The sequence below is a fragment of the Triplophysa dalaica genome, chromosome 23 (assembly GCF_015846415.1).
Source record: "Triplophysa dalaica isolate WHDGS20190420 chromosome 23, ASM1584641v1, whole genome shotgun sequence".
In the NCBI taxonomy this organism is placed as follows: Eukaryota; Metazoa; Chordata; class Actinopteri; order Cypriniformes; family Nemacheilidae; genus Triplophysa; species Triplophysa dalaica.
In genome coordinates this window covers 3,118,196-3,189,436 of record NC_079564.1, presented here as the reverse complement: position 1 = coordinate 3,189,436, position 71,241 = coordinate 3,118,196, and the positions used below count along the sequence as shown (strand labels likewise).

General features: G+C 37.7%; 6 protein-coding genes across 8 annotated transcripts; 4 read left to right on the top strand and 2 right to left on the bottom strand.

Annotated features, from left to right (window-relative positions):
* The first annotated feature begins 2,120 nt into the window (after window positions 1-2,120).
* LOC130413617 (apolipoprotein D-like) lies at window positions 2,121-4,528 on the top strand. Its single transcript, XM_056738962.1, has 5 exons — window positions 2,121-2,256; window positions 3,400-3,536; window positions 3,631-3,752; window positions 3,858-3,943; window positions 4,079-4,528. Exons 2-5 carry the CDS (start codon window positions 3,420-3,422, stop codon window positions 4,318-4,320), a joined length of 567 nt encoding a protein of 188 aa, XP_056594940.1. The 5' UTR covers window positions 2,121-2,256; window positions 3,400-3,419; the 3' UTR covers window positions 4,321-4,528.
* A 237-nt stretch (window positions 4,529-4,765) lies between these two features.
* On the top strand, window positions 4,766-6,320 carry otos (otospiralin). The gene is made up of 3 exons (XM_056738963.1): window positions 4,766-4,887; window positions 5,085-5,150; window positions 5,985-6,320. The coding sequence occupies exons 2-3, from the start codon at window positions 5,090-5,092 to the stop codon at window positions 6,170-6,172; spliced, it is 249 nt and encodes an 82-aa protein (XP_056594941.1). The 5' UTR covers window positions 4,766-4,887; window positions 5,085-5,089; the 3' UTR covers window positions 6,173-6,320.
* Window positions 6,321-6,626: 306 nt separating this feature from the next.
* cops9 (COP9 signalosome subunit 9) lies at window positions 6,627-8,168 on the top strand. The gene is made up of 3 exons (XM_056738964.1): window positions 6,627-6,789; window positions 7,191-7,263; window positions 7,999-8,168. Exons 1-3 carry the CDS (start codon window positions 6,727-6,729, stop codon window positions 8,034-8,036), a joined length of 174 nt encoding a protein of 57 aa, XP_056594942.1. The 5' UTR covers window positions 6,627-6,726; the 3' UTR covers window positions 8,037-8,168.
* Window positions 8,169-8,324: 156 nt separating this feature from the next.
* On the top strand, window positions 8,325-13,531 carry and1 (actinodin1). 2 transcript variants are annotated; one of them, XM_056738960.1, is made up of 5 exons: window positions 8,325-9,351; window positions 10,093-10,172; window positions 11,182-11,226; window positions 11,400-11,539; window positions 11,622-13,531. In XM_056738960.1, exons 2-5 carry the CDS (start codon window positions 10,100-10,102, stop codon window positions 13,101-13,103), a joined length of 1,740 nt encoding a protein of 579 aa, XP_056594938.1. In that variant the 5' UTR covers window positions 8,325-9,351; window positions 10,093-10,099; the 3' UTR covers window positions 13,104-13,531. The 2 variants fall into 2 exon arrangements, with proteins under 2 accessions (XP_056594938.1, XP_056594939.1); XM_056738961.1 differs by having other exon boundaries at window positions 10,082-10,172.
* Window positions 13,532-14,859: 1,328 nt separating this feature from the next.
* On the bottom strand, window positions 14,860-16,253 carry adipoqa (adiponectin, C1Q and collagen domain containing, a). Of its 2 annotated transcripts, none has more exons than XM_056738785.1 (3): window positions 16,197-16,253; window positions 15,777-16,017; window positions 14,860-15,630 (listed from the first exon to the last, which is right to left on the bottom strand). In XM_056738785.1, the coding sequence occupies exons 2-3, from the start codon at window positions 16,000-16,002 to the stop codon at window positions 15,077-15,079; spliced, it is 780 nt and encodes a 259-aa protein (XP_056594763.1). In that variant the 5' UTR covers window positions 16,003-16,017; window positions 16,197-16,253; the 3' UTR covers window positions 14,860-15,076. The 2 variants fall into 2 exon arrangements, with proteins under 2 accessions (XP_056594763.1, XP_056594764.1); XM_056738786.1 differs by having other exon boundaries at window positions 15,777-16,011; window positions 16,197-16,249.
* Window positions 16,254-34,344: 18,091 nt separating this feature from the next.
* On the bottom strand, window positions 34,345-62,083 carry tmtopsb (teleost multiple tissue opsin b). The gene is made up of 4 exons (XM_056738370.1): window positions 61,708-62,083; window positions 56,370-56,698; window positions 42,541-42,774; window positions 34,345-35,705 (listed from the first exon to the last, which is right to left on the bottom strand). The coding sequence occupies exons 1-4, from the start codon at window positions 62,069-62,071 to the stop codon at window positions 35,430-35,432; spliced, it is 1,203 nt and encodes a 400-aa protein (XP_056594348.1). The 5' UTR covers window positions 62,072-62,083; the 3' UTR covers window positions 34,345-35,429.
* Window positions 62,084-71,241: the final 9,158 nt, after the last annotated feature.

Here is a 71,241-nt window from a genome sequence, read left to right as displayed (position 1 = left end):
ATATTACACAAATAAAATAATTAACATATTATTTTAAACATATAAATAATAACTTTAATTAAGGGATGTCTTTGGCAGGTCTTTGGATGTAAGTAATGCCAAACACTCAAAGCTGAAGCCAACTTAATTTTAAATACATAACCTGGACTCATGGAGAGTTTTGAGGTGGGTTTTGCGGATGTAAATTTAATTTGGATTGGGAAAAATAGTTATTCCGATATTTTTCTGATGACTGAATTGAACTGTGGAGTAATAACAGCATGAATATGACAGTATATTAAAAGCTTATTAAATCTTTAATCTAAACCTATGATATCAAAATCTAATTCTCACATTTGTTAATTTCAATTTTTTTTAAATGTATTTCTTTTCAAGGAAGGATGAAGTGGTGTGCACTTTTTTGCGTTTTCTCTCGATTTTCTTGCCAATAATTTCCGTGGTATGTATATGAACAGTGTCTATTTTTACACATCTTATGTTAATAATATTCTTATTTCTGACAATTGCATTGAATGCTAGACAGGATTTTTCTCCAATATAGTAAATATAATTGCATTTACTTTTATTAATTTGGCAAACGCTTTCATCCAAAGTGACTTGCAAGTAGTAGAGCATATAAAACATTTTGTCAACACGTTAAACAGTAACATGTGTTTACAAGGCTGTGCTACTAGAGGATAAAAGCTGGAGTAAGCAAAGGAGAGAATGAACAACAACAACTTTTTTTTGACAGACAGACAGTCAGTCAGACAGTTAATGGTTAGTGAAATTAATGTGGAAGAGACATTTTTTGAGCTGTTTTTTGAAAGTTGTGAAGGATGCTGCAGTTCGTGTGGAGGCTTGCTGTTCATTCCACCACAGGGGAACAGAATGAATAAAGGTTTTTGCAAGTGATTTGATGCCTCTCTGTGATGAAACAACCAGGCGTCGATCATTGGAAGACCGAAGATGACAGGAGGGGATGTAGACCTGGAGCAGTGAGTTAAGGTAAATGGGCAAATTTGCCGTAAACTTTCTGAAAGCCAGAGTCAGAGATTTAAACTCCATGCGGGTTGCAACTGGCAGCCAGTGAAGTGTTATCATGAGGGTGTTACATGGCTTCTTTTAAGCTGATTGAAAACTAGACTTGCAGCTGCATTCTGAATCATCTGCAAGGGCTTGACTGCATTGGTTGGAAGGTTGGAAGTAGTGTAGTCTTGATATGACCAGAGCTTGGAATAGCAGCTGAGAGGCATGATCGTACAGGAACGGACTGATTTTCCTGATGTTGTAAAGCACATACCTGCAAGTTCGGTTGCGGGAGGTGAAGTTCAGCTGGTCGTCGAGCATCACCCCCAGGTTCCCCGCAGACTTGGTGGGTAATATTGACATCAGCAAGAACAATAGACCAAAATGGCTGTGCAAACTGGGATATATTTGTTTAGTGATACAAGTTCATGCAATGGTCACTTTAAAACATTAATCTTTGTGACAATCTGTGTCAATGTCATATGTTCTTGATAAGCAGGAGAGGACTTAACAATGAAGTAATTTAGTGGAAAAGCTCTTGGAAAAGTCTGTTTGCCAGTTTAATGAATGAGCAAGTAGACTTGGCATCTACTGATTAAAATCACATGACTGTATTACATACATAGTATGCTACAGTTTTTTCACTGTTCACATGTCCTGTTGAGATTTTATGTCTCAGAGATAAAAATACTACAATTAAATTGGCCAGAGTGTACTGTGTACTACACCAATCAGAGAAGGTAAAAATATAGCCTTCAAATATATATATAAATATATATTATATAATTTATTCAATTTAAAACAATTTTAATAATAATATTTTTACAACTCCATCCAGGGTGTATCCTGCCTTGATGCCCGATGACTCCTGAGATAGGCGCAGGCTCCCCGTGACCCGAGGTAGTTCGGATAAGCGGTAGAAAATGGAATGGAATGGAAGCATGTTTTCAGGTTAATTTTAAGATGTATTTATCCACTTGTTACCTAAATACTAAATGTGTGTGGGTTTTTAGCCCAGACCATTTCCGAAACAAAACCAGAATAATGACAAAAGACAAAAGCCACTTCCCCCTGTGTCTGTCTGTACTGGTCCCATGACATTATCAGTCAGCTGCTTCTTGTTAGACAAAACCACAATGACAATGAAATCTTCGTCTGTTCTGTAAGACTCCTCCTTTTGAAAACACACATTTATAGAATCACTGCACTCTTAATTTCTTCAACTCTACGAGCAGTTAGAAAGGACAGGTAGGAGCTTACCTTACATTCTTTTTTATAACTAGAGATATATCTGTGGTATGGTTACTGTTTGGAGAAATTTTGATTTATGATTTCACTTATGTGTAAACATTATTTCTATTATTGTATGATCATAGTCTGTAAAGTGCAAGGGTAGTCTAATGCATCTTGGTATAACATGCATCGCCTTAATTCCTTGTAAAATATTTTTTAAAGCTTTATTTTGCAGAAAATAACATACACATTTTTTATTGTTTAGATCGTATTCTTCCGAAATTTTATTTTTACTTAGTCTCTTCATTATGACTTTCATAAGGAACATTAATCGTAATTATTACATTATATACTGTTTTACTTAACACACAATTAAGTTGTAAATTTGTTAAAATTAATCATTTTATTTAATTCCTGTATTTTATTCTAAGTCTTTCATTGACCCCAGGTTTAAATTCCTGACTCCACTAGTGTTTATCACAAATTTAAGAATATTATTTGATAAAAACGCAGGTATCTAACTTTTATAACCAGACATATTTCATGTCATAACATTCTGCAGATGCATTACAGGTTTCTCCTGATAAGAACTTAAATAATAGGTCTGACTAGTTGAAATTTACCAAAACAAATGTGCTAAATTTCAATTATGTCTAGGCTACAAATGTTTAGAGTAAATGTGAGTAAATTGAGTAGATCTTTTTTATTATTTACTTTATTTATTTATTAAATTGTTTCACCAAAATAAATGAGTAAATCACGGTAAAACTTTTTGAATACTTTGTGACATACGTAACTATGTTATATAAATTCATGCTGACATACTATGACAATTGGGAGTTAAAACTAAATGCTCGTGACTATTGAATTGTAACGGACCATTATCCCAATACAAATGCACAACGAACAAGATAATCCGATAATGTTCTTTAATAAACCCATGACAAAGGCAGGTGCAAACACACGTAACATAAGTATAAAACCAGCGCAAGGAACTGAACAAAACTAGGGATATAAAAAACAAGACAAATGAGAGATTAAACCTAACACAGGTGAACTGAATGACTAATCAACAGAAACAAGAACAGACGGAGAGAACACATAATGAAACCAAATAAAGACTGTAACATGAATCATGACTTTCTCCTCCCTGTACAGAGACAGCAGCTCCTGTGAAGATGCAGGTCATGATTGTATTACTTGTACCTCTATTGGTTCCCTTTGTCTCTGCTCAGACATTTCACTGGGGACCCTGCCCAACACCAATGGTCCAACCAAACTTTGAAGTGGATAAGGTAGGAATATCGTTTTATGTTCATAATCTTGTTTAAAATCCTTATAGTGTACACAGTCTAAAACCGTCAGAACATAAAACTCTTTCACTTAAAGTACCTTGGAAAGTGGTATGAGATCGAAAAACTCCCAGCATCCTTTGAGAGAGGCAAGTGCATCGAGGCAAACTACATCCCCAGACCTGACAAAACCATCCAAGTTCTCAATGTTCAAACATAGTGAGTATTTCCCTGTCAAATCAAACCCACCACGCAAAAGTATTTTCTGTCATTAATTCACAAATGTGTTCTAACAAAGGTTTTTTACATTTTTTCATCTCACAGTAAAGGTAAAGTTAGGACTGCTGAAGGAACAGCAGTCATCCAGGACATGAAGGAACCGGCAAAACTTGGAGTCAGCTTTTCCTACTGTAAGTCTATTAATGACATAGAAAATTTACTTGGACCGTATGTGTTGTCGAGATTTGATCATTTAAAAATATCTATAACATGTTTTTTGTAAAGTGTTAATCATTTAATTCATTTTCTCTCTGTTTGTGATGCAGTCACACCCTACGCCCCATACTGGGTCCTCTCCACCGACTACAACACTATGGCTCTTGTGTATTCTTGCACTGATGTTCTCAGGCTGTTCCACGTCGACTTTGCCTGGATTCTCTCACGCACACGCACTCTGCCTGCAGAAACCGTCTACCACGCCAAAGAGATTTTCTCACGGGACAACATCGATGTGAGCAAAATGTTACCTACAGATCAGCAAGGGTGTGACATTCCTATCAAACTCTGAATGTTTTGGGTTATTCATACTTTTATGTTTCCTGGTCATTGTTTGCAATGGCTTTTAAACATAACATTTCTGAAGTACATTAAGTGGAGTGGAGTACACTGTTGTTAGGCAACTTAATGCTATATCAATGTATCTGACCCATAATATAATACAAATAATTTGCATTTTATTTATAATGAAAAAAAAATAAAAGCATGTGTCTGACAAAGTTTTTGTCTGCGTCTATTTTATTATCATTGTGTTAAGCTGGTGTTCATTGTTTTGAATAACATACAAATCATTAACACGTTATATTAATCACATAAATAATAACATTATTTAAGCGACTCTTGGAATGTTCTTAGCAGGTTTTTGGTTGCAAGTAATGCCAAACATTCAAAGCCAACCCAACTTAATTTAAAATACATAACATGGTCTTAAGGTGGGATTTGAGGATGTAAAATAAATTTGGGAGGGGACATAAAAATAGTTATTCCAGTCCAGCGACTGCAGAACCTGCAGTCTACTGCAGTTATTCTTATTTGGCTCTTTGAAACGGACTGACCTCATATCAGTGCAGCAAAGGAGGTAATATTGTTTATTTCCAAAACAATTAAATATTTTTAAATACGTGTGGAATGTTCTTACTGTGAAGTAATAACAGCCTGAATATGAGAGTATACTAAAATGACTCTCTTTCTCAAGCTTTTTAAATCTTTAATCTAAATCTCAACCTTACATTTGTTAAAATAAAAAAGTATTTTGTATTTTCCCTTCTTTTCAAGGAAGGATGAAGTGGTGTGCCCTTTTTTGCGTTTTCTTTCTATGTTTTCTTGCCAACAGTTTCAGTGGTATGTATATGAACGGTATATATTTTTACACATCTTATATTACTAATAATATTATTTCTGACATTAAAAGCTATTCAGGATTTTTCTACAATACAGTAACTACAATTGTATACCATGTTTACATTCATTGCAATAAATTAAAAGAATGTCAGTGTTTTGTTTAAAATATAACACTATATAAATATTAAATACAAAGTTGAGCGGTTTAAATATGGTAAAAGTAATGAACGGTGCATTCATAGTTAAGAATAATATTTGTAGAGGAAAATCCACATTTCTTGACCCCTCTGGGTTTTTTCCCCTCTATGTGTGAATCAGCTCTTTGTGAGCAAGAATTCAAATTTCATTCACTCTTCCTCTGCCTTCTTCCCTTACAGGTGCCAGATTCATTTCTGAATTCATTTTCTTATTTACTCTTTTTTTACACAACGTTAGCCTGTTTACATACTATGAATGGCATTTTAAATTTTTCCTTAAACGGCATATTTATCAAAGGGTTAAAATCACTTTGATAAAACCCCAAAAATCACTAAATAATAATCATGTATACAATGTATAATAAAATGTATACAACTTGCTGCAAACCCGTACAAGACTTAATATTTCTGTGGAACACAAAAACAGAATGTTAAAATTAATATTGACCCCGTTTTGATGTTGGATGAACAATACCTTTAAGTTAGTGCAGTGCTGCCTGCATACAACTGCAGTATTGTATATGCATGTCTGATGTCACACCGAGGCGATTAAGACATGGCTTGTGCAATTGTACCAGGAATTAATTCAGGAATGAGGTGAAGGAATTCTTTGTCTCTCTCTTTCTCTCTCACATAGTACCCTATGACAAACCTCCAGCTGTGCCCTACTGGCCATATTCCACCTCAGATTTCTGGAACTATGTGGAGTACTTCCGCAGCATCGGGGCCTACAACCACGTCAATGAAATGGCCAAGACATTCTTCGCCCAACAGCATCTGGGAGACACTCTGCGCTATGAAGTGGCAGAACAGCATGAACATTGAGTTGATGTGATATGAACAAGAGATTTAGTTTACGTCAAATGATGTAACACTGCACGTAGTAATGTTACTAAGCACCATATAGATTGATGCATTGTAACTTGTGCTAAAGCATTAAAATGAACAAGCGGGCTATTATTAAAAAGCTTTTAGTAAACAGTTTTCATTATGTTATCAATATATGTTGAAATTAACGTTCTTCAGGTCAGATTTTACAATGATTCATTGTGATGGATGTTGGGAGTGTAAATTAGCAAGCAAAATAAATCAGTAAGCAAAATAAAATCAGTAAGCAAAATATTAATGATGTGTTAAGTACTACAAATAACAATACTGTATTATTTGAAGTAAAAAACAGTAGACTGTGCGACAATAATATTTTTAGGGACCGTTTCTCCAATCGAGCCGGTGGTGCCTGTTTTTACTCGGACCCATTTTCATGTAACACAACCGGAAAGTGAGAGAAGAGAGGAGGTGTTGTTTTGACAAGTTCGAGACCTGAACAAGGAGATCGTTTATTGCATTTTATCATTTTTTATCGACGTTAAAACACATTTATGAAGCCAGCAGTTGATGAAATGTTCCCCGAGGGAGCCGGTCCGTACGTGGACCTGGATGAGGTTTGTGTTCCCGCATACTTGTTCCTGAGAATCTGTCATAAGACATTTCATAGCATGTATCTTTCAGTTTAAACCCTTAACGAGCTCACTTAACGTTTACTGTTAGCTCGACTAAAACGATTATGTATATTATTTTATTCACTGTGCATAAACCATGTATTACTTGGCAATGTTATAACGTAACCTGATGTTTTTATGAAAACGAACACTGGGTTTGTTTATGGCAGTAATAGATTGTTGACCATTTGTATTATCATACTTTTGCTAGAAAGGCTAGTTTATTTATCAAACGAGTGTTTTATGATAAATCTGAAAAACTGTTAGGGATAAAAAAGGCAAATATCAGATGTTGAAACGAGGTTTTATTAATGTAGTAATGTTGTAGTGATGTATGTTAACAGGCAGGGGGCAGCACTGGACTGCTGATGGACCTGGCCGCCAATGAGAAGGCGGTGCACTCAGACTTTTTCAATGGTGAGCTCACATAAACCTAAAATATAACTATACAGGTCCTGATATTTAAGATCTTTACTGCTTGAGTTTTTCCTACATGAGATTTTTGCTTAGAATGCACACATGATTTTTTAGCATGACCCTATTATCTGTGTTTATAAGTAATCTTAAATGTCTGAATGCTGTGCAAAACGTTTTTTCTTCTTTTCTTTATCCTTCTGTAAGTTGCTGTTTTTCTTTGTTTACTTGGTAACAAAATATTGCAGAGGGCTTTAACTGGCAAAGTCTACAATTTCCTTTAAGCTTTTCCGCCTCCCTTATACAGTTATAGTAAAGGTGCTTGCAGCAGGATGACCTAAAAACAGGCAGTTAAAGAATAAAGGAGCTGAGCCCATGTAAAGCACTTTTATTGGGCTCCTTTGGCACCAGCTCAGCATGTTTTCCCCTTTAGAGCCTCTGTATACATCTGTAGCAGTTGAAGTAGCTGAACACGTGTCACTCTGGCGTTTTTGTCAGGGGGCACTTTTGAAAGATTTACGGAAAATAACCCAGAGACCCAGATGTGTGCTTAAACACTTGTGTTTAAAGAGTACACCAAAAGGATATCATCTATTACACATTTTTGTTTGTGCACTGTACTTTTGTGACTTTGACGAACAAATGAACATTTGTTCTAAGATTAAGGTTCACTCACTTGAACAGGTTTTGGTTGCAGACTTGAGACTTACTGCATGTTTTACATTCTTTTTTCCGCAGATTTTGAGGATCTATTCGATGATGATGATATTCAGTGATGAAGATGAAAAATAGGATTAAACGCTGTATAAAAATGTTAGTTGCTGTACATGGAATTTGTTTCTTTTGTTATGCTATGTTGCCACCTCTTCAGTTTTGTTAGTTTTGCCATCAATAAACTTTTTGTGAAATAAGAAGTGTTCCCTTTGCCAGATGTTTTCACATTTAAAAAGTACCAGACATTCCAAGTCAAACGTTGGAATTATTGTAAAGGATTTTTTCCCTAGGCTGAAATCTGTTTCTAGCAGTGATTGTAGGTTTTTGAACATTCCTGCACACCTGTAAAGGTGCATAATTACATGTGCGATTCACTGTTACCATAAAGACACAGATGTGTTAAACACATCTGTGACAGAAAAGCATTTTTTTCCTCACAAATATACTTAAACTGACATTATCATGTTATTTAGTTAAGCTACTGTAGGTATCATTTTTTTTCTCCGTTATAAATTATTACAATGCGTTTTGTGCACTTAATAGCAGAATGATGGCGCTGGTGCTTGGCAGATGTGTCCGTGAAAAAAAATTCCCATGAGCCCTTTACTCTGTTCAATACATCAGTAGTTTTCTGATGTAGTATTCAGTTCATTGAGGACGAATTTGTTTGACTTCTGTGATTCTGTTAAATATCTGCGTACATTCATGAAGCTCGTGACATTATGTTTTTGGTTGTTCTTTCCCCTACATCCTTGACTTCATAAAGATGCGTTTATTGCTCCCTCCTCATCACAGATACAATTTCCCTGTTGTCCCACCAATTAGAGCCATTTAGAGTGCATTGACTTGAACTTTTTTGGCCTATTCAACTAAAACGGAAACTTTAATAACAAACAATCAATTTTTAGCACACTTAATAGTAACTTAATGTTCTGGATATTTTCAAGCATTTTCCATCATATGACAGTAAATCCGATGCTAAAGTAAAGCAACAGGTAAAATGGAAATTTCCATCCACGTGTTTTTTTGTCCTACAGCATATTTCTTTGTCTCCAAAAAAAAGAAGTTTATATTCTCCTCTGTCCTCCTGTCTTTGAGTCTATAATTACATCTTATTGGTTGACTATAGCTGGGCCAGTGTAGGCCAATGGCAGCAATGGAAGCAGCATGCACTCGGCCCCATGGGATGCAACGTTTTTGTTTTTAATTATCAAGGTTGGGTTTAAATTGTGGCCGAGTTCTCAGTGGCACAGTCTTTGTACAGAGGTGTGTTGAGAAGTACACAAGGGGTTTGGCTCACCATCCTCTTCCAGACAGTCAGCTGTAGGGCTGAACTACGGGGTCCCATCAGCTCATCACAGGTAACATTTAACACAGGTAAGACAGATTACATTTCTGCTTTTACCAGTATGTGTTCAACATTTGCTATAGATACATTCATTTTATTTGCAAAGTGACTTAAACACATGCTTATGTGCTTCAGACATTTTTCAGAGACTTTTAAGCTTAATAGTGCAAGTTCACAAACTTGCATAGAATTAAACTTTTTTTGCATAAAATGTTTATAAATTATTTAATATTTTACATTTGGAAGACGCTTTTATCCAAAGCGACATGGATTATACCATACATTTGTTTCTGAGTTTTTGCAATCCTTGGGATCGAACCCATGACATTGACGTTGCTAGCGCTATGCTCTAAGCACTGAGCTATTTCGTTTTTTTAAAGCAATCATCACCAAAGTTGCACCAACAATACAGAAAAAGTACTGTAGGAAGGTGTTATATTATGTTATATTATGGAATAGAGCAAAATCTTTAAACCTGAAGAGGTTAAGTTTTGATAACTAATAATCATATTTAGAAATTGAAAATGTACAGGAAAAGTCACACCTGGTCTAAGGGTAAAAACATTTTCTGTTTTATTTTAATATTTCATAACACTTACAGGTTAACAATTGCAGGTTATTAAATGTTTTTTTTGTTATATTCTAACTAGAAATAAATTACTATTGGCCAAGTTTTTTACCCACATATAAACGTTCAGATAAGCATTGGCTTAATCAAAAACACATTTTTACATACTAAATATTTCTACTTTTTCCGAGGAATCTCCAAGGTTAAGAATGGCTCGTTTAAGAGGATCTCCCCTCTTCCATGTTTTCACTGGAATGCTGCTAGCAACAATGTTATTACCTGGTAAGAATAAGTCATTTATGCCCGGTTTAACAGACAAGGTTTTAAGGCTAATCCAAGACTAAAATGAATGTTTGAGCAGCCTTAACTGAAAATGACTCACCTTAAAACATCTTAAAGAATTTCATCGCCATTGTTTTGTCAAAAGATACACACCAGTAACGTTTTTAACTAGGGCATTTCTATAAAAATTGCATAAATATCCTGGGGGTTAGTCCGGGTTTAAACTAAACCCTGTCTGTGAAACCGGGGCTTAAAGTAATATATTCATGATGATGATATGTGGGACTGTTTTTCATTCTGTTTTTCCCATATCGATCTAAACTGACAGCAGTTCTATTAAAAAAGGCCAAATCTGTTAGAAGCCCGCAGGCATCACTGACCTGTAGAAAAAGAGGAGGTATCTGGTTGCACATTATCAGCTCGCTTTTGCTATTAAACTGGTAAAATAATTAACGTCTGTCAGCAGAACTGAAACACCGAGGTGTCCAGATGTGCCAGCACTTTAACAAGGTCATAAAGAATAAACCCGCTGATACTCTGAAAGATCATACTATCCCTTAGCTTACTCACACCGAGGTCTAACGTTCATACATTAGATAAAATATTGAGCTACAACACGTTCAGAATCCACGTAGATGATCCACAGCAACATACAGCGAAAAAGCGCTAGTTCATCCATTTCTCTTGTATAATTAGGTTCACATGTAGTTAAAGTCTCCTTCCCTTTGTAGATTTTATAGTTTTGCTTTCATAGGCCTGGTTACAGCAACCCCCTGCTGTCAGGCATCAAAGTGCTGATGTGCACCGTTTGAAGATTAATTTCCCACAATAACCTGTATTATATCACCTTCTCCCCCACCCCAAACTTGTAAAACTGTATCCTGCTTTCCTCAGCTCGTTTGTGCTCATTACTGTTTGTAAGCATTTTCTTCTACTCTTTCACAAATGCAACATCTGGTTAAGACCAGGATCCCCTCATTTCTCTCTCTCTCTAAACTCTTTCAAACAGAGTTCCTGCTGGCCGGGCCTGTGATCCAGCGTTTAAAAGGAGATGGTAGGTTTGGCTCCTTATCAGAATTGAGTTTCAAACCAGAAGCACAAACAAGTACAACAGCAACATCATAATATACTTGTTTGGCATCCTATCAAATGCATTGTGTTATAGTTTTAATGTAGTGTAGTGTATAAAGGTTAGGCTTTCTCGGTGACGTATGCTGTTTCTGACAGATGGAAGCAATGACAAAGCAAGCGTTGAGGCTGGATCACCAAAACTAATCCGCAATCGAAGAAACGTCAGTTGGTACAAGCAGCACTCTGACTTCTGGAACTGGTACAAGTACTTCACTGACAATGGAAACCAGGAAGGAGTAAGTAGAGCATTTATGTCCTAAACGAGAATTGGGTTTCACAATCCAAGTATACACTCAAGATCGTTCTCGTGTCTTTCAGGTTGCAGAGCTCGATCGCGTCTATCTTGCATACCTGCAAAATAAGAACAGAGCAGAGTCACGTCGTTCCTACAAGATGTACCTGCAGCACCTCGCCGACATCTACAAATCTTGTGCCGAGACTGACGACCCGAACTGCGTGGCCTCTTACGCAAGACCCAAACCCAAAGTTGAGACACCAGCACCTGCGCCAATCAAGTCCTGTGACCCTTATAGAGACCCATACTGCTTGCAAACCAAGGGATACAACTATTACCCCTACATGGCCCCGGCTCCAGCCCCCGTCAAAGCCGCTGCCCCTGCCCCAGTTAAAGCCCCAGCTTACCTCCGCACCCCGGTGATGAAAGACCCACGCTCTGGCCACTACTATTACTCTCCGTTGGTGCAGTCCTTCCTGACAGCTGAGCAGAAGTCTGAGCTGTTGCGCATCTGTGATGCGGAGGATGTCGAGTGTCTGCAGTACCACCTTCGTGCAGCCTACGGTTACAAGCCTGCAGCTGTCATGGCTCCATCCTACGCCCATCTAGGCTGTGACCCTAAGACCGATCCTCGTTGTGTCCCCCACCTGTCCCAGAAGGCACCATCTAGTCTGTACACGGCCTATCCTCACTGTGATCCTCGTGTGGACCCGTACTGCGCTTATGCATACGCCCTTGCATCCTCCCAGAACCTGGAGGCTCCTTCATCTCCATCGGCTTCGGAGAGACCCTGCAACCCACTCTACGATGACAGCTGCAACCCTCTGACAGCCTCAAGGTTTGGCAGCTTGTCATACAATGCCCCAAAGGACGAGCCTTCCTCTGAATCCGGCGCCATGCGCGTACCTCCCAGCTCTCGTCAAGACCCCTACGCCTTGTACCGCGACGCATCTGCAGGGGCAGACTTGCGCAGACGCATGCCCACCCATCTCCAGCCTCCAAGGCACCAACCGGAGGAACATCAACATCATCTTGGGCCTCGTGGGAAGACCAAAGAGGGCTATGATTGCTTCATTGGGTATGATGAAGAGTGTTACCCCCTGGGTTCACAGAACGAACAACGCAGTGATGTGCCGAGACGGGCACCCTACCCTTCCGAAGCTTACGAGCCCTATATGAACGCTGATGGAACCAGAAGCGGAGTGGTCGAGCCTGATCCCGACTGCGACCCGGAATACGACAGAAACTGCCGCTTGCGCCGTTACGAGCCTGAGGCGGCCGAGCCAGCCAGTCCCTCACCTGTGGACACCCATCCAACCCAGGAGCACAGCAACGAGCAGGGTCACCATGAGGTCCCCCAGTATCGTGAAGACTCCTACCCGGAGACTGCAGGCTATGAGCAGCAGTACGACCCCTACATGAGTGGACAAGAGGATCCGTATGCTGGAAATGGGCCACAGGAGGCCGGAGCACCTAATTTTCAGGATATCCTGAGAGGATACGGTGGGCGATATCCTGGCCAGGATGACCACCGTGGTTACACGGGAGACTACAGAAAGAAATAAGAGGCTTGTGACAATGTACACCAAAAATAAATGTAGAACGGGACAGAATGTGGACTGGAGATAAAAAGTGCACACACCAACTACCAGAACATAGATGCATAAATTCATTTGATTTGCTCACGTGTCATGTTTTCGAGAGCTGCTGTATTCTAAGCTCTACACTTTGACAGCACTTGTATAGGGAAATAAATTCTGTTTGTCTTTTATTCAAATGGTCCATATAACCTGAGTGCGTTATTGTTTCTCTAGGATGCATTTCGCTCTGACTTATAGAGTACTTGTGTACTTGGTATATGTGAAAAAAGGCAAGAAAAGAAGAGGTGTATGGTGTACGTGAACATACCAATGTCGTGACCAACTCAACCATTTTAGCTTTAAAGCAGATTTATCCAGCATTCCCGCTTCGAAGGAATATTTAAATAACTGGACCCCTGCTTGTTTCTTTCGTTTAAATCACTAAAAGTGTTGCTTTGTATTTTGTTTGCTTATGATTTGTAAGATTTTTGCTTGGAATGTTTCCAATAAAAGCTTTAAAGATCCTAAGAGCTGGTTTTATTTCCACATCGACTATATCCATAAACATTTAACAAACTAACAATTTTTACTAATATCTCCCATTTAATGTAATCCAATAACACAATGCAGTCATTCTTATTTTAAAAGCTTTATTTTCCTTTCAAGTCACCCACAACAAAATAAAATGTAAAATGTCTTCATACTGTTGTGTCTCAGTGTCTCAATTTTTGGTAACTTTCAAAGAACTGAGCACAATATTAACTGTGTCTATGTAATTAATGTGAATCCAATAATAAGTATAATTTTCCCATGAGATTTTGGAGGGCTGGAAGTTTGGAGTCTTGGCATTTAGATGCTTTAGTTTCTTTCACAATATAACACTTGGAATGAATACTGATGACACAGAAACAGAACTCACGGTATTGTGTAAATGTGATCATAGATCGACCTTGAACATTGATTAAATATCTCAGTGAATGAAGTGAGCCAAACTGAACTCCAACTGCTGTTCTGGGAGAAAGCCAGTTGGCTATATGTTCAGTCTGAGGATATAGACTGCAGAATGAACCAAAAACTTCGATCTAATTTAAACCTCACAGTGATATAAAACACAAACATGTTGAAAACAGAAGGCTGAAAGTACAGGGAGACTTCGGTGAGTTTTCAAATGTTTCACTAGGTGCTGATAGAAATACAACAAGCCCTGACCTGCCATTTAAGAATTAATACAAGCCCCGTTCTTTGTAAAAATCAAGCTTCAATAAATGTTTGTCATACATGTATGTATGCCAGTGTGGTTTGTATTGTTACATCTAATACAGAAATACGATACTGAAATTAGAACACACAAATAAAGAGACCACTGTAAAAGTATTTTATTTTTTCTGAATTTACTGCTTATAGGGGTTTTAGGTCATATGTGTTTAAGTAAAATGATCTTTTTTGTTTCTTTCTGATAACTACAATAGAGTCGACATTTCTCCTTAAATTCAAGATAAAATATAGTTTTTTATTTGCATTTATTTGAAGACTAACTAAAATGGGACAAATTGGAAAAAAAGATCCAATGTCTGCCGACCTAGAAGTTAATTTTCCCGTTTAAACAACCCAATACTATTTTCACACCTGCTTTAGGAGCAGTCAAATAATACATGAATTTGTGAATAAGTAATAAGTAATTTTTTGGGCGATTTTGTAATTCCTGAGGTTTGTTTCGGTTAAAATTCAATAGACGCTGAAATCCACACCATACAAGCAGACATGATGATTACAGGTCAAATACGAGTGAGCTCTTTATTTGTTCCTTATGGCTATAGAATACACAACAAAACAACTGCAACACAAAACAAGCATTTCTAAGAATTCATACAATTGACCTAAAACTTCAAAGTCACTTAAATATAGTTTGTGATATCTTCGCCATGTGATAACTAGCCTCAGACTGAAAGAGGTGGATTTTAGCGCCTGCGGTTGTCAAATGGGTTGCTTAGAATTTTAGGAGTCAATAGGAAGCCAGTGAAGGTTGAATCATTGTTGTTATCAGCGTAAATTCCTGCATCAAATGCATCTTCACCATACAGCTGTAGCCAAACCTCATCTCCAGCTGCCAGATTTAAAATGGCCCCTCCTGAGGCCTGATCCACATTTCCGCTGTGAAACTGGTCAAGAGTAAAAGCCACAGTCTTGCCGTTTTGAAACAAGGCTACTTTGGTCTCTTCCCCGCGGATGGTGAGATGATAAGTGAAGTAGTAGATCCCAGGGACGGCGCAGCGAAACTTTCCAGAGATCTCATCATAGTGATGTTGCTCGTTGTAGAAGGTCTTAGTGAAGCGGATGGCCGCTCCACTGTCGGTGCTGACTTTACCGGTGACTCCCATACTAAAAGCTGAGTGGTAGGGAAAAGAACTCTCTCCATTCTCTCCTTTCAGACCCGGGTTTCCAGGAAATCCTATTTTCCCTCTCGACCCCTCATCCCCTGGCTCACCAGCCTCTCCTTTAGGCCCCTCGGAGGCTTTACACAGATAAGAGAATCTATTACGATTTTTTGTAGTTTCATAAACAGACGACGCATGCAATTCTGCGTATGGTATCATCTAAATGCATGCATTTCGAAACATTTTGATGCAATTACATGCATTTTAATCTCAAATGAGTAACCTGGAGCAGCTACTTCTCCCTTCTCCCCCTCACGACCATCACGTCCGTCTCGCCCAGGGATGCCATCAAACCCAGGTGTGCCACCAACACCCCTCATCCAGCGGGCGCAGGGTTCACTGCTGTCCTGCTCAGTCGGCTCTGTGCCCTCTTCCAGAGAGACACCCAGCTTGACTACCATCCCCACACAAAGCACAGCTATCCATGTCATTTTCACCACAGGAGACATGGCACCAATCTGTTACTTTGAATTAAATAAAAATGTCAATTTAAGGGATTAACACATTTAAACAGATCCTGACTGACATAAAAGAAACCTGAAATACTCTTTTTAAAGTGAAATTCATTACAGATTTATTTCATTCATGATTTAATTCTTTTGTGAATTAAACATTTCGTTTTTGTCCCTGTACGTAGGCCTACCTGTTTATTTCAAAAGTGTTTTACAATCCTTTGTGTGGCGCTTGAGGTCTTGTCCTGTTGCCTCTTTGTGAACTTGTGAAAGCTACTCTGTGCTTACCACTACTAAAAATATCTAACTGGACATGCAAACAGCTGTTGGTATTAAACAACCTAATGGCAGAACATTTGCAAGCAAGACAGCAAGACATTTGATCACTGTCCAGGCAATATATATTCATTCTTAAGATCATTCATTGTCGTTCGATTTAGTGCACCAATACAGTAAAAGTGATTATTGTAGCTGATACTGAATTTTAAAGCACTATGCAAAGTGGAAGAAATCAAACCCACTTCTTCAGGCATACCGGGTCATCTTTTAATCTGAGAGAAAAAAATCAAGTACAATTTAAAAATCAAACTAAATTGAATTTTTGGGTTTGGTTTGTACCAACACAGAGAATTGAGTTCATGGAGTGAGACTAGGAAGAACCTTTCAAATATAAGCGTAGGGCGCCGCCTTGTGGCTCATATAATAGCAAGACAGGACAGGTAAATACTGTTATTATGTAAAAAAGCATGAGCTGTAAAGGAAAAAATGAGACAGTATAGGCCTTTTTCCACTGACAGGGAGCATATCCGGTTCAGCATTCAGAAACCCGGAAGTGTGAAAAAGGCCTATTAACAACATGTTAAAATTATGATTCAATTAAACAAAATGTTAATTTATTTAGCTATATTGCCTAAGTACTTTATTATCGAAACGAGCCTTTAGAAAAAACCCAGTCCATGACTACATATACAGTAAATGTAACTGGATCAATATTAAGGCAAAAATCATTACAATGATGCTGCTTCATAGCTTAAAACTTTTAGCCTTATATCACAATAAGCAACATGGTCATTAACACAAAATACCGATTACTCAGAAACCACTGCACGATTTTTCAAGACTTTATGTGGTTCTTGGGGGTAATGAGACTGTTTATTAAAACACGAAACCTTCAGATATGAGCACAGTTTGAAGAACCATCCCGTCTCTTTTCTCCTGTGAAATGTCAGCGTACATTTTAAAACGCTCCCCATCTGACACTTTACAGGACTCATTTTATTGCTTGTACTGATTATAAAATGCCAACATATTTTGGTGGAATAATGGCGGGCTGAAATGTCATGACTATGAATAATGGTCCCTTTTGTTTCACCTTTGATGTGCAACACTGATCTTTCGGTCTTGCACGTGTTTAAGCAGATATCGGGTCGCTTGTGTGCGAAATATATTCTCATTCATTTCTATGTAATGAATAATTGCTTTTTCAGGGTCAGGCATTCATCTATTAAAGATTTATGGAATTTTCTTTGGTTTAATATTGGCTGGTTGTCCTCAAACATGTGAACCCAGTATTGTACGGGAGTGTTGTTGTTGTTTTTGTTGTATAATTTGGATTTTGTATAGTTTTCTCAGTGCTGTCCATGCGGAACAGAGCAACCGACTTGTTAAGTATCACTACGGTAACAGACCAAAGAAAGGTTTTGTGGTTAAAGCAATACTGATGCATGAAAAAAATATATAATCAAGTATTAAGCATTGGTTTGAAGTTAAAGAGGATTTTGATTCTAGTCAACCAGTCATCAACTACATCGTACACAATTAACACACACATCACGACAAGCTAACACATTCACACTTGTCTTTGGTGACACTACAACAGTGCATCAGTTTCTATGGACACAAATGAGGAATTTATAACAAGCCATAAACTGAATGTCAGCTCAGTGATTCTACAGGTAAAAGGCCCTGTGAACAACTTGAATGGTAAAATGCAAACAAAGCAGGCTTATCTTTCCACTGCAGTGCTTTCCAATGCGCCAAGTTAGACTTATTTCATGGATGCTTGTCTGCGGGACTGAATTGATACTTTTGGAATTGGATTATACATGAGAAATCATACATAGAAGCGTTTATTGTTATAATACCAGCTTCATTTGCCAAGCAAAACGAGCAATAAAACGATTTTCCCGTGCCTCAGAAATAAACGCTTTAAACTGTAACTTGAATTGAAATACTTGGGAAGCAGTTCGCCAAACTGAAGTTTGTGGAAAAGTTCCTAAAGTCCATTTCTACCTCATTGAAGACAGCACAAACAAGCCGCCCGGTTAGCTCAAACAGAGGAGGCGGGTGACTGACCCCAAAATCCCCTTAATCACAGACTGGGAATCCAGGAAATAATGAAGATTAAGGAAATTTCACGATGAAACCCATGTTTGATCAAACCTGTTTGGAAAATTCACTACCCATAATGATTAGATTAATCACGATCTCTCTTAATATAGACCTATGAAGTCTGAGAGCTTCACCGCTGGCTTTTAATGCAGATTTGCAGATTTTGGCAGCAAAAAAGGATTTCTCTAAATGAACGTGTTAATGTTTTATGATAGTAAAGTTATTTGATTGCTGGGAAACGAGAGGCCACCGGCACATGTTTGGTGGCCCTGAACACAGATGAGTCATGGTGAAGCAAAATAGAAACCACAGGAAGGTTGGGCTGGAACAAGCTTTGTTTTTTTTAAAGATGATGCACAGTAAAGGTCTTGGTTTAGGAGAAGGCTGCTCTGCACAGTTTTTTCAGCCAAATAATCAGATTTTAAGCATGAACCACGAAAAGTTGCATTTCTGTAAATATAGATTTTTTTTTATTTTTATATGTACACTTGGAAGTACATGGCGAAAGTACTCAGGACAAGTTGTTGTCTGAAATAAAGAAATACATATAAATAATAAAAATAAACTATCCTTAGATTTATGGGTGTTATATAATCGATAAATTCACTTTAATGGAAACAAATTATCAAAAAATGTATTTTCGCTATCTCTAAAGGCTACTATAAAATGTACACTTTTTAGGGGTCAAGTCAGTCTTTAAAGTTGACAGTAGTGTGTGTGGAAGTCTTTTTGCATGTGTATCACGCTGGGATTTTTGCAGAGGAAACAAGATTTTCTGTAGTACAGATTCCTCGAAAGCCACGGCGGGTCATCCGAACAGCCTTCACTTGATGGATGGCTCTTGTTTCGCTGTCAGCCTTGAACTGTTTGGTTGTTTATCTTATTGGCTTCCACACATGCACTGTCATTTATCTGATGCAGTCAGATTAGAGAGGATTTTGCCATGTGTTTCACTTGTTAAATCATAATTTGTTATTAACTTTAAGAAAGTCTTTAACTAAAGGCATGTTATATATATGTGTAAGGTAAAAATACATTCTTTGGTCTTACACAAAATATGATTTTAAATGGGTCAACACGTGTTTTTCTGTGTCTTTGGTGTGTTATAAGTTGCCCATGCATGTATTCTATCTAAAAGCGAATGATAACCCTGACCTGCCTGAAACGTCTTGTGTAACCACACCCCCACAAATCTTCAGTTCTTGGTATGATTTGACTAAGACCGCCCTAATGTATACGCAAGTAAGGTGGACGTACCTGTCAGTAGAATTGCTTTGGAATCTGATTTTCCAAATATGGTAAGAGGCGTTACATTTCCGTCACATGCTTGCAGTATTCGACCAATCACTGCGCACTGGTTAACTGGCCATTCAAAGCGCACCTCACTTTTCAGAGTGATGAGCTTTGTAAAAAATCTGTGCGTTTCAGAGAGGCGGAGCAAAGAGGAGATACAAACATGCACGGTATGTGGAAAATGTTGCGTTTTTTAACCTTAAATCGTGTAGACACATTGCATCACATGTAAAACAAACGATAACATTTGTTTTAGCCCTGTCATATAGCTCCTTTAAAACAATAATATTGATTTACAATATATTTTTATAATTGTTTCATAGAAATTAGCCTACAAAATGTAATAAAAAATAACCAATAATCAACAAATTAATTTGCTTTTTGAATATATTTTCATAGGTCAACATTAGTATTTAAATGTGCAACAAGTGTAAAACTATTTATTTAAGTTTATCATGAGAAGTACTAAAAATATTTTTGTATACTAAGTTTAAAAATTAGTGTGTGAAAATACACTGTAATAATTGTTTGCTGTCTTAAAATAGTAAGTTGAAATGACTTGTAAAGCCAAGTTGACTGTACAATCAAAGTTTTGGCCAGTGGAGAGTTGCAGTTGATATAACTTGAAATTTTGTTGATCAAACTTAACAAAATAAGTTGAAGTTGCTGAACTGCAGTGAAAATATAAATTAAAAGCCAAGTTTATTTGTACCTTAAAAATTTAAGGCACCAAAGATTATTTTACAGAACACTTTAAGTCTTCTTACAGTGCACTTTTATCTCCTGGGGAGCCAGTGACTTTCATTTAAATATACTAGTGCAAATTATGATTTATTAAAAAAAACTGTAATAGTGTGAAGAATAATTTTTTTAGATGAAATACAAAACAACTGCAACCTAGAGTAAAAATCGTAGTCTTGTTTGTTCATATGTTTTGTATTGGTTTCAAATCAGCAAATCCACAAAGATCTACGTGAACACACAGAGACTGTATTGTACGAGTATGAAATGCCTCTGATCATTCAGATTCAAGTGAGTGCTGTAATCTTCAGAGGCAGGTGAGATGCCCGAGGTCTGTGCGTTTGAGAGAGAGAAGCAGCATCTCAAGAGACATATTTCCCACTGACAGACGAATGAAGTCCCTGCATCTTCTCTTCAGGCGCTGCACACTTTTTTCTTGATGTCGTCAGACCCTCTCGACCTTTGTCCACATTCAGTGCATCTGTCATTCTAAATCCAAGCTCCTTTGAACAACTGAGAGTACACCTTTCCTTCTCTATTATTATCAGGAGGCCTGCTGACCCCCTCCAAGGCCTTGTGATGTATCCGTACACCACCATTGCTCATGCCCGAGGTAAACGTCTGCCAAACATTGCTGCCTTAAAGCTCAAGAGCTTCCTTCAGGCTGCACAGTTTCAACCGTATCTCTGGAGTATCGCCACTTTAATTATCTCCAGTGTGTGAGAGCAAAACACTAAGGGATGAAAGTGCTTATATACGCTGTTCTTATTACCTTGTAGGGAACAACCAGATACTCAAAGTAAATCAATTTTGACTCTGATAACAAATAAACTTTCAATGAATCTTTTGGCAACGGATAACATTGGGGAGGCAACACAACGCGTTATTGCAAGTTTTATTATTGGACATTTTATCTGTGATGCCGATTCATCTTGATTTAACCGATTTCTTCCAAAAGAAAAAGTCTTTGAAAAGTGTTCATTTGGACAGAGAGCGGGAAACCTCTCTGGGAGGTTCTTAGAGGCACTAAGCCCACGATAAACACCTTAGCGAAGGGTAAATTACACACCTGGCTATTTATCAGGAGTTTCTTGTGTTGTGGGTCCTGACAGATCTTCCCTCGAGCTCCAGACTTTTGCACCGGTGAACCTCTGGCTAGCGGTCAAAAAACACAGCAGAGCTTTACTTTAAAAAATATATGAGGTTGAGAGGCTGAAACGCCTTGAAATGGATGAACGCGACCCTGCCTTATCTCCATCTTCATGATCAGGCCTGCAGCAAGGGCAGCGGTTGATTGTGATAAATGGATGAAGCGACGACAAAAAAGCGATGCTGTCAAGTTTTTTCGGAGCAGACGCTGTGATCTATCTGAACCATCTGGGGACAGTGGATTGTATTAAGGATAGTGGAGTTGAGCACATTTTCTGCTTACCAAAGAGCACAGATTACAAACAGCTACATTCAGTTGTAAAGGACAGTGGTGTACCATTGCTCGACCAAAAAAAATATTATTGAAGCATCCTAGTTTTTGTTCCAATTTTTTGGGGGCTTAGAAAAAAGTTGTATATTTCATAGGATTTTGTAATATCGTTTTTTTTAATTGTAAATTCATACTTTAAATTCTAAACATTATTTGACATATACTGTTCAAAGTAACTTCGTCAATATTGAGAACAGGAGCTTAAAAGTCAATTTGTCAGATGGCGGCTCAATTAGTTTTCTTGTTTACAGGAAAACTTTTACAAACATGTCTGGGGATTGACCAGCGTTTACTGATATACAATGCGGACTGACGGTAATGTACTCTCTTATATATTCTGGATACACGGTGTCCGGGCAGAGAGGCACACAGCTGCATTGGTCTAAGCGAGCGTTCTCCCTTCGGGCACCGTCTGTCATGTCTGACTGTGTACGTGGCAGACGCTGCCGGAGATGAAGTGTCACTGTTGAAATATAAATATGCCCAGATTAAACTTCTTTCAGCCAGCTGTCAATTAAAGATGGACACTAAATAAAGAGCCTCAGACTGCAATGAGATGAACAAATCAGGGTTTTTAAAGGACGCGTTTGGTTACAACCACATTTTGTCATTTCCATACAGTCATCTGGTTTCAACACTTGGTGTGTGGGTATTTTCTGGGAAACACAAATGGAGAATTTTCAAGATTTTTGGGTATAATGGCATAAATGTCCAGGAAGATGAACACCACAGTTAATAGATAAATTACAAATAAATTATACAAATAATACAATTTGGTGCGATATCTTTATGGGATGAGATCTGTTTGGTTACTGACATTCTTTCAAATATCTTCCTTCGTGTTTAGGAGAACAAAGAAATGCATACAGGTTTGGAACAACCTGAAGTCGAGTTAATGATGACAGCGTTCCCATTTCTGGTTGATCCCTTCAAAACGCAGCGATTATTGTACACTGATTTTTTTGTCCTTTTATATATTGAGAGTCATGAGTTGTGAGTGAGACTAAAATTATAAGGACACAAGGGGGCCAACATAATGACCAAATATTGATTTTTACTAAACCGATCCCTCAAAAGGCATGACCAAGATAGAATATCCACTCCAGGAGCCTGACCACGAAGTCATAGAACATCTAGAGAAAGCATCTGAAAACAAATCAAATATTGATTATCATATCAAAGCCGGGGGCTCTCAGCAGCAGGTGCACAACGCTGGGGTCTGGTGATGCAATCAGGGTCTCATGAGTTTTAGGAACAATACCATTAACACAATTAAACAGGTGATAGTGAAAAGATGGGGTCCGTGACATATCAGACCTTTGGGAAGTAAGATGAGATGAGAGATAAGTAAAGGGCACGTGAAATGAATCATGCGGAACAGGTAATTCATTCTTACTCCACGGGTTGTGCTGATGAACAAAGGGAGGCATGCTTGCCATAAGACCTCAATGCTTTTATATCAGCCTCTCATCTCTCTCTCATTTCCTTCCTTTAATTGGATTTGTGGCTCTGTTGTGGAAAGAGGACTAAACGAATACGCAGCGCGCACACAAACTGTAAGCACACAATACAGATATATCTATGCAAGTGTATGAATAATCAATAAATCAAATTAATTTCCATTCCTAAAAAGCCCACGCTAGCAAAAGCAGCAGCATTCGTTTCTGCACAGAGGTCTGACAACATCTTTACATTTAGAAATAAAACTATGTCGGAGAGTTAGTTCTCCGTTTGTAACAAATTAAGATTTCACAGAGCTAAATAGGTCGATGCTCTTAATGTAGGTCAGAGAACATGACTGATGGTGCCCATAGCACTTCATTCCACCTAGATAAGATCAGGCACAAGTTAGAGATATAGACTTACAACTCTCAGCCCCATTTTTGAAATGTTGTGGGTCAGATGAACAGGTGTGAGAAATTGTAATTTTTAATCGTGCTCGATTCAAAAATAAAATAACATCTTTTTAACAGTATATTGGTGTTAGTTCTTGATTTTACAGGGACAAAAAGCGTTCAGATGAAAAATTTAGCATGTGTTTGTGTCACTAGAATGGGGATGAACTACTGACTTGTTCAGATGTTTATTCTAAAATCAAAGAGTTGTTTAACTTAAATGGATAGTTCACCCGAAAAATTAAGATTCTCTCATCATTAAACCTCATGTCATTCAAAACCTGTTGTATTTTATGAAACGTCTCAGTGGTTTTATGTCCATACAATGGAAGTCAATGGGGGGCGAGTGTTGCTTGGTGACCAACATTCTTCAAAATATATTTTTTGTGCACAATAAAGTCAGTCACACAGGTTTGGAATGACATGAGGGCGAGCAAATTATCAAAGGATTGTAATTTTGGGTGAACTATCCCTTTAACTGGTGTGTTATGCATAAGCACTGCAAAAGTCATAGGTTTGATTCCTAGCAAACACACAAGCAAAATTGTCGCTTTCGATTCATTTTATATATTTGAAGTGTCAAATGCATAAACGTAAATGTTAAAGAATGAAAGGAACTGTGATGCGCTAGTGTGAATAGTGCAGTGGGTAAAGGCACATAAACATAAATGTTATATCCGCTAATGGCCGACCACACAACCAGCTGACAGCCCATAACTGTCACAACATTATGAAAGATAGATGACTTTTAAAACTACTCAAAATACCCCATAAACACCAAGGTGCAAGTATTGACAATTGGTGGAAATATGTATTTCGTAAGTGTGTATTGAACGTTCAGGAGACCTGATTATGTCATTTTGTCAGGTAGAGACAGCCTGAATAATGTGATGTTAGTTTGTCTATTTTGTATGCAATCTGTCCTTTCCCTTCTCTGGTTCTCTCATATTCTCTTGCTCTCTCTCACTGGCCTGGGGCTGTTTTAGGAAAGTGGACCATTTCACTTATGCAGGGTCCGTTTCCCACAGCCGAGTCCCTCATGAGAACTTATGTTCTTATCGCAAGAAGCTAGTAAAAAATTGAGCTAGTTTGCAGAGGAAAACTGCTTTCTTTATTAATTATTTCCACTTTATAGTATATCACACCAAGTGGCATGTAGGAAATCACGCAAAGAAACTTTTCACGCGAAACACAAATAGCTTTTTCTTAAAAAATAAATGTATTTTTATTTTATAGTTGATACATGAGTTAAGAGAAAATACTGTTCATTGTGAGGGGCTGACTGACAAGCTCACCAGATTTCACTCAGCAGACTCTCTGCATAAATATTTAGTGTTGGAAAGATGAGAATTCAGCTATAGATGCAGTCTGGTTGCAGTCGCATCGATTTTTTCTTAATTCTGCAGACACTAACACTGCAGCCAACCGGTTGATTTTCTCCTTTTTACAAGCCAAAGTGGTGCAAACCTGAGATAAGTTTTAAACCTCAGGGCTTGGTCAAATTTCCAAGGATGTATTCTGTGGACTTGAATTATGCAAAAATGCAAATGCAACTTTTCCCCAGAAAAACTGTCATAAATAATAATAGCTTAATAATGAGAAAGGGACCGGCTGTGTCTGCAGAGGTTCATTAAATAAGAAACAGCAGCTGATTCAGAGCCCGATATGAAAGTCCTGCGTATTACGTTCTCTGAAAGTCAGATTGTATTGACAGGTTTTATATAGGCCAAGTATATGAACATGATGACGACCACACACACACATTTAGATAATAACATCTGTAGAAATCGCATTGCACACAACATAGAAAAGTAATACGTTTTGCATGAGCCTATATTGTCCATGAAAATGACCTGAATTTCAATTCCACCACCTCTCGATTCGTCTTTATCCTTCCCTTGACATGGTCTCGGCAGACCACCCAACACAGAGAGATGCCCTGAAAGAAATGATTCATTAACACTGAGCACGACAGGTATCAACATCCGGAAATAGCATCATTGCCTCATTTGTACCCCCGAATTGCGGAATTTTCTCCCTCGCTGCTGTCGTACTAATTACTTAATGACTCTTATGAATTATCCTTCTCTATCTTGGCACCCCCCTTAACAGACCCCAGATGTTTGGGACACTAGGACGCAGCTGCTGATGTCTCGCCCTGAAAAAGTTTTTAATGATCAACCTGAGGGCTGATTTCCCAGATGATCCACTACATGCGCTCGGCTAAAATCAAAGGTCATCGTAGCTGCTTTATCCTGCAGAGGAATTTCCCTGTGATTCAGAAGCCAGAGATGAAAGGTTTGCTTTTACACTTAAAGCGACAATCCGCGATAATTTGGGGGTTAAAATAATCAGAAATCAAGTATTGAGTATTTACATAGACAGATCATTGTCCAAAACGATTGTCTTGTCTTACCCTGATTCACAACGGTAAGCTTCTAATAATGATTTATAATTTGTGCTGTCGGGTCGCCCCACGCAGGAAATTCGAATTTGGAGGGGGCACCTATTTGTGTCATTACATCACGTCCGTAAACACAAAGAAGAGGAACCGGTTAGTTTATCACGTGTGTGGATAACGCTGCATCGGCACTGCTGCGTGTGATTCATTCTTATAACATTCGCTTGTAATTTAATTCATCATCAATGTGGCTGTTTAAAAGCGATCATTTGGGGAATGTTATGTAAACATCTTAATTGATTAAATTCTGATCTGTGGAATCATCTGCTTTTAGTAATAACAAAGTAACCTCGCGCTCTGGAGAGCTAAAGTGACAGCTTCGTGCTAAAGCAAAAGCTTATATCAACAGGGATTTTGAGAGTTGGCTCCGACATCTGAAAAGATTGCATTAACAGGTACTATAGTTGCATGTAGGACGTAAGGTAGGCGGTATTTTCCATGTTATTTAGAGATTTTGTCTACATCAGGCGCGACGCGATATCAGACACAACAATTGATTTTGTGATGTTTCGCGTTGTATCAGGTATAGACACGGTCACTTGTTACTGTCACGTTGATGTACAGATGTGCTCTGATGCAGTGTGAGCAGTCAGTCATTTAGCACTGAGCTTGTATTCATCCGCGCAGAGCCGAAGCACAACACTGCACGTAAAGAAAAAATCTCAGCATATAACCTTTTATTTTTCAAACGGCGACAAAGAGGCCAAAGTTACAGACTTCAGCTTTAACTCTACATCTCTGCTCATAACGTCACTTTTTGCTTCTTTGAGTCACTCGTGTTCTCTCTTACTTTATGATTAAGTTGGATCTATTAACACTGGAAAAAGTCTCAAGGGGCCTGACATCTGCAGAAATTGTGCTGAGCTTACTGTAGGAAGACCAACAGGGTCGTACAGTATCATGCTATGGGTGACAATGTTTGATGGAGCAATGAAACTAGTCCCGGCTGACCTGTCTGCGTTTGTGCGCAAACAAATGCACAAATACACACACACTACTGAGAAAACAATTATTGTAAACATCTGTGAAAAAGAAACCTCAGAAAAGAAACCTCAGAAACTGCTGTTCTTTTGAAGCAAATTAACTTTTTGCAACATCAGACTTCTTCGGTTTCTCATTTACAGGACGCACAAGTTATTTCAGTGCAGAATAAGGCCAGTAAGCTTCTATTCTGTTTTGGTGAAAACGAATAAGATGAATGCTTCTGTGACATAATTTGTGGATAATAATTTTTTGTGCTCATCCAAGAAAAAAGCTCGCCCGCAAAACACTTTATGGACACTTTATGAAGTTTCAGCGACGTTGAATGTTTTCAATTCTTCCGCAATCGCACATCACGCTATCGGCATCACAACGTTTGTGTGCTCAACGTAGATTGAAAACTATCGAAATTGGTTATGAAATATGAAATGTTGAAATGTTGTGATTTTATCAGAAAGACCCCGCAGCTCACTTGTTTACTTGTGCTGACAGGCCAGTCTCGCCCCGTCCAATTTGCTATCGTCGATGACGTAACAGCAACCATAATACAGCGTATATGCGCAAATGCCGTTGCAAAAAAATATGTGGTTAACGATTTTACAAGCAAACGATCACGTTTGCCTTTCGAAATATAATTTTAATTTTAACAGCTTATAACGCAGCGAAGAAATTCGAGAGACACTTCTTTTGCTTAACGTTACAGTTCACTGCGCATGCGCAAGTATGGCATATACTGTATTCTGGCATGGATTTTGACAACAAACCCAGTTTGACTGACAGTTATTCAAACAGATTGAGTCTGCCTGTATAGGAGCCATGACAGAGGACCTTGGAGAGGCCCCTGATCTCTCTTCTGCATTCAGAAATCTATTTTATCTTCCCCACCTTTGAGGACCCAAAGTGGGCCAAAAAAACTCTTCAAACGCGAGTGTTTCTGCCGGGGTCCCTGAGGGCCAGACGGCCATTTGTGGTGTGAACGTAGAGCGTGAAGGCAGGAGAGCCTTGTGTGAATTAATGAGGGGCCGACAGCAAGATCACACATACAGAGAGAGATCCAGCGAGCGAAAAGGCCGTCTTTAAATGTGCAACGGACAACAGTGTCCTTGAAACGCGCTCGACAGTCATTGCTTTTTGCTGCTGCCTGATTGCCAACCGTATGAATAAATCATGGGCCTGGACTGCAAATTCACAGATTTTAAATGATCAGACTATTGCACAAAGCCTGACGCACAACTTCATCTCCTCCGCTTCAGTTTCTTCTCCGGTCTGTACGTCAGATGGCACATTTTACAGAGAAGTGAACTAGTTATAATATAGTCACTTTGAGATGCGCTTTTGTTTTTGTAGATTGCGTATTCACTCCGTAGATCGGTTGGTGATGACATCATTTAGAAGACTAATCTGACATTTTTAGCCTCCTTTATTTGTCATAGTGTATGAAGGACAGTTTTTGATTTATGTGGTTAACATAAGGTTGTTTCAATTCCTTCAGTCTATTGAAAGTACATTTCAAAAACAAAACAAGAAAACCACTGAAATTTCATTCCGAGAAAATTCCCAAGGTTAGCAATCCAACATGATTCATGAAAGCTGGAGTAACGTGAGAGACAAAGAACTGCCATTGTGTTGGTCTCACATGAGACTGAATATTCATATTTAACATTTACATTTAGGCATTTGGCAGACGCTTTTATCCAAAGCGACTTACATTGCTTTATCCTATACATTTTAAATAGGTACTTGCAATCCCCTGGGATCGAACCCACAACTTTGCATTGTTAACGCAATGCTCTTACCACTGAGCTACAGGAAAGCACTATACAGTATATACAGTAGTATTACTGTGGGGATGACAGAGATGTCACACATTTGTCTTTTATTATTCTTCCCTACACATATTGCTTGAAGATGTAACTAAGAATCGAATAGTTTTGACATTTGCCTCTTATGTAATATACTATAATTTCTCAACTCTACAGTAGATACAAGAAATGCAGGGGTCTGTTATTTCACACATCTATAATTTACACTGGTTCAAAAAAATAACAATGATACACCCGAGTCAAATTAGGTTCCTGCACATAACAAAGCTGAGCATAGATATTTTAAAACACAATTACAGCTAAAAAAAATTAAAAAGTATATTGACGCAAAATGTTTGTATCTTTTATTAAACTAAGTAAGACTTAGATTTTGCATCAGAAATTTCGTCTCAAATATTTTTTGGAAATACCCTACCTGTCGCAAAACAATACAACTAAATAGGAAACTATCATTTTTAAATTAATGTAAATAAAAAATAAAAAAATACGCCTTCAGTGAGCCTTCTATCATGCTTAACATTTCAGTATCACAAATGAGATTAACTAGAAAAATCCCTCTAAGAAACAAATAAGCATCACAATGATCTTTTAATCATTTTTTCTATTCCTGCCCTCTAAATTTTATTAGTATTTATGAGATTAATGTAATTGAACTTTTTCATAGACTGCCTAACATTCACACCCATGACACACAAACAGCTGGTGCAGAAAAACGGCGCGGTGACCCAGTTTGACTACAAATGATTCGGACATTTAAAACAGGGGAACCCAAGATCAGATATAATGGAACCATTTCAGACCAGTCTTAAATGTTCACTGGGAACCTCTGAAGAGGTTGTGCTCTAATGCACAGAATAGCATACGATGACAGAAATCTTTTACAGGAGCATTGCACTCAAAGAGATTACTTTGCAAATGGTCTGTAAAAGGGCACCAAAATGGTACACGAGACCCAGGTGTGAATTTTCTAGTCCAAGTGGAAAATCAGATCTCCAGTTTATTTTATACAGTCCCTTTCTAGCTGTGTTTGATTGTATCATGTTCCTATAGTCCCTTGCTAGCCATTTTGTTGCATAATCTTCTAAAATTGTCTGCTTGCTTTTAAAAACGCAGGTTTGCTTAAGCACTTTTTGTCTTCCCTTAACATGCATGTCTTGACAAAATAAGCTTAACCAAATACGATAATTTTTAAAACATACAGAACAATAGACCAGAAATAATGATGATCAATTTGTGCACGAATGGAGATTTTCGTATAATATAATGCCATGTAAAACGACAATGCAATTATTCATTAGTGGTTTAAAACTGTGCAGTAAACAAATGCTATTGGACACTGAAAGAAAAAGGCCCAGGCTCTTTGATAAGTCCCGCCTTTTGTTTCAATGGGAAATCCTCAAGCCATTTCGTGTGTGTCTTTGTATCCCATATGTAAGCTGTGGCATGGTTTAGCTGTGGGGTGGTATGATGCCAGTGTGCCACGGCGGATTGCCCAGCATGCCCACACTGCTTCCTCCATATGCATAACTGGAGCCAGTCACTGTAGGTCACTGGCATCTAATCTGTCACAAGGGGCATCTGGCTCCTTTCGTGGAGAAACACACAAGCAGATGGTTCTCTCTATGATCCGGCAGTAATAGAAAGAGAGAGAGAGAGAGAGAGAGAGATTGTCACAATGGCACAAATGGGACTTGGCACTTGCAAGATTGGGTTTAAGATTGTAAATAATGCATTAAAAAATAAATCATATTTTGTTATTGTGGCGCCCCTTTATAATAGAGCTCCTTATATTTCTTTAAAACGTGAATAATTGACATGCTTTTCCTTTCTGATAAACAAGCAAATTCATCACCGTGACTGTGAAATGACAGTGAAATGATGATAGTCAAGCCTTAGGGCGAGTCCTGTACTGTGCAGAAGGATACATGTGGACAGCTGAACATTAATACTTTGCTGTATGAGATTTATGATGATGGCCTACAAGGGTTCAATCAATTTAGTAGATCAATGTCGCAGTTTTGTTTATAAACTATTTTACACCCAGAAAGGTAAATGTGAAATCGGGTGAATGTAATGGGGTCCAGGGGGATGCAATTGTGAAGTTTAAAATAGTGGATTGTCAAGGTCTCAATCACACAGTGTGAGGCGTGACACCAACTAGACAAAGCCATACAGGCCTCTGACAACTCCTGTATCTGACTGACATTCCATCAACAACCCAAATACACCGTATATATGAATACATTTTTTTTTAGTAAACTCCTCAAGCCATCACGCTAGTAGTGACACCTGCGTGTGACATGAATGCATAATGTGCAACAATTTTCGCCATTTGAATAATATTTTTAGCAATGTAATTGTGTTTTGCATTGAAATTCATCTTTAGCATCTGGACAGTGTTACCGTACCTTAGCTGTTCGTGTAACGAACTAGTAAAATAAATTGATATCCTTTGGTTTTAAAGTGTTTAGCCTATATCTCTGAATCAAATTATTTACAAAATAAAATGAAGCCTAAAGTTACTTTCAAGTGTATGCAAATAGAATATGGACTCATGTTTGGTCAAGGTGATCTAGGTGCTGAATGGGGATGCATTGAATGTTCCTTTCTGTAATTATTAATAAAACTACCATATTAAGTAAGGGATAATGTACAAGGAGACCGGTTGTCATCGCAGATATAAGCACCGACAGTGAAGGGGCTTATTTTGCGATAACAACCTGCTGCTTGTGCAGTATATAGCTTATTGCACGGCTACTTGCCACATGAGAAAAAAACTAGACATGAAATGTGAATTTAAAATGTTTTATTTGCACATTTTATCCAAATGCAGACCTTCCTCGAGGAAATGCCATTTACTTTCGGTTTTAAAGTAAGAAATGACCTTCAAATGTCACGAAAAGGATATACAATGTCATTTATGTTATTAAAATAGTTATTTATATTTCATTCGTCAAAAAATGTCGTAATGATTTGCTGCATCTGGGTTACGGTGTGTTATCAGCTTTGAGAGACTGTTATCTGCGAAATAAAGAACCCGCAAATGTCGCGACTGGCCAATCAGAATCAAGCATTTAAACGGGCCATGTAATAACACTGAAATAAAACTGCTGACTCCTGATAGTGTGATTCTTTTTCTTGATAGTAATGCCATTTTTTTCTTGTACACCTGCTTATGATGCATCATCAAGAACATCTTTTTTCAACCAATACCAAAGCACGTGACATCTGTGTTTCTTTCTGTTTTCCTCCTTTGCATTGTGTCTCCATCACCCCAACTATTGATTCATGTTCCTGAGAAAAGGATTTATCACACTACAGTGCTGATTTTCCATTTTCAAGTTTCAGATGAGATCCCAGTACATCACACTTCCACGACAAAAACCGAGAAAGCCGCCATCTGTCACAAAGATAGATGATGCAGAACTTTTACTCTTTGAATTTTGGTATGAAAGAACAGGAAACATAACTCATTTCGTAGGAAGAACAACACATCCAAGCAGATTTTGACAACTCAAAATTTCTTTCAATGCTGATTTGTACCAAAGTAGCCTGGACATATTAATAAAGCCGTTTCAATGAAACTGTCACGCAAATCCGCAGGCACTTTTGGCTGTCTTGACGTGTAGAAAAAAAGCCTCACAACACTTTCCACATTCCAACTCTTGTCTCTGTACATCCATTTTATGAGAGTGCTGTGTGTTACTTTTCTTTTTTCAACGCGTTTAGCTGCAAATCCCGAAAACGATATTTAAAAAATATGTGAATAAAGAATTTGTTTGCTCACCAAGCTATTCAATCTTAAATAGTCTGGGGGGAAATGTTGTACATTTGCACAAGGGACCACCAAATTAAACCCCTTGCAACCCACCTCAAGCAACCATTTCATAACAAATAACACATCCCTTTTATAGACACCTTATTGAAAAATTGTGATCAGCTGGACTTAAGTACTTAGGAGAGCTGTTTCAATGCTAAAGTCAGACCTTATTCTGAATATTAATTTAGTGTGTGGACAGCTCTGTGTTTTGTCTGGCTTAATGACTTAATGATAATAAGTTTGAACATTATTTAGAATTTGTACACGCATTTTTCTTTTGTGCTAAGGCTTTATTTAAAAGTTACATTCAAGCACAATTTGAGCAAATTTTCAGTTTTCACCTTTGGGTCACAAAGATGCCAGGTCAAACAAACACCCACAACAGCGTTGTGGACAGAAACAGATATTTTTCAAAAAACACGATTTATTTCCAGATGCTATATTTTATATCCTGTCCATTTTATTAGCATCAACATCTATACAACATCTATATCATTTAAAAATCCTTATTGGCAAAATATTACAGACTGTAGCTTGCAAATACATGTGCACGCATACTTAAAAAAATCTGTCACATGGTCCAGTCCTTTTAAATGAGAAAAACAGAAGTTCTGACTGATATAATGGAGGGATCACTACATATTAGGGCAAAATAATAAAATAAGGTAAAAAGGACATCAGAAATCTTATACAGTCTTATTTACAATGTATCAAGATGGAAAACAAAACATTAATCTTGCTGCTGGACTGTAGCTTATATTTTTTTCTTAGTCTAAAAATTGCATCGAACATTTGCATCTTTTTGTAGGCCTTTTTCAATTCTCATGCTCAGAACTCTGCTGATCTCTTGCATTTCCATATTCTGAATTGATATCTCCAACATTCCCAGCCCACAACATTACCGATTCATTTACAGAATTCACAGAAAGTTTTGCAAGTTGTCACCTGCGATCGAGTTTACCAGAAAAACATTACAATCCTAAAAATGGGTCACAAAATCCCTTCGCCAATTAATTTGTAATTAAACCTCATAAAAATACTCATTAAGGTTATTTCACGCATTGATTGTCCAATATACAAATAATCCAAAAATAAAATGAACCTTATAACTGATACCAAACTATCAGATTCGCATATGCACCTCGTAAAATGTATCCTGCAAAACAGACCAGTGTCCTTAAATCTAAATGATTTAGCTTGAAAATACTGTTCACTGTTATAAAAGTTATGGGTTTAGGATAATCCTTTATTCATTGTTGTATAGTATGAAATGTATATCTATTTCAGATCAAATTCAATTTAAATGGATCATTACGAAATGTATAACAGGAGTGCCAAAAATATGTAAAATTGAGTTTTGGCCACTGAGTAAAAATCAAATTATCAAATTATGATACAAAAATTATGTTATGAAACTTTAAAAAACACAAAATGTTTTTTATTCATACTCACAAGTGAAGCTTTACATAAGTTATCAAAATGTTCCTTCTTGTATTTACAAATGCATCACATTTTCCAGTATGTCTCAAGTGATTCATTTCCAGAGTTCAAACACTCCTTTTCTCTGTTTGATTGTGGATGCAGCTGCATCAGTAAAAAGGGACCAGTTGACCTCCAGCCCCAATCCCACATTATTCAAGTATGCCGGAATCAGCAGTCTGCTCATAGCTAAGAGTTCTGTTATTTTAATGACAAACAAATGTAATGACAGTTCAACTAACAGACATAAAACATAACACTTTATATACAAGCACTATAACTGTATACACACGTGAACTTAATTCACAGGTTTTGGCTTCGACATCATTGTGCTATAGTTCATAAAAGCTTTTTTTCCCCAAATACCAAATACATTGCATATTACAAATATATGATTTGTGATTTACACCTGAAAATCTTGTTGGTAATAACATTGGAATATTCTTGATTTTTAATTCAACGGCAAACAATGTTACGTTAAAATAAACATTGCTACGGTAAAATATAATTTAAGAGCATACATATACATTTTTAAAAAGTGTATTTATGGCTACCCTTGAACGTACATTTTGGCAACATTAAAAAAATGGCTTCATGTGCTTTCGGCATTTAAATAAGCTCATGTTTCATTTCACAGAGAGAGAGAACCTAAACACAAATCACATTCTGGACACTTAAAGGGGAACTCCGGCCAAAAATGAAAACTCTGCCATTAATTGAAACAACCTAAATTAGCATTTTGGGGAAAAAAATGGAGGTCATACAGATGTTAAACTACTTGAGGGGGAGTAATACATATTTGGCCAGAGATCACTTTTAACAAACAACAATATCAAATTGATCCATGACCCCTGGTTTGAATAGTGACATCTTTCAGTTAACACTCGATATACAGTTTTAGTTTTTCAGATCTCACGCCCAGCTCTCTTTATTTTACTGCACCTCATCTGTTGTTCACCTCGGTGTGTATTCATTTTTTCCACCGTTTACAGTATTCCACTGTTCTTGCATTTTTCAATGTTTTAGTGGGGTTTGGTGATGTTTGCTTGGCTGTAAAACGTTAGCCATTGTAATATGCCACGAGAGACACGACCGGTCTGGTGGTCTCTTGGCCTGTAGCGGGAAAGGGTTTGCCATCCTCTGAGGTACTTTTGTGCCCGCCGCTGTATGGAGCACAGATACTAGGTTGAACGGTGGAGGCTACAGCGAAGTTCACATTCTTCCCGTTGGCACGCCGCACCGTCCTAAGAGTTCTGGTGACTTTGGAGGAATTTTTGAAGCTGGAACCTCTCTCCGGGGTGGTGCACCTGAGAAGTGCGTGGAAACATCTGCAAAACTGACACACAAACATTGATTGAGATTGAGACGGAGAAAAACTTATTTCTTTTACCCTTTTTCTTCATTGTTGAAAAAAAGGACTCATAGGATAAAAAGATCTTTATAATAAGTAAAAATAGTCTTTATAATAGATAAGTAAATTTATTTAATTCATTCATTTTCAATAGCTAATAATGGCAAGTCTTTATTCACTAAAAAACTATTCTTGAAATGACACGAGGTTAAGGAAATAAGGGCAGAACTTTCATTGTAAGAAGCACATCATAATCAGATCAAAGAAATAATCTACGACATTGGTCAATTTTATTTCTCATTCCTTTGCTGTTGTGATGGATTTATGAGTGCACAGAAAGTAGGAATAATAACAGGAGAAAAATGGAGGAATCATCATAACAGCTGATGCTCTGTGAGATGCTCTAGGGAGCTTCTCAAATCGTATTTGTGCATCCTTGCATCCTCTCCTCGCATCTTAGCTCCACCCCTTCAGGATTCGAAGGAAGGGAGCATCGAAAAGACACGAGGACGGAGGAATTAAAACAAGTGAAATGGCACATCGTCGCTCTCTTTAGCATCATTTCAAAGCACCGTCAGGTAATGATGACTGTACATACTGCAGATTGAAATCAAAATCAAGTTAAATACATACTTTAGGCAAATGATATAATCCTACCGTGAAATAAAGATAAAAGTGTTAAAATATGAGGTATAAAAATAATTAAGTAATAAAGTACAAAAATGCTTTAAGGTGGTCAGAAATGAAAGTTGTCAAATATATGTTATTTATATGTGAATATTACTGTCTAAAATAGGTCTACATTTACAATAATATAATGCTTAATCACATTTATACGTGTTTGAATATGATCTAAAGATCTGTGCAGGGGAAGGAGAATTTATACATAAGTCGATAAATCACTTCCGCAAAGGAAACACCAGCGTGTATCCTCACTCTTAACTCCTCAGAAAGCCTCCTCTCTCCTCGGTCCTCGCCTCCTCCCGGTGTATTTAGAGAATTGCAATGTCCTTAAAGATGGCTGAGCAGTTAATGTTTCGGGTGATAGGATGGAGACGGAGGAGACAGGACACGAGGAGGCATATTGAGAAGCACCCCTAATGTGGACAGGCATGTTTGCAAATTGAAAACTCTCAGTGCACAAAATTCATTAAGTGATGCAGGAGCTCTCAGAAGAAGAGTAGACAGAGATTATCACAGAGTGATGGAGATGACTGTCTACAGATCTTAATACCTTGCCGTGCAACTGTTTATATTCTTCTCTGCATTCAGATCACACGCTCAAAGGAAATGGCTAACAGGCACTGACCTAGTGTTCACAGATGGAGACAAAGCGAACTGATTTACTTTAAGCCAAGCAAATAAAAGACTTAAAAGTCCAGGGGATACTCGGGGGATAAAAGGAATCAAAGACTTTATTATTTTTCAAAGCTTGCTTTGTGTTTTAGAACTGCATGTTTACTATCGGACGTGAATATCTGGCCTGAAGTTAATTACCGGTCTGTGTTTTGTTATAATATAACTATTTATTTTATAATAATATTTGATTGCATATCAATTGTATTGAATTAAATTAAAACTACACAACAGTTGTTCTTTGTGGAGGGCTAACGGCAGTTCAGCTTGGGCCACATATAACGTTTACGTTGCTGCTGCTGAAACCGTCTATAGATTAAAATCTTATTGTAATTAATAACTGTCTACAAAATCCTCAATGAATAAATCACATTTTCGGAGAGAATTTACCACAACCTTACAAAGGTGCACTCACCATAAAATGTTGCCAAATTTTGCATTGAAGAAAGTTAAATTAATGCAGAGAATTGTCAGCAATATGAAAAACGTTAAAAGGAAAAAAATTTTTTTAACGTTAATATGCCAAATTAGGTACCGATAATGTAATGTGTTATAAAAACAATTGCATAAAAGAAAAGCAAATTTGTATATAAATGTTTTTATACTAAAAGATGATACATCGGTATAGAGTTCAGGGTAGTATACACAGAACAAAGTGAGAGATTTCACCTCTTGAGAAAACATAGTGTACTTAGTATACGTCCCATTTTAATGTATACTTATAGTCTACTACATTTTCTCAAAAGATGCACAACACAGAAGAACCAACGCCATCATTTTCTCAGTTCAAGGTTACTTTGTATTCACTACAGCAATGAAATCACTGCATTACAACCTACGTGTTTAATTGACATTCAATATTCAATTAACAGTCCCAGTGACAACCCTGAAATGATGTGGAACAGAGAAAAGAGAGATAAAAGAGTTTTGTGCGGTTTAGATAGATGCTGTAAGGTCACGGTTAATGGTAGACTGCATCACACTTTTCCCAAGACAATTGGATCCAGTCAGCCTGTTAATGGCCATTCAATGTTCTGTTAGAGTTCATAGGACGCCATCATGCATGACGAGGGTTATCTAACAGTCCTTTAAAAAGCTCTCCCGCCCTTCTTGAATCAGTAACCGGTCGTGACATACATCTTCTTAATGTAACCACTGATAGGGATGACCCACTGTAGGTGATAATGTAATGAATGTGCGGCTCTATGAGGAGCATTGGTGCTTTTTCGGGCAGGAAGGCTTTCTGAGGTGTAAGGAATGAGTCTATAAATGGATTCATTCCACAGGCTCATTACGGATAACAGCCGGTGGTCCGGCGAACCCCGCGGAGCTGACAAAGGTGGCGCAGGACGACACAGATTATCTGGACATGCTGTATGATTGTTAATGCGGGACGATCTGACTGGCTATTTCAGAAGTGTCATCAGGATTCTTTTTATGGTCACCTGAATTAAATAATAAAGACTATATTACATTATTTTTCTTGACCAATATACTATATATACAATATACCAATAACCATACATACACACATTAATGTATAAACAATAGAATTAAAAGAACTAAACACATACATAATATAAATAAATAACATAAATAACATAGGTATATACATTAAAAAATACATTTTAAATATATACACACACACACACACACACATATATAAATACAATTTTAATAATTTGTAATATTATTACAAATATATTATACAAATTTCGTAACCAGTGATGTATGAATTAAAGCAAAAGGGAAAAAAAACTTTTTAGTGCTTAATATGTTCCACACAAATTTTGGTTAAATGATGTTTACAACACGAAAAGCTATATGGTATTGTAACTAAACTTAATTCAAAATATATTCGCTATAAGATAAGTACCTTATCTTACACAATTTTACTTATCAGGAGCATTCGTCTTAATTAAATATTCCAAAATAAATCTATCCTCTGTAAAGATTTTTTTTGCAATGTTCTGTAAAAACTAGACAATTACGGAAGAGTCCACACTTCTGTTACACCTCAACAGTACATTGACTGCACGGAATGAGCATGCTGAGAACTTCATAGAACTTGTGAAAAAAACAATTAAAGTGGAAGGACAAAAATCTTCACAATCCCTCTATGTTTAACTTCAGCTAATAGGCTTTAAGAAATATTTCAGGCAACTGGAAGGTAATGCGCAATAATACAGGTGTTGGGAAGAGCCCTGATCTGAGAAGAGTGCTGGTGAGCAGATGATGGCCGGGAACAGAGATGATTAGCTCATGGGGTGCTGAGGGAACTTTCTTGATCATTACACTACACATGTCTGCATGTGGTCCAGAATAACTGGTCTCATAACTCGGATGAACTGCCCTGTTATTCTCTAGTTCACTGTCACTGCTGCGTGGGTTGTGCTGTGTCTACGTAAAGTCACATCTCAATAGTATGTGTAATCCACAAAAAACAATTACAATCAAGGGAGCCTTTCAACTCTTTAGAGTTCATATGACACGGCTAAAACAAATATCATTATTTGTTTTAGATGTGATGCAATGTGTCTACACGATTTAAGGTTAAAAAACTCTGTATTTTACACATAACGTGCATGTTTGTATCTCCCCTTTGCTCCGCCTCTCTGAAACGCACACATTTTTTACAAAGCTCATCGCCCCGAAAAGCGAGGTGTGCTACGATTGGCCAGTTAACCAGTGCTTAGTGATTGGTCGAATACTGCAAGTGTGCGACGGAAATGTAACGCCTCTTACCATATTTGGTACATCAGGTTCCAAAGCAATTGTAGTGACAGGTAAGCCCACCTAACTTACGTATGGGCGGTCTTAGTCAAATCATACCACCAACTGACGTAGATTTGCGGGGTGGGCTCTCGCTTTTAGATAGAATTCATCTTTTTTTCCAACACTTTAATTTTTGGAATTCTAATACATGCATGGGCAACACACCAAAGAAAGACACATATTGGCGCCATATGACCCCTTTAAACACACATTGTGCACATAATAGTGGTAAAAGCGACAGTGGCAGAATGTTTCTCCAAGCTCCAGGAAAGAGAAGTAGGAATCAGTAAATGTAATAACCATATGACAGCTCTCAAACCCAGGCGGTGTGAGATAACTGTTATATACTCACAGTTTCAGAAACTTCACTGCAAAAGCGAGAGCAAGGGGACCGAACTCTTTTTTCCTGTACTCTTCTGGGCTTCCATCTTTCCATCTGCCGGTCATATCCACACATGTCAGTAGATACTTGAATCTGTACAGCACTTTAAGTCTTCAACTCGCCTCAACTCACAGTTTCCATGGTTACGGGCTGGGAGGAATTGAAGACTGAAAATGACATACAGGTAACCGGTGTAACATCCGATGAGCAAACCCAGTTTCTCCAAGTCCTCATCTCCGGTCTTATCACAAAATGCCGTTCGGAGAAGAGCTTAAACCCGTGCAAAAGTGTGCCGATATTACAAACACATAACTGGGACTGTTCACATATATACAAGTTTAGAAATTGTAATCAAATTGTGCAGCTGGTATCGGTTAGATCATATAAGTGAAAGTTGAAGGAAAACATAAAAAAATATTCTAGCAACATTTTAACAACTATTACTAATCATTGCCGAAAAACTCTGTTTACATTCACTCCAATGGTTTGTGCTTTCTATAAAAAAAATTACAGTTTCATCATGGGAGAAAACCTTTGGATTTGTTGGCCAGCCATTAAGCAGAATTAATGGTGGAGCACAAGTCCCTAATTATAGCCAAAAAAAAGGTGAAACCGCATGGTTTCTGTGGCTCAGCTCCTCACAGTTCCAACTTCGCCTCATATTTTTCTCAGCCAAACATGGTCGGGAAAAAAATAACAAGTCCATATTTTCCATTCAAAGGTAATGTGGATGAACTAGTCAATGCCAGAGGAGAAATTATTTGTACTAATTTGTTTGTGATCTGTGCTGTTATTGTAGGAAAAGGTGTTTATAATGTGCTTTTGCAAATGAGTGAACTCTAAGGAATGCGAAATGTAAATAACAAGAGAATTAAAAAAACTAACAGACCACAGAGATTTAAAACACACTGGCATGAAATATTTATGAACACTTAAAGGAACAGTTCGCCCCAAAATTTTCATTTATTCACCCTCGAGTTTTGTTCTAATGAACACAGAGAAAGTTTTTTGAAAGAATGATTGTAATCAAACAATTATTGGCTATCATTGACTACCATAGAAGAAAAAATGCTTTATAAAGGTCTTTGTTCTCTTAAACACAAAAGAAGATATTTAGAAGAATGTAAGAAAGCATACAGTTCTAGGTCACACTGTAAAACTTTGCTGTAATTTCGCAGCAGGTTTGCCAGTAATTTACTGTAGATTTAATGTACAATTTTGTTATAAGCATAAACTTACCTATTTTTCTTATTTAAAACAAGACTAAATATCTTGGGTCACTTTCCTTGATATGTAAATGTATCATAATTTAAGACGTTTAAAAAATATTATTTCATTAAATAAAAGAAAAATGCTTAGGAAGAATGTAGTTTTTTGCAGTGTTGCTATGCTAATGCAAGTCTATTCTTGCTCATTTTGAATCTCAAAAGTCAAAGTGTTTTCATTTTGATTAAAGTAATTGAAAACTGTACACATTGGAAAGTATATAAACTAGGAATTAAATCTACCGTAAGTTACATGCAAACCTGCTGCAAAAACTACAGCAGTTTTACAGTGCACTTTTGACTACCATTGTAGTTTTTCCTTTCTATGGTAGTCGATGGTTAGGCATTCTTCCAAATATCTTTCTCTGTGTTTATCAGAACAAAGAAATGTATACAGAATTGGAATAACCGAAGGCTGCGTAAATAATGACAGAATTTTCATTTTTGGGTGAGCTGTTCCTTTAAGCTATACTTAAAAATTGAAATGCATTGAAATGCAAAAAATATAAACTCAAGAGATGGTTGCAAACATATTTTTTCACATTTCAAAAAATCAAAAAAATTCAAAACTTTTAATGAACCGTTCCCAAGGTTCATTACATCAAAATTGTTTCTGTAATCCTTGACTTAAAGTAACAATGTGGACTTTTTCATTTAAAAAACATCACTTGGTCTGACATTTTTCGTTTTTAAATGTGGCTTAAAAAGCATCTATGCTGTGAGATCTATATCATTTCATAGTCATATTCACAGCACTGTACGTCTCTTACAAATATTGAATCATATTTAATTCATATTTTAAAACTTTGTATCTCAGGTTGCGAACTCAACCAATCATTTTAACAACATTACATTTACGTAAAGTAAAAAATATGCATCCTCTCCACAATAACAGTTTCTTTTTTGCTGATGTTGATGTCCACACTTTTATAAATTCTATTCATGAAAACTAATGCATTCACCAAACACAATGTAATATTCATATTTTTAATGTCACTCATGACCAAATCATCAGAGACATCTGCGCACATTACACACCCACCTGTTTGTTCATGAAGATATAGATGATGGGGTTTATGACAGTGCTGGTCTTGGCTAAGACAGAAGGAACGATGCTGGCTGCAGGTGTGATCAGACCAGGCCGTCCAAATGTGGCCATCAGGGCCATAATCCCATAGGGCAACCAGCACAGCAGGTAACACACCACCATGGTGACCACCATGAAAAGCACTCGCTGCTCCCGCTTACGACTCACTACCGTAGTGATCCGGCTCACCTTCGCCGTTGCGATCAGGACACGCAAGTAAAGAGGGGAGTAAAGAATACAAGAAAGATGTGAAGGGCGTGATATTACAATCATTTCATGCTTTCTAAACCTTATGTGATAATGCTTGTCATCTGTCTTTAAAAAGCTACATCTATGACCATTGGCAGAAATGGATACAGTCATGAATTGATTACTCTTGTGTGAAACAATCCCTTAAAAAACTACAATGGGTCCATTACACATTTTAGAGTCGCCTACTGAGCATGATGGTCCATTTTCTCAGTGTTGTAGCACTTTGTCAGACAGCTGCTAAGTGCTTTTTTGATACAAGATCTGAGTGTTCTTACTGTAGTTGTTTTGGCCAGCTTTACGTTTGCTGTAACTTTTAGTGCAACATTTTTAAAAGTTTTATTTTTGCAAACCACCTACAATACGGTTTAACAATGCATTGAAATAGAAGCATTACTTCATCCAATGACAGAGAGGAGCATTACATTAACACACAGCAATGTTTCCCAAATATTTTTTGAGATGGCATACCCCTACAAACAATAAACATCCTTCTGTTTTCACACACATACAGACTATTGTATATTGTCCAATATCGCATGTCTTTGCTGTCCTTCTGAAACCGTGTATTTTAAATTTTCAGTTTTTCAGGAAATGAAAAAAACACTGAACTTTTTAAACGATTAAGTACTATGTTTGTCAAAGCTGACAAGCACTTTTCAGAACGTTTTATTGGTTAGATATTTGTAAAACCCAGTGGCAAATATAAATGGGTGACTAATAACAATGATTTATGGAAAATCACGAAATATGGGGATACGAGGTTTCAAAAGGACAGCAGCGATATAGTAAAACTATACTAAAACCATGCAACAGGTTTACCTTTGTGCAAAATAACACACATACATCAGAAAGGTTATCATGTTTGCCTATAAAAATATGTGACCTCAGATATATACATACAGCTACAGTTTAAAAAAGATCATCTGCTGAATCCATCACAACCTAGCACTCAAAACTGGCCTGAAATATGGAAAATTATAGATTGAATGTTGCTTTCAATAATTTTTTGTGGGTGCATTTGTGCCGTTACCTTATTTACATAATTGCTTTAGTGAATTAAACCATTGGTGCATGCAAATGAATGGTGCATCAGCGAGAACAATTCATTCTGACTGAATCCTCCACACTGAGGACTGCTCAGCAATGGTTTCCATCCTTAGGGGGAAAGACAAGCGCACGAACAAAGGGCAGCTATGCTGTGAGGTAAAGGGCTGAACAGCTTACCTGAACCTAAAGATTCCATTCCATTCCATTTTCTACCGCTTATCCGAACTACCTCGGGTCACTGGGAGCCTGCGCCTATCTCAGGAGTCATCGGGCATCAAGGCAGGATACACCCTGGATGGAGTGCCAACCCATCGCAGGGCACACACATTCACTCACGCACTCACACCCTACGGACAATTTTTCCATAGATGCCAATCAACCTACCATGCATGTCTTTGGACCAGGGGAGGAAACCGGAGTACCCGGAGGAAACCCCCGAGGCACGGGGAGAACATGCAAACTCCACACACACAAGTCGGAAGCGGGAATCGAACCCCCAACCCTGGAGGTGTGAGGCGAACGTGCTAACCACTAAGCCACCGTGCCCCCTGAACCTAAAGATAAAATATTTTATTCCTGTCACACCGTCTAACAACTCCTCTGTCCGCTTAAGTGCCTCTCTGTCTTTTCTCTCCAAGGGAAAGTAAAGCTCTTGAGGAAAGACATATAGAAACTTTATAAAGACTGTGAGACTTATGTTTGTCACGGTCCATAAACATGTCTAACGATACTATACCAGCTGAAGTATCTCGATACCAAGTAGTATCACTATTCTGTGCCTTGTTCATAATTCAAATCTATACAAAAAACACAGAGTTAGATGAAACATTTTGTATTTTTTATAGTAACCTTTATGATACATACACTAGAATATGTTGTTGTATTAACTGTAGTTATTGGATAAATTGTAGCAAATAGTGTAGTATACTTCGTATACATTTATTATGGTAAATAGTAGTTTACTGTAGAGTACTCTAGATCATATTTCAAGTGGGAACTAATTCAAATGTGGGACATATTTCATTGATAGGGAAATATTAGGCTTACTTTAAATGCAGGACTAAGACGGCCGCAGGTTGCGTAAGTTTCCACTGAGTTAGTGAATATAACCAACTAATTCAAAACGCTAATTTGAATCATCATCTCGTCCGAGTAATTCAAACACGCATTCATTTAGGTGATAAACACCGCATATAGGCAGATGTAGGTGTTCAAATGAGTATTAATGCACATATGCAACATTAACTACCGTACTACGATACTACTGTTTAAAAAATAGAGAGGCATTGCGTGTATTTTTAAGCTTTAGCATTGTGATGCTAGCGTAGCACCGGTACACCCTGCAACCCAAGCGAGACCGGTACGAACCACATCGCTTTTCTAGTGAAATACAAATTTATCTGCCGAAAACTTTATGGGATTTTTATAATATTTATAAGAAACCACTATTAAAATGTCACTTGGAAAGATGGATTTTAATAGAACACCTGTAGCTGATGTTTTATAAAAGTCACTTGACTCTATGGATTATAATAATTAGAGTGCTTTTTTGCTTTTATCGCTGTTTTGGATCTTAATGTTGCATAATTCAATGATCGACAAATTTGCATTATACATTATGCATTATGATCATAATGAAAACACGTGTCTTGATTGGCCTTTACATTTGGACTGTTGTGTCTGAAGCCTGGCGTCTAGAATCACGTTATTGTGGATTTATTGAGAGCTAATGAAGATCAATGGACTGGAACATCTGTGCAGTGGCTTTCCTTCTTTCACATGCACTATACTTTTCCAGAAATGCACGCACACCTTCATTTCCAGTTCACCTTGAAAAGTCCTATTATTTGACCAATTTAGATTTAGCAGAATCTCAGCTGAATGACAAGCTGCTTACAGGCTCCCGGCAGAGTTTTTATGTTTTGTGATCGCATTCAAAAATACTTTTTGCCTGGGCAAAAACGGCCCCATGCGGACACAGACTGTGAATAACATATGCTGACAAGGTGTGAAGGCCTATGGGCAGACTCCAAAATTAGCGCACACCGGCAATGGCGAGTGAATTGAGAAAATTCACAAGCCATAAATACGTTTTTTATTACTGGCCATGATAAATAATTTACTTATTTAAATAATTCATATTTTTATTATAATTTAGTCTCTAAATTTATGTGACAAATCGCACGAGTCATTCGCAGGGAAGCCACTCTTTGTGAAACTACACTGTAACGAGGAAGGCGGAATGAGAGCCGTGAGGCGGGGCCGGTGGCGTGAGTGATAGTTGGAATCTGCTGTGCGGTCCTGCATATCTCACGGAGGAGATCGGGAGCATAAGAGGATGAGCAACAGGACTACGGCCGAGAGAGGCCCTGGGCCCGGACATGTGTTTGTATTTATGTTCTTCTATTTCCGTGTTATTGTTTGTTTATTTTGATTAAAGTTTGTTTAAATGTTCACCGGTTCCCGCCTCCTTCCTTCCCTACTTTGAACTTTGCTACATACACAATGTTGAGATTTGTATCTCCTCTTATTATTTTAATTTTGGTAGCTCATGTGTCATAACAAAGTTCTTAAAAACAAACTGTTTTGGACTTGCAGAATAAATAATCAACTGCACTGCTCCAAAATAACTTTATTTAAACCCGCCAAACCAATTTCTGATGCTGAACCCCCGATTCTGTGTTATGCCTCTGCCCTGAGGCCATGGCCAAGGGTGCATCTGTGGCACAACCATCAATCAAAGCGATGGCGGCCTTTTTAGATTTAGCACAACAGTGGGTGGACAAAATCCCACAAATGCGACCAACTGAATTTTGATTGGCAGGTGGAAACTTAATGGTCACATTAAACACAGGATGCCACGCTGAGTAGACCGAAGATAGAAAACTTCAACCATGAATCACAATAGGAGACAGTGAGATTGTCACATTTTTCGTGGGCTCGTGTAGATGTTTGTCTGTTTTGCGTAATCCTCGGATGAATTTGGGCAATTACGGATCCGCTCGCGATGGAATTGTAATTAACGTCGGCGATTAAAAAGTGCAGGGTAGCTAAATGGATTAGACAAATAAACTGTGAAATAGGGAAAATGAGTGAAAGTAGGGCAGAAAAACAAGCTTTGGTAACAAAACAATAATCATGTGCAAATAATTCTCCAAACACATTGCGTGTGAAACCAAAAGCTCAATCAAGGCTGAAAAGCTTATTAACATACATTAAATATTTTTAGCATTTCCTCTCCAAAACCAGAGCTTATATGAAATGATTAAAAACTGTAAATCTACACCAGAAATCTCTTGATGCTTGGAGACCCACAAATGCAGAAAATGGCCACAGTGCAACAATCAACAAAAGTTGCATCATTATAGAGGACCAGTACATGTAAATCAAGACATGTGTTACACACATACAATCTCCTGATGTTGTGGAAATGTTGTGGTAATGAGACTTCCCCTCAGGGTGTATGTGTGTGCCCTCCAGTCAAAAGATGGCAAACCCAGCGGGATGGATGAAGGAGATGCTAATGTGAATGGCGATACAGCGGCTGTCAGAGAGTGTTTGGTCATAGAGCGGGTCAGAGAAGCCTTTAGGGAATCTCTGTACTGTAAATATGTGGACACAAACCCCTCTATCATGAAGTAGGTTGAACAGAGATACATGGATACTACATTTCTCAATGGACACTAGGGCTGCACGATATTGAAAAAAACGTACATTGCGATATTTTTTTCTTCTGCGATATATATTGCGATGTGTAGAAATACAGAACTGCTTGGAACCCTTCGCATATGGTGTAACACTGGCAAACGCATCCAAAATAGTTTTTTGCTTTGACCGGCAATCAGATCTGGCTTTGCACTCGTCATACAGAGCTCTGTGGTTCCGAATTAAATGATCAAACAAATTAGTTGTGTTTCCGCGTGTTGTGCACGGCACTCCCGACAAAGTACCTGTTTTTGGTCTACATCATCCTTTCTGTAGCCCAAATATTTCCAAATAATTGACGATGCGCTTCTTTTTGCAACCAAGTCGTCCATTTCGGTGCTTTTCTCCCGTTCCTCGCTCATTTCGTCATGCGCATGCATGCAAAGGCTGCGTGTCAAAGACGTGAAGCAACAACATGTGCTTTGTAAAAAAAAAAAGCACCCATAAATCAGAATTCATTACTTTATATCAGGCAAATATAGAAAAAAAACTTTCCCTGCATCGCACTTCGTGCGATGTGACTATTGCGCTTGCGTACATCGCGATATCGATGCTAAAACGATATATCGTGCAGCCTTAATGGACACCAATAGCTGATTATTCAGAGTAATTTCAGAAACAGTACCGACGGATACTGACGATTAAATTGATATTTCTTAACATTATGACTAATTCATATAATGACTATTGAACATCAAACTGATGATGTTTTTAACACTTTCTATTTTATTAGCACAAATTCATTGCATTGTTCTGTCCTATTTTGATTGACAGGATATATTGGCCCTGATCATCGGCTGTCTTAAACTATCGATTATTGGCCGATATATCAGTGCATCTCTATCGTGAACATCACATTGTGTGTTTGATGTGCGATTAAACGATTATTTACCTTTATATACTTATTTGTAGTACGCAAAAGGCCACAACCGCTGATTATTTACTGAGAAAATGAAGAAAGAAATGAAGAACAGCTAAATGAAGAAAGCTTACATACTTTCAAACAGTGGTTCAAAAACATTTTAGACACCCTTTTAACTTTACAAGGCAAAGTGTTAAATACCAAAAAGTTACATTTATTGATAAATATGGTATTCATCTAAATAATGATGCTTTTTAAACAAGTCTCTTTCAAATCCCTAAACTAAAGAGAGTTAAATATTGAAGAAGAACACAAAGCTCTAGAAGAGAAAGAATGCACATTTATATGCAAATACGTCTTTTTAACATAACCATGCTACAGCAGTATACTCCTGTTTTTTATTGTTCCAATGATTCTATCTTGAATCTTCAGAGGAATGGAGAAAAGACAGAAAAGGATAACTATACAGGAAAGAAAACAAGGAAAGTGTAATACTTCTTCTGGACCCATTTTCCTCAGACAAGCCCATGCGATCTCATCCTGAATGATCCAGGGCATAATCTGATCCGGCTTCAGCCACACTAAACAAATACAGTGGACTAGATCATTAAATCTTGGTCTGACAGGTGGGCTGAACAGTTGTGAGTACAGATTCTTAAAAAGCTCCCGGGAGAGTGTGTTTCTCTATTACTCTCTTTCTTTATCATTCTCGCTTTGCCCGTGTCCCTTCAGCGGCGACCGCAGACGGAAGGGCATAAATCAATGTCTTTAAGCAAATGGTCCAGCACTGTGAGTTAATCACATTTCTTCTATTCTTGGTTTTCAGTAATACAAATGCTCTTTCCACCACATATATCATTTATTGTGTTCAATTACATACAGTGGTATTATTTGACATTTCATTTTAATGAAATTCATTCTCCATTGATTATTTATCGCGGTTGTGAGGCCCATTCGAATATCCACATAGGATAAATCACAATCAGTTAGGTAGTTTTATGGGAAATATAGATTATAAATAAATGGGTGGTTGACAAATATACCGTACATGCGTCCAATGGTGTGACAATAGTATGACACTGTTAATAATATATTGTTTTATTCAAATAATATTTATATTTATAATATAAAACAGCATAAGAGAGATTTGTCCTCACTGTTGTCACACAATCAGTGTTGGGTAAATTACTCTGAAAAACGAATTAATTACTGGTTCCTGATTACATATTCAATAGTGTAATTCAATTACTTTACAAGTTACTGTCTCCAAAAAGTATTTAATTACTTGTTATTAATTACTTTCTATATCCTACATCAACCTTGATTACTTAAGTCAGTGGTTCTCAAACATTTTTTGCTTAAGTACCCCTTTTTATGATTTTTTCAAGCCAAATACCCATTGACAGGACCGCAACATTTTGCATTTAAATATTTTTCAGTTCAGGATTTTTTTTTAACATTTAACCGCAACTGCTCCAAACTTGCATTATTTCGCACCCAGACACTGGTCCTGATTCCATGTCCGGGTCTCAAAAATTAACTCTTATGAATTGAAATGCGTTTTAAATGTCTGAATTATTTTTTATGCATATTTGTGTAGTCCTAATTTCATATAACAATACTATTATCATAATTTATTGATTTATTGGTTTTCATTATGTATTCCCTAATTTCAGTTTCTCTCAGGTACCCACATTTGGGAACAACTGACTTAAGTGATTCAAGGGCTAAACATGAACCGGCTCTTTTAATTTATTCAAATAAATGTGACGCTGGACAACAAAAAACATTCTTAAGGGTCAATTTTTCGAAATTGAGATTTGTACATCATCTGAAAGCTGAACAAATACGATTTCTATTGATGTATGAGTTGTTAGAATATGACAATATCTTTTTGAGATACAACCGTTTAAAACTTTGGAATCTGAGGGTGCAAAAAAATCTAAATATTGAGAAAATTGCCTTTAAAGTTGTTAATCAGAATCACTGCGGCAGGACATCCACTCACAAAAAGAAAGTTTTTATGTATTTAAGGTAGGAAATTTACAAAATATCTAAATGGAACAGGATCTTTACTTCATATACTAATAATTTTTGACATAAATTATTAGTAAACATAAACAATTGATCATTTTGACCCATACCAAGTTTTTTTATCTTTTACTAAAAATGTTCCCGTGCTACTTAAGACTGGTTTTGTGATGCAGGGTCACAAATAGTATAAAACTCCATAATGTAGAATTATTAACTGATTATATCTTAAGTTACAGATTAAAGCACTGATTTTAAAGTTCGACCATTAATTTCGATGTCAATTCCACTATCGCACAGAAATATATTACATTATTATTATTATATTATTTAGTTTAATTAGATCAGAAGTAACTGTAATAAAATTACAGGAAAATCTGAGTAATCCCTCACCTTACTTTTAAAAGGGAAAAGTAATTAGATTACAGTAACTGATTACTTAGTAGCTAGTTACAACAAACACTGCACAATAAAGGACACATTTACTGTACATTTTTCAACTACCCAAAAATAAGAGGCATGCTAATAAAATTAGCTGATTTGTAAAGTGTAAAAGCTCTTTATTGAACAGACTGATTTAAATGGGAGTACGTGCATCAAACACTTTGTAATTAAGCTCTAGGTCCTCGTGGATTTTTTCCACTCAAATGGACGACAAGTTGTGTGCAATCAGTCCAGGGGAGTGCAATTAATCACACAAGCGCACCTTTATTCATCATTGCCGGACACGATTGGTTAAGCTACTTGATCAGAAACAAACAGCACATATACACTTTTATTATTTAACACAGCCAGTGTGTTGTAGCCATTAGTCTCGCTTGTTGATGGAGAGGGGTAAAGTGTTCTGGTTCTGTGTGACCCACTGGAATAAGTGACTGCCGAGATACTTTCACAGCCGCCTGGCTTCATCGGTTGCCCTTGATGGATGTCAATGGGGCCAATGTCGTTTGGTTATAAACGTTCTTCAAAATATTTTCCTATGTCTTCTGCAGAGGTAGAAAACTCATAGGTTTAGAATGACATAAGGACGAGTAAATGATGAAAGAATTTTCATTTTGGGGTGAACTATCCCTTTAAGGACTGTAAGAATATCAGTAGCTTATACATCTTGTGACCCTAGATCACAAAATCAGTCTTTAGTATCACGGGAACATTTTTGGTAAAAGCCAAATAGGATATGGGATATGGAGTAAAGATCAAGTTACGTGAAGATATTTAGTAATTTTCCTACCGTAAATATATCAAAACTTTAGTTTTGTGAGTGAATGGCCTGCTACATTGCCACCGATTATCAACTTCAAATGCGATTTTCTCAATATTTGGATTTTGTGGGACCTAGAGTTTTAAACAGTTGTATCTCCGCCAGATATTGTCCTATTGTAACAACCCATGTATCAATAGAAAGCTAGTTTATTCAACTTGCGGATGATGTAAAAATCTAAATTTCGAAATTTTGACTCATTAAACTGGTTTTGTCGTCTGAAATCGCATATACTGTCTCTAAATATAACTCACATTTTAATAAACAATACTAAAATTAATTGATATCTACTGACTGAACATATGTTCACATGTTTTAAAAATGAGATTATGAATGCCTAACAAAAGTTTAACAAAATATATAGAAAAGACTTTAAAGAACCGTTTATTAGTAAACCACACAAGGCTTTTGAATTGTTTTATCTAAGAGTAACTGCTGCAACTGCAACATCCAAACAAAGACAACAACAATGTCTGCTCTTATTGTTAAATGGTATATTTTGGTGCCTTTCAGGCATCCTTTCAGGGATGCATTAAGGGACATCTGACAACAGAGTTTTGTAAAATTATCTGACACTGTGCAGGCTTTCACTACAGTTTGAAACATAACTGGGCTTGAAAGGCTGGAAGTCAGATGGTACAATGCAAGCAATGCGCAAACACAATCAGAGCTTCTTTAAGCTTCTTAAAATGAAACTGACAGCGCTGTTCAATCATCCCCGATAACAACTCTGAACTGGCAATTTGGATGACAATAAATGGGTGCTCGCAATATGACAGTATGCTCATTAAGAGTTGCTTTTACAACATCTGCTCACTTAGCCTGGAAAATTAATTCCCCAAACTGACTTCAATTCATTGGCAATGTCTCAGAAAAGCTATCAAACACTTAGTCTTTTGAAGGCTCCTAATTAAAATGGATTGCACTGTAAATCGCAAAGTGATGAAGTTGTAAATAGTCCGGCTCAACTTCAAAACAAATAAAACTAAATATAGAGCGGAGCTACAGTAGCATGATAGATTACCCATAAAGCCACTCACGCATTTCAGCAGAGACAGATTGAGAAGTTGAAAAAATCGCAATGGAAATCAGCACTGGAAGAGGCATGATGTGACAAATTCCCAGCGACAAACAATTTGTATGGACAAACTGAATGACGTAACACAATAACAACCATTTAGATGATATTATCTTTAATGTATAGAGATTACAGGTCCGTGGTATTTTAACGGTTGCCTAATCTAAAAATAAACACTAAAGAAAAAATCGATTTGAAGGGATTGTTCAGCCAAAAATGAAAATTCTGTCATCGTTTACTTCATTTCAAACCTGTATGATTTTGCTTTTTCTGCAAAACAAAAATAATATATTTTGAAGAATGTTTGTAACCGAGCAACGATGGCACCCATCGACTTGCATTGCAGTTTGGTTACTGACATACTTCAAAATATCTTCTTTTGAGTCAATTTTCATTTTTGGGTGAACTACCCATTTAAAACAACATCAACAACAAAATGTCTATTATTAGAATAAAACCACTGATGTACACAGGAAAGATTTGTTTTTATTAAAATCTATTTCTGTCAAGGTCTCAAAATAATACACAAAATGAAATCTTAATTATAAATCTTAATTATTTTCCCTCTCCCTCCGTTCCACCCACAGTGTGAGTTAACAGAAAGAGACAAGCTGTGTCCAAGGAAATAAGGCTGTACTCTGGGAAGGCGGTCAACCCCCCACTGAGTGACATTTTGGACGGGTTTGTAAATGGCCGAGCGAAGCGACAGGCAGTGGGGTGGTAACTTCAGCTCTGTGTGCTGTGAATACAGAAGTTTTTCACGTCTTTGTTCAAACTTATATAACGTGCGACACCCCTGGGGAGATGCAGTGACAAAGCAGGCAGGTCAATATAGGTGACATTCAGATTGTCTTCATGGTTTGCACAGTGAACTCTAGCACGTTTGCAAAGAAAAATGCGTGAGTGTTTTACTGATCGCTTAAAAAACTAAAACAAGAGTCAGTTCCTATTACATCACGCTGTATTTTTATCCTTCTGGGATATAGCAAAGCACAGGTTGAATATCATATCTGACAACATTTCAAAACATTTATAAATATTCTATTGGTTGTATTTTGTCCAACGGTTTGTTTAGTGTTAAAGAACTAAACTGGACCAGTGTTGTTCAAATCGTGCGAAGAGGTCTATACCACAAAGCAACTCTGGGGATTTCTTCAATCCACAAGAATCTATGAGTGCACATGTTTATAATCTTTCATCCAATCCTTAAATAAAAAGGTCTTAAGCCCAGTGAGGGATCTTATTGTTGAGGCTCTCGCGATTTCTTCTCTCTACCCTTGTTAGGTGTTGTAACTCATTCAATCTGCACATGCTCACAAACCTCCTTTATTCCTGCTTTCTATCGAAAGGAGCTCAAGGAACAAGGTAATCAGCAACTTGTATATAATATAATATACTATAATCACTAGTGCTGGGTATCGATTCAGATGTTCCGATTCGATTCTCAAGCACTATACTCGATTCACGATTTGGTTCAATGCATGCATACAGATAAAAATCATTTAGATATTTCTAGAAAAAAGAAAAGCAAACACCAGAATGCAATGGTGAATTAATAAAAAGAAATGAAAAGCCACAAATGTGCAGTGTTTCCGCTAGGAATTTGTGGAACAGTGGCGTTTGGTGATGTCACACGCTAATTAACATATTTGTGACGTCATCGCCATTTATAGTTTTTGAGTTGCAATTTCATACCTGTTTCACTTATACTCTCTGAACATTCTGTATTTTAATAAAGCTTGTTGACCAAAAAAGCTCTTCACATTTACATATTTTCTGTTGTGTGATATTGGCTACAGCACAGCGCGTACAAACTGTGTACATGTTTATATATCCAATCACTCGACATACTGTCACCGTTTTGTATTATTTTTTTCATGAATCGAGCATCGTACGGTGAATTGAATGTGCTGTTTCTTCCTGCTGCTCACTGCATGAGTCACGCTGTGATAGAGACAAGCCCTCGCTGGGCAGTACTGGCGACATTTTCCCGATGGATGAAAGATAAGGTTTATCCGAAACTGCGTCAGGTTTGTCATTATGTTCAATTCACTTCAATGATCTCTTACAGTATGTTCAATGCTTGCGGAAATATGAAAGAAGAAAAAATTCATGACTTTTGAGAAGAGATATTAAATCGACGATTAATCGAAAAAAAAATGGGTAAGCCCTAATAATCACATCACCACATAGAGGTCTTCCAAAGCTTAAATTTAGTTGACCTCCCTCCCCTTTGTATGTTTACATTCTCACTTAGTTAAATGTAAAAAAATGTTTTTTATTTGAATCCTTTAGTTTATTTAATATGCTAGAAAGGCCATGAAGAGGTACATGTACATGAGGTCTACAGTACAACCATACACAAACACCCATTCAATCCACTCACACTGCTGAACCTTATCTATGCAATAAGCTTATGCCGTCGATCATATGACCACGCGACACCCATCACACGCATTATGCGTGAATCTACCGACGACCTTCAGGAGAAAATGAGATCGAGGCTGTCACACATACACACAGGGAAACGGTATTTCAGAATTTAAATGGATAAACCGCTCACGCTAATGCAATGAAAGGGCTGGGCGATTCGTGTTAGTGCCGAGTAAGGAACAGCAATTTGTTCCCTCACCTTTTGAAATGCATCACTGGCCCATTTTTAGAGAGTTAAATTCGTTTCCACATAAAGGTGCAATTCAGATAAACACGGACGCTTTAATTCATGAGCTCTCTTGAACAGCACAGTCTATTAAAAGTGCTGAAACGTCTCCAAGGGAGGTGGCGAGTTGTTTTCATTCACGCTCGCTTTTCAAAGTAATTCAGTTGCAAATCAAAGCGTTTTGTTGTGTCAGGCTTCTGTTCGCTAACCCACTTGGGGGTGAGGTGGATAGAGAATTATGGGAGCTTTCAGACTGTGTCTTGTTTACTGTAGGAAATTGGCCCACTCAGGGGACATCAAAACTCAATTGAACTCAATTGAAATCTTGTTTTCGTCCCATCGCCATGCAAATTCTGACACTGTTTGCTCTGAGCACCACGTTAAATTGCTTACTGTAATTTGCATTCAGGGCATCTCTTGGAAACATCGAGAATAATGTTCAATTGTTGCTGACTACCGATGTTGAACGTCAGGACATCTGGTGAGCGGACATAAAATAACTAATCTCTCTTCCTTTGGTTAAATGATGATGGAAAACAGACAGCGACTGCTGCGAGGAAAATTATTCTGACAGTTTTTAATCTGTGCCACTAGTCCATAAAACAAAAGAAATAAACAAAACAATAGACAAAAGTACTCGTTCTGCTTTGTTATGATACACCAAGAAAGATTTACATTGTCCTGTACGTGGTGTGCTGTACTCATATTAAGTTTTATGTCACAGTTCTTCACGTTTCATGCTAGTTTGCAGTGCTAGGTTACAGAAGGTCACAATTTAGCATGTTTTACCGGGACTGTACCGCAAGACACCAATGCTAATACCATATGAAATCAATAACTAATCACATGAGGCGAAGTGTTAGCCAACCGTAAAGGTTCTGACACCTACCTGCGTGATAGCCTGAAGGAGCCGGCCGTAGCTGTACACAATTACGGCGAAAGGAAGAATAAGGCAAAAGATAAACAGACAAACAATGTAAGACACATTGTTCGCTGTCTTGGCGGTCCAGTTGACGCTGCAGGTGGTGCCGGGACCCTCTGGACCGTAGCGACTCCATCCAAACAGCGGAGGTATGGTCCACACCATGGAATATATCCAGGAGAAAGCAATACCCATGGCGACCTTTCTGTAATTGCTAGAATCAGCCTGTGTTGCCCCCATCATAGTGCAGTAGCGTTCGTAAGAAAGCACTGCCAGAGAAATGAGAGATACAACACCTGCGAACAGAACAGAACATTTAAAAATCTTGGTGTTGAGTAATAACCCCATTAGCCATGTTACACTTTTTAAATTGCAGTCTAATTGTTGGATTACCCTTTTGGCAAATGTACTAGCATCTGCTGTTCAAATTCAATGTGTTTCTGCGGCTTATCCATATTTTTACCAATATCACACCTGCAGGCAAAATGACATTAAAACTCTTTGATGTCATTCGCAGTCAACGACCTTTAAACAGCTGCTCCGCGCCCCTCCCGAAGGTGACTACTTATTTTTGTGAGAGTATCCGGCAAAACCGTTGTGGCAATCTTTCGACTCATTTTTTACCCCTTGGGTAGAAAGAAGATTTTGTATCAACCTCTGTCTAATTCGGTGACATTCCTTTCCACAGTGTAGATATTCGGGATTTGTCAACGTCACACCCAGGCTCACAACTATTATATAAAGTAACTGCGTCAGCCCATTTCAAACTTTTCAGAAGTCTAACCTTGTACATGCTCAAACCATTAATCTTATGGATTTGTTCACACGCAGCGTTAAAATGAAACAATTCTGCCATTGTTACAACTTTATAAGCCAGCTTAATTCAACGAGTCCTGTTCACACATTACCTTCACATTTACAACAAAGACTGTATGTGTGAAAGTGCCTTATGGAGGAGCACAAGTTTAACATACTTTTCATACACATCAAGGGTGTAACTTTGGTTTGAGAAGTGGGGGGGACACAAAATGTTTTGTGTTGTTTTTGATTGTTTAAATTTATTAAATCGCATCGACACAGGCATACTCTCTGTGTCCTGCTCGATCCTAATACTTTTCTGTGGCGATGACGGCGTGTGGTTAAAAAAATCATCACGAACAAATTTGAATGTGAGGGGGACACGAACTGGATTTTGTCACCCCTGTCCCCAGTGGAAATTACGCCCTGATACACACACTGTATACAGTACATATGTGAGCCTGCTTGTGAAATCCAGGCCATATAATTATGAGATGACAAGCATCGACGTCGGATTTATTTCATTCATTTATTAACCATTAACTTCAATATGATTTCAATCTTTGACATGGGGTCACATAGGCAGGGGTCATCTAAGGAAACATTAAAAGAGACTGATTTGGAATGCTTTACAAAAGCAACAAGTTATTTTCATTTACATTTAGTTTACAAGTTCATGTCAATACTAGAAACTCAACTCAATTGATTTATCACTACACTAACAGTGCATAACTCGATTCATAGTACTCGATACATGTACTATACTACAAAATAGTAATACATATTTCCCTCACCTCATCCATCATTTTGGGGGGTTTTCACAGAGCTGGTCACAGGGCATTTTGGGATTGTCTTATCCACAAAGAAAAAATCCATTGTTGCTTTTGGAACAGCTTCTCCATTGGAAGAGCACCCATGACACCTCAAAATGATGCCTCTTATATTCAGTAGGCAGCTCTCCAACTTTATGAACAGAGCAAAAATGTGTACAATGCTATGGATGTCAAACATCAGATCCAACCCGCTTCAGCAAACCTGCTTTTGTAACAGGTAGCTGAAAGCTGGGAATATGCAGTCCATCATGAGCTAACATGCCAAAAATGTCCTTACAGACATCAGTGCATTAAATTCCAGACAGTAAGTCTCCCGTGATATCAGATAAGAGCACACCACTGTTTTCTGTTATTGTGCTCTGCTATCATTCCCTGTATTGTCATTTGTGCTAGCAAAAAAAACTAGATCAACTCAACAAGAGATCACAAATATCTCCACTAACGCTGGTGACTGGAGCAATTTAAATGAAGTGCAGGTGTCTCAAGTTGTGTAGGACTGCAAGTTTTGCATTTGGTATGGCAGAAAAGAGTATTTGGAATATTATAAGGCTAAACACAATAGTGCAGAGCCCCTAAGTTAATTTGAATTATTATCAATGTATTTGAGACATTAGGAACAGCTGGTCAAACAGAAGAGTATGGTCAGAGTATTTTCATATTAATGCGTAAAATAAAAAAATATGTTGTTTTTAGCATGAATGTAGCATAAACTAAGGGATAAGTACGTCATTACATCACTCGGGAAAAGGGATGTTGCGCAATACTAGTTCATTAAATAACACTTAAAAGTAAGCACAATTCTTTGGTTTGTCTTTGTAAACTTTTAAACAAAATAAGTAAGTTCCTCTGCCCCAAAGCATAAGGAGCACCCATTTCTCATGCTTCAATTCAGTACCCAACGGATAAAACCCTGCCCTGCGTTTTGCCATATTTGATATCAGACATTTGTCACATTATAGAAGCAAAATAGATTGTGTGCAATTTAAATACATTGTCATGCGCAAATAGTTGACACATGAAGATATGTTATAAATTATAAAACTATTCTCAAAATATTCTCAAAAATAAATGCATCAAAGCTTGAATCCCAATGCAACTTCCGACATCAAGTAGACATTGTAAAATTATTATTGTAAAATTATTTTTAGAAGCCAACATACATGGTTATCACAGCAGGACTCTTGGTTAACTCATGCAACTCAAGCATAAATATTTAATTTTAAGCAAAGTGAAGAGTTAAACCTCATACAAGTTTCCATCAACAGACTCCTTAGAAGAGTCACCTATAGTCCCTCACACCCTGAGTGATGTATAAAACAAACTGTACATTCAGTTTCTTCTGGTCTTGTATTGGCATTGGTATTGGCATACTGTTAGCTCTTAGTTATGATTTATCAGCAAAAGATAACAATTTGTGGAAAACTAATGCCCAATGGCATTAGAGATTGTAAATGAGAAGCACCTTATATCATATATTGATGCAGCTCCAAATAACATCTAATCAGAAATAGATAATGAGCCACTTCTAGGCAATTAGAGGCTACCATCAGGCTTTCAATAAGTAGATATAATTACAGTGCTTTCTCAATAAAAGCACACTTAGTTTGAAAGTTTGAAACTCAGCCGTTGTTTTATTGAACCAGTGATGGTAATTAATTCATCTTTGTTTAGCAAAGGTCCGTGACAAAGGTTTTGGCAATCGCGATGCATCAATAAACGTACAGTATGCTTTTAAAGTTTACTTTGCATTCCAAAAGTGCTAATGCATAATACTTCTTTCAAGAGTTCGTCAGCAATTGAAACCAATGATGTCAACGTGAATCACACTGTATAATGTACTGCGATTGGTCTATATTCACCCTACAAAACCTTATATGGGACAGCTGATTTACCTCAAGATTTGGCATGTAAATTCTTACCTTATTGTGACAAACCTTATATCGTTGTAAATGTTTAAATCTCCTGAAAACATATTTCATCACAGTTTTATAGAATAGTGTATGTCAGAAGAGAAATTGTTTCTTTTTTTAAGAGAGCTTGCTTAAAAATTTCTATCTTCTTCACTTGTCACAGTCCCATATACGGGACAACCACATCTGCTTTCACATTTTTGTGGGAATTCTGATCTAATCATGACAAACTATATATCTTTGGAAAGGTCTGAGACTCTAGAAAACACATTTGATCAGTGTTTTATAAAATAATTTATGTAGGAAGAGTAATTAATTCATAAATGATAATTGATTCATGAATGAGTGTGCATTAAAAACATAGTTTGTACTAATGTCTTGTTTTGTTTAGATGTTTCTGTGCTTTGTAGTTTTCGTTGTGTCTGTTAATTGGAAAAGTGAAAAAAGCATCTGTGAGCAAATTTCAGTTAAGTCATAAAACCAATTGAAGCCTATGGGCCCCGAGTAAATTCTGTTGGTAAGAGCAACTTAAAAAACTCATAGACCTGTCAAAATTTGGTGCATCAAGACCAAACTTGATGCAACACTTGGGACTTTTACTTTTGAACTTTTGAGCCTGATCTGTGGTTTTTTATCCATTTAAAAAAAAGAAAAACCTAAACATTTTAGATGTTTTTTGATTACAATAAACATAACAAATCACTTTTTTGTGATTTCTTTTTTCAGCAATAATCTTCTAATTATCTATTTTCAAACGAGACGAAGTCTCTATTCCAAAGACTTCACGAGTTGCAGCCAGTTTAGTGCCAACAGTGAGTTTTCCTGTTAAACCTCATAAGGGCTGCGCCAGTTAGGAGGCTAAAACATCCCCTGTGTTCTGAAGAAAAATCCTATGGGTTTGAAAATAACCAGAGGATGAGTAAACAGAAGAATTTTTGGCTGAACTGTTCCTTTAAGACCTGCTGGCATCATGAAGTGCGAACTGTTAATTGACTACAGTACAACAGTTTTCCACTCAACGAAACACACCATTTCGCCTCATCACAAAATCTGCTATGCGCAGGTCAAGTACAGGACAGCTTGCATTTTATTTGCCAACATTCAGCTCTCCTCGCAGGTCAAGGGCTAAATCCCATCAGTGAAACAAACACTCTTTGCCTTGTCTGTTAAGAAGACTTCGGAGAGTCAGTATGGCATTTTCTCTCTCTCTGGGTTTCTCTGGGGTCTCTACTTTTCAGAATTTTCATCTTTCCTAAAAAGAACTGGTGGACACCAAATTAATAAAAAAACGAATCAGACGGTAATATGTGTCTACATTTATCATGCAACTTTGATATTTTATCATTTGTTTGATGTACACAGACTGTGCTTTACAAGTGGGCATGTCCAAAAAGCAAGCAAGGCAATAGTGCCTTTTAGTTAATAAGATCTCTGTAACCAGTATCATATAGAACACACATAAAAGGACATGCTAACAGCAGAACTGGCATAGGGGCAGGGGACAGTTTTTCTAGGTTTCCTGTTATGAGTAAACATAGCCTACATGTCGGATTAAATGTTCTTGAGGTTTAGAGAAGGACATCTTTGCGTTTGTCATCACAATATCCACTTAAAACTGACGACACAGCATAAGTTATTAGAGCAATACACAATATTCGGAATATTTTGATGAAGGCAATTTAAGCGAGCTTTCCAACCCAAAACAGTGCAGTGACACATCCCCGATCAGCCTGGTACGACAGGTGCATCCGAAATCGTACTCACCCAGGAATGAATTGGCGAAGCCATACCACACGCATCCCGCTTGACCGATGAGCCATCGTCCCTGCGTGCTCGCGGCGAAGCTGAACGGAGTGCCCAGGACGCACACCAGCAGATCACTCACCGAAATGCTCACCAAAAAACAGTTCATGGGCGAGCGCAGCACTTTGTAGCGACAAAAAATAACGAGGACGAGCGTGTTGTTGAGAAACCCGAAAGTTCCGATGAATCCGAGACACACGGCGACCACCAAGTGTCCCGTCGGGCTGAGACTGTGCTCTGAATGACTCTCGTCCAAGCGCTCGTTGGTCCCGTCACTTCCCAAAGCGCACCACGCGCAACTCCGACTCACGTTGGATTCAATCATCGCACCATAAACGACGGCTTATAAAAATAAGTGAATTACTTTTTGTGATTTGACAGCAAAAGTCTGTGCTTTGCAAATGTGTGGAGGTTTTGTAATCCGAGTTTGGAGAGTTCTCTAACCCATTATTTTAGTTGGACAGCGCGCCTTAAAAATGAAAGTTTGAGCGTAGAAATACGATTTTAGCCCATATACCCTATAGGTAGTCATTACAAGATGTGGTCAAGCCAATTATGCCCCTCCTCAGGAAGAATGGGAGTTTTATTACCCCCCACCTAGCTGACGTCTACGTCTCCAACCAGGAGAGAATATCTCCATACAGGCAACCGATAAGCTCGCACCCCTCACCCTGACATCCGTTCCCCTATTATGAGCATAAATGCCATTTATTGTCATAATGACCTAATTATGTCTTTTTTAAAGGCAAAAATTTGATAAGGTTTTTAGACTCTACTACACAAAAGAGAAATAAATGAGCATATTTTGTATGACGTGCTAACTAATGATCAGACTATGCAAGGTCAGAGGGCAAAAAACAAACAAATTATTCTTTTGCTTTTTAGTCTTGTATTCAAGACATGTACCTCATTTTTGGTTAATGTTAATAAGATCATTTCAAGGTGTCTGGATAAGCAGACATCCAGCAATGAGGCAGTCCTTCGCTTTGTTTGTGTTCCATTAAATTCCTCCACTGAAACACAATTTCTGTCCCATGGTTAGCTGTGGTTGTACTAATGATATATGATCTATTAATAAACTGTATTGAATGTTGCTAGCCAAAGATGTTTTCACAGTATTTTCACATCTCAACTAATGATTTATCATCATTAAAAATGTTCTCCAAATATCAATAAATGCATGCAACTCCGACTTTGCAAACTATCTTAATAGCCACCTGCTGTTTTTCCCTTTGTGTAATATTGTATTACTATTCCTTAATGAAGTAACCATATAACGTGTATCATAATTATAGGAGTCGAAAGGGATTCTACTCTTAATTAATCTCTGAAATTGCTCTGGGTTATTTAAATTTTGATTCGTAATTGGTATAACCCTCCTAGAACTCAATTACTAATTTTATTCAGCAAGGGAAAAAGTTTACTTTTAGACACCCATCAAATGTTGTTGTATTTAATATTATCTGGAAAGAATATGTTTATACTTATAGACTTATGTGGCACTAACTTTGCATTACTTTGTAATACTTAACATGACACCTGTCTACATAAGATTCACTGGGAATAGATTTTGTGGTCAATGTTATCTAGTATATGCAGTTTAAACATTCAGGAGATCATTCAAAGTGATATTGTTCATCTGCTTCGTGTTGCCTGTGAGTATACTTATCTGTTGCCCCTTTGAGGGGTGAGGGGTCAAGGCAATGCAATTTTCTCTCTCTATTTGTCCATCTTTTTTCCACAAGGGCCATCAGAGAATTGCTCTGCAATCAATTCTATTGATGTGGGGTTTCATTTTGTCCTATAGCATTTTATAAGGTCCAAATTCATGACGGATTTTCCTGTAGCGGCAGGAGGAACGTCTCCGTGGACTGCGTCACACAAAAAGGAACATTCTTCTTCTGTAGGCTGATGCGTCTTCAGGCCCATTGAAGCCCTTAATGAAATCACAAATAGGACCGAGCAAGGATGAAGTTCTTGCGTCATACACTTTCAAATCTCTAGCTCCTCTGGTGGAAGTTAAAAGAATGTGATTAGGAGAAAAATGCTTTTTCTCCCGCTTTTCCTTATAAGATTTTTCTGATGGAAAGATCATTTGGGTCCTACAACAATGATTTAAGACTGCTAAAAAAGCCATTTATATACCTTGTTTATTATTTTCGTCAACTGATTAAAATCACCTGAGAAAAGTAAATCTATCCAAGTGTGTCCAAACTGGTGAAGTATCTTTTGACATTTGTATTATATTAACTGGAAATGTCATTGTATTACCTGTATAATTATGCTGTGTATTCACCTTCATCAATATTCACTTCAGTGTCAAGTTCACTCAACAAAACATCTTTTTTTAGTTTAAAATAAATAGAACTTCGTTTTTAAAATGAAGTTTTTCTGGCATTTTCCCTTTCTTTTTGTTTTAATGATGTCACTCTTCACAGCAGCACGTCGTGGTTTAGCTTGACAAGGTCACTGGTGTGAGCAAAAAAAAGAACCAAGAAAACTAAAACTAGGTCACGGTTCCAACTTTCCTGCACTTACTACTTTAATCTTAACTTGATACATACAGCAGTGTCTCAGATACAGATCTAAGGCTGATTCGATTGAAGATGCCACTACCTATCGGCAGACCGATCACTGAGATGCAGAGGTGAAAAGCAGGTGAGGGAAAATGAAGTTGTTACTGATAATCAGTGCTGATAATTTTCCCAGAATCTCACCTGTGGTTCCATTTATTCTGATGTCTTGTTAAAACGCACCATGGCAGTTGAGAATCAATGGTCGAATGCTTTTAATGGCATAATCGAGATGATGATGAGATTGAGGCTCTTTGATGCAAACATCTCACAATCGAACGCTCGCAAGCAGTATACAGCTGCTCAGTTGTTTCTAACTTCACTTTACCCCTAAAAGAAGTTATTTATCACTGCACAGAAAACGCAAATATTGTATATCACAATAAACATGTGATAGACAGTTTATCCTAGACAGACAGGAAATCCAGTTTGCTAGCAGTCTGCATTAAAAAGAGGAGATGCTAAACATCTCCTCTTTCTTAAGTAAATCATCTAAATCGTCTTTGAACAACCAAAAAAAACATTTTCATCCTTTCAGTGCAATGTTTGTGTGAATACCGACTGCCGCCACAAATTTACATCAAGTCTACCTAGACGGTATCTTCCACTACCCTTACAGTGGTAGTTACAGAGATATGAAGAAAATTAAAGGGTTGTAAAAAATAAGACCTCAAAAAAGCTGCATTTCCAGCAAAGCCTAATCAAATGCCACTGTTGTGAGAAGCAAAAAAAGAGAAAATGTAAATCAACGGCGCATATTATTTATAAAAATGTGTATAATGAAAAAAAAAATTTGTTCAACCAGTACTGAACTTTGACCACAATGTTCTTAAACATGATTACACAACCGCCCAGAGCGTAGTTTTCATTCAGGCCAATTAAAAACAGAGAAACATTCTGATGTACCACCTGATTTTTCCTTCTCACGTTCTTTGATTTTAGCCGAAACACATTTTCTCATCACAGAGGGACTCTTCTGTCTAACCTCAAGTGTTCTATCAACAGGGAGTCTGCGTTATATTGAATTTCCAGAGTGAAGTGTGATGCCCAGGGTCCTAATAATGAAGTCTGATTAAATCATATGGCTGGACATGAGTGAAGTGGCCTCAGGATCAGAAATGGATTTGGTATATATAGTCTTGTTAAGCTCCTTCCTCCCATTCATTAACCACACAAACAAATCCACATGTGACATACGGGCATCCTGTAAGTTTCCTCTGTACGTTGTATCCGGCTGACTCGAATCCTTGACCTTGGTGTTGCTTGTGCTTGCTCTGCCAGACAAGCTTAAAACATAAAGTAAATTTCAAGTGAATATGGGAGTAGATACAGGTGAAATATAACAGTATGCATTTTAGGTTGCAATTTACAGACGAAAAACTAGTTTTTTATGCTTTGGAAAATCCAGTCACTTCCGATGTGGACACTGCAGTTAAATACAGTTTTTACTTTCGAGTACTCGATTCTGTTCTGTACACACAACGTTCAGATATTAACTGAGAGTTTAAATAATCTGATATATTCAGACAGTCACAGCCACGTTACATTAAATGTTCATACAGACACAGCCTGTCGGTCTAAGGGGGAACTGCTACAAAATATCGAGGAACGTGTCTCAACTCACTCGCAAATTGTGATAGTGTCTCATTAAATGCACATAATATTCTGAACATTGACAGCTTGTCTGAGGTGCACTGCAAGAAAACATGGGAGGAAAAAACGGGATGTCGGAAATCCTTCAAGCAATTCATGAAGGATTGCAATACTGTGTATCTTAAAAATAGTTCCTCCCACCTTGATGGTTCACCACCCCAACATGCCAAACTTGTGATATCACTGCCAGCTATTACCATTACAAGAAATGGTTCCTATGCTTACATGGAATAATAACTTAACACCCTTATTTAAATTCATCTTTTATTCCAAAAACTAATGTGTGTGCATGGCCAAGGTGGACTTCACCAAAATAACATTATCTCGGAGAACACTAAAGAGCAATTTAGATTTAACCAGACAATTAATGTTCATCAAACCTAATTAAAAAGGTAATTACATTTTCTATTCCTTAAGGTCACTCTTATTAGAAATATAACTCTTGTTGATGCTTCAGGAAAAAACGAATCATTAGATTTAATCATGGCATCCCATATGTGCATTATGAAAAGTCAACACTTGTGTTCTTTCACAGTGAAGGGGCAATATTTCTTAGCTGCGAAATGGAATCCAAAGTGAAGATAAAAAAATAACTTATCACTTCAGACATAGGAAATCAATTTCAGCCCCAAACCTTTCAAACCGCATGCAGTGGAATGAGGAAGTTGTCAGCTCCAAGTTTCCCTGGTGTTCTCCTGGGGAATGTGCCCAGATTTGATTGAGGGAACAATGGAAAAGAAGAGCTTGAGAGGTCATGAGAATGTGTTTCCCACATGAATCATGGTCCTTTGAGTACCAGAATCAAAGTTGGTGGTGCCACTGCCATGGGAAACCAATCACAGCATCATGAATGACAGCATCACTTTACAATAACTCATGTTATACTGTACAGTACACCCTGCCTTTCTTCATAAAACAGGAGCGTGTTGTGTGTTCGAAACAGACAAATGTTATCTTTAATTTTCACTGAATACGGTTTTGTTGCAGAACACAGCCGTTTTTTTATGTAATAAAAGCCAATGGTGTTTGATATCGAGTTTAGTATGACATGAAGGTGAGTAAACAATTAGGAAAGAACTGTTTCTTTAAAAGTCAACAAATAAGTATATTTACCTAATTTTAGACTATTTTTTTAACAAGCCTTCAGAGACACGTATTCACCAAAACTCAGTCATAATGACGCCACAAGATTAAAGCACAAAAATGATTAAAATACACATATTTGTACATAAAATCGAAATGGAAAACTATAAATAGACACGCAAAACCTAACCAACACGCCTATCTGGTACATATGCGTGTAAAATATAGGGTAATATATCCCAAGGGTATGCATTCTATTCTTTATACACAAATGTAAGGTGACAAGTGTTAGGATGATAATGAATGAGCACAGCAAAGCAATAATTATCCCTCCTACTGTATATGCCTTTAAAAGACATCCTATGCCAAAGGAGGCACACATGACAAACACTCTGTACCAAGCAAGAGAGAAAAAAACTCCCCATGGCATGCAGACCATGCTGTCGTGAGAACTTTCAAAGAACAACTGTGCAGTCAGTAGAGATTCACACAACAAATGGGATAGAAAACAATGAGATGGACAACTATGTCCTCACTGTTATTGTGAAACAAACCTTACGATAAACTGTGCTTTATGTGAGACAAAGAGAAACTCCCCTGAAGGTTTCTAGAAAGGATCAGACACTGAAATATCTCTGCTCACTTTCTAATGCTTATCATTGAGCGGACGCTTTTATCCAGTGATGGATGGCACATTTTCTTTCTCTCCAGGCTTTACATGATATACTAAAAACATTTTCCAATAATGTGACAGCAGCCTTGGAGAAAATTCAATAATGCTCAAATGTGATGGGCACTGAGCTATCCTTCACACATGTGGTTCAATAGTCAAACCGAAACTACTATCAAGAGCATCAGTTTAAGTGAATGCAGTCCACTTAATTTGCCATTTCTTTGGGAGACAGTCTACTGGGCTAACCCCGACTCAATAGTTGAAAGAAATAGTCCATCAGCTTTTCAGCAAGATGACCAAAGTACTTTACTTGAAATTAATGCAAATGCTTCTAGCTATTTAGCTCAATTCTATATGATATTGTATTTTAAATGTGTCACACAATTCATAACGTAACCCAACTATATGCTTATCTTCGTCCCATCTACATAAATATGAACAACAAACCCATGAATTTGCAATACTGTACATTGATCAAGCATTTGAAAATGCATTTACGTACATGACTCATTGACTCAAATATATTCCTTATACCTTAGGAATATGTTTTACAAATAATCAAATTATTTCAAATAATCAGTTTATGGACTGCACTCTTCAAAAGAACTTCCAGCATCATTCATAATAAAACTGCATGCCTTTCATTACTGACTTGAGCAATTTGACTTGGTGTCAACTAAGTACATTTCACCAAGATATCTTCAAATAAATGCAAATCTCACTTCTTAAAGGACACTTGAGCCTGCTTCCCAGGCAAAAAGAATAAACTACAGTTCTGCTGGAACACCTCGCCTTCTTTTCCAAAGCCATTCATCACGTTGTCAATTACTGTAGGAGAAGAGAAAAAGTACATACATAAATCACCATTATGAGTAGTGGTGGAGAGGCAGTCAAGGTGAAGTGACACAGTATCACCAAAGTATCAGCCCCAAAATATGCAAGTCCTGTTTTACTCAAAACCCTTTGAGACACCTGTCGCGGTCATCTGAGATTGTGTCGGAAATACTTTCCAATTAGGAGAGCCAAAAAGAGTTTTAATAATAGTTTCATCACTATAGTGTGGTAATACTGTCAATAAAATCAATGACAAAGCATTTAAACTGTTCTAGCCAATGCAAAGTGTAAAGACTCATCAGTTCAGTGGGAGGTTGAAGGCCCCCTGCAGAGAGCATACAGTACACGCCCGACATGCCAGCTCAGTCACCCTTTTGAGAATACTAATGCCTAATAATGAGGTATTTGGGGAGGGAGGCAGGGAACAAGGTGGACACACTGCATTAAGACTGTCCTCAATGGTAATAGAGAAACTGGAGGTCAGACAGAGAAAGTGTGAAAAGGAGATAGGAAAGAGGGGCACTCTGCAGTCATTTCTCATGTTTAAAAGAGACCCTCTGTGCTTCTCCATCACAAACTTGGTCGCGGATGTGCAACTTTGGTTAGTGATGCATCTGTGTCCATTTCCACAGACCATTACAGGCATCTGTCTCCATTAAAGAGCAGTATGACAGACAATCCCAACAGAGCACAACAAACAAGTCGTGTTTGCAAACGCTGAAAAGTTACAAACTGTTTTCTGCACTGCCTTAAAATCCTCTGTGTATTAATTAAAAAATATATATATTTCAAATCCATAAATATTTATATTATAACTTTCACCATATACTAACTAAAATAAGAAATCCTTGTCTTAAGTCTAATGTCAACATTTTGATGCTTCTTATCGTCTGGGTAAAACGAGGTTGTAGTTTGTCGTCAGCATAAGAGTGATACATGAATCCGTGTGCCCGTACGGTGGGTCCCAAGGATGTCGTACAGATGGAAAAAACCAGCGGTCCAAACACCGATCCCTGAGGGACCCCAGTGATCATGTGGTGAGCTGTGGAAACCCTCAAGGATATTACGGAGAGAAAAGATATGAACCAGCAGAGAGGAGTGCCTGAGATTCCTAGAGATGACAGGGTTGCTAACAGTATCTGGTTATTGACAGTGTCAAACGCTGCAGATAGGTCTAGCAGAATCAGGACAGAGGATTTAGGTTCCATCTTGGCTAGCCGTAGTGCTTCTGTGACCGATAGCAGTGCAGTCTCAGTGGAGTGTTTGTTTTGAAGCCAGACTGCTTGTCATCCAGTAGTTTATTCGGGGATAGGGAGGAAGACCCCTGGTTGAAAACTGCCCTTTCAAGTGATTTTGCAAAAAATGGGAGGAGAGAGACAGGTCTGAAACTTTCGGTAGTACGGGGGTCCAATGTGGGTTTCTTAAGTAGGGACGTGACCTGGGCATGTTTGAATGTGGATGGAAAAGCGCCGGTGAGCAGGGAGGTGATGTGTGTGAGTGCAGGGGTGAGTGTGCTGGATATGGCCTGAAGGAGATGGGAGGGGATTGGGTCAAGGGGACAGGTGGTGGGGTGGCTGGTGAGTTCAGTGTCAGTCAGTGGGGCGAAAGAGGAGAGTTTCAATGATTGAAGTGAGAGTAGTGTGTAAAGGGTCTGAGGTCCTGAGAATTGTTTGCTGATGGATGATGTTTTCTCAGTGAAAAATACAGCGAAGTCCTCCGAAGTCAAAGATGAAGTGGGCTTGGGAGGAGGGGCGTAAAGACAAGAGTTAAATGGCCTGAAAATCTGCCAGGTGTTAGGTGCATTGCTCACCTTGCTGGTATAGAAAGATGCAGATAGACACTAGCAGAGAAAGAGGAGAGTAGTGACTCGTAGTCCCTTAGGTCAGCAGGATTCTTGGTCTTGTGTCATTTCCTTTCAGCAGCCATGAGTGTAAGGTGTCGGTGGCAGTATCAACATCTAGAGATGCAAAGTTGGAGGGAAGAGAGGATGTCATTTTAGCAGAGAGGGTGCTAGGGGAGAGAGTTGGTGGTTAAGTTGATTTGCATGTAGGAAGGAGCATGTTGAAAGTGATGAAGAAGTGGTCAGAAATATGAAGAGTTGTGACTTTAATGTTATCTGTGATGCAGTTACGGGTGTAGATGAGATCAAGCTGGTTTCCTGATCTGTGAGTACTGGCTGTGGCGAGGCGCATGAGGTCGAACGAGACGGTAAAGGGTGTGGAAGTCAGAAGCATAGGGTTTCTCCAGGTGGATGTTGAAGTCCCTAAAGACAACAAGAGGGCCGCCATCCTCCAGGAATGATTAGAGCAGAACATCTAACTCTTCAAAGAAGTTGTGAAGAGGACCTGGGAGCAGTAAACTACAACAATAATGAAAGTCTTCTTTTCTGTTAAATCCAGTTGTGTTGGCTTAACTGGGTACTCAGCATTGTAAAGAGGTTTTTCTGTCATATCACTGATATAGTTTCGTATTCTTATCTAGAAAACGCCCATAGTCGCCGGCCAAAAAAATCTCGAATCAATGGCTTTGTGCGTTTCTATCAACATGTATTTGTTTATGCATTCATTTGTTAATTAGATCATTTAAAATCGATATATACTTCTGTATTTCAAAATTAACAGAATGTGATTTTGCACACAGAAGAGCGACATCCAAAGTTAGTTTCTGTGTGTAAGGGCC

Excerpts from the sequence above, each read along its gene's own strand:
- LOC130413617 (XM_056738962.1), top strand. The coding sequence starts at position 3,420 with ATGCAGGTCATGATTGTATTACTTGTACCTCTATTGGTTCCCTTTGTC. Across the intron at positions 3,537-3,630 it reads CAAACTTTGAAGTGGATAAG|TACCTTGGAAAGTGGTATGA; the intron begins GTAGGAATATCG and ends TTTCACTTAAAG. Across the intron at positions 3,753-3,857 it reads GTTCTCAATGTTCAAACATA|TAAAGGTAAAGTTAGGACTG; the intron begins GTGAGTATTTCC and ends TTCATCTCACAG.
- otos (XM_056738963.1), top strand. The coding sequence starts at position 5,090 with ATGAAGTGGTGTGCCCTTTTTTGCGTTTTCTTTCTATGTTTTCTTGCC. Across the intron at positions 5,151-5,984 it reads TCTTGCCAACAGTTTCAGTG|TACCCTATGACAAACCTCCA; the intron begins GTATGTATATGA and ends TCTCTCACATAG.
- cops9 (XM_056738964.1), top strand. The coding sequence starts at position 6,727 with ATGAAGCCAGCAGTTGATGAAATGTTCCCCGAGGGAGCCGGTCCGTAC. Across the intron at positions 6,790-7,190 it reads CGTACGTGGACCTGGATGAG|GCAGGGGGCAGCACTGGACT; the intron begins GTTTGTGTTCCC and ends GTATGTTAACAG. Across the intron at positions 7,264-7,998 it reads GCACTCAGACTTTTTCAATG|ATTTTGAGGATCTATTCGAT; the intron begins GTGAGCTCACAT and ends TTTTTTCCGCAG.
- and1 (XM_056738960.1), top strand. The coding sequence starts at position 10,100 with ATGGCTCGTTTAAGAGGATCTCCCCTCTTCCATGTTTTCACTGGAATG. Across the intron at positions 10,173-11,181 it reads AGCAACAATGTTATTACCTG|AGTTCCTGCTGGCCGGGCCT; the intron begins GTAAGAATAAGT and ends TCTTTCAAACAG. Across the intron at positions 11,227-11,399 it reads CCAGCGTTTAAAAGGAGATG|ATGGAAGCAATGACAAAGCA; the intron begins GTAGGTTTGGCT and ends TGTTTCTGACAG.
- adipoqa (XM_056738785.1), bottom strand. The coding sequence starts at position 16,002 with ATGTCTCCTGTGGTGAAAATGACATGGATAGCTGTGCTTTGTGTGGGG. Across the intron at positions 15,631-15,776 it reads GGGAGAAGTAGCTGCTCCAG|CCTCCGAGGGGCCTAAAGGA; the intron begins GTTACTCATTTG and ends ATCTGTGTAAAG.
- tmtopsb (XM_056738370.1), bottom strand. The coding sequence starts at position 62,071 with ATGATTGAATCCAACGTGAGTCGGAGTTGCGCGTGGTGCGCTTTGGGA. Across the intron at positions 42,775-56,369 it reads TCCTTCAGGCTATCACGCAG|GTGAGCCGGATCACTACGGT; the intron begins GTAGGTGTCAGA and ends GCAACGGCGAAG. Across the intron at positions 35,706-42,540 it reads ATATCTTCATGAACAAACAG|TTTTGCAGATGTTTCCACGC; the intron begins GTGGGTGTGTAA and ends TTTGTGTGTCAG.